Source organism: Musa acuminata, chromosome BXJ3-9 (genome assembly GCF_036884655.1).
Source record: "Musa acuminata AAA Group cultivar baxijiao chromosome BXJ3-9, Cavendish_Baxijiao_AAA, whole genome shotgun sequence".
In the NCBI taxonomy this organism is placed as follows: Eukaryota; Viridiplantae; Streptophyta; class Magnoliopsida; order Zingiberales; family Musaceae; genus Musa; species Musa acuminata.
This window is the reverse complement of record NC_088357.1, coordinates 33,427,011-33,499,099: the sequence shown is the minus strand read 5'-3', so window position 1 is coordinate 33,499,099 and position 72,089 is coordinate 33,427,011. Positions and strand designations below refer to the sequence as shown.

General features: G+C 39.6%; 2 protein-coding genes across 2 annotated transcripts; one reads left to right on the top strand and one right to left on the bottom strand.

Moving 5' to 3' along the window:
• Positions 1–43,874: 43,874 nt before the first annotated feature.
• Positions 43,875–53,929, top strand: LOC135649497 (transcription factor BIM2-like). The gene is made up of 7 exons (XM_065167904.1): positions 43,875–44,121; positions 44,551–44,668; positions 50,220–50,289; positions 50,380–50,472; positions 52,388–52,797; positions 52,924–53,056; positions 53,545–53,929. The coding sequence occupies exons 1-7, from the start codon at positions 44,052–44,054 to the stop codon at positions 53,644–53,646; spliced, it is 996 nt and encodes a 331-aa protein (XP_065023976.1). The 5' UTR covers positions 43,875–44,051; the 3' UTR covers positions 53,647–53,929.
• Positions 53,930–54,389: 460 nt separating this feature from the next.
• Positions 54,390–56,061, bottom strand: LOC103998373 (fasciclin-like arabinogalactan protein 2). The gene is made up of 2 exons (XM_009419832.3): positions 54,623–56,061; positions 54,390–54,533 (listed from the first exon to the last, which is right to left on the bottom strand). The coding sequence occupies exon 1, from the start codon at positions 55,829–55,831 to the stop codon at positions 54,632–54,634; it is 1,200 nt and encodes a 399-aa protein (XP_009418107.2). The 5' UTR covers positions 55,832–56,061; the 3' UTR covers positions 54,390–54,533; positions 54,623–54,631.
• Between the last annotated feature and the right edge of the window lie 16,028 nt (positions 56,062–72,089).

The window sequence follows — 72,089 nt, the reverse complement described above, 5'->3', positions numbered from 1 at the left end:
ATCTCATGTTGGATCCCATGTGACCTACAATAATCATTAAATAATCTTGTGTACTCACCACCATTATATGATCTTATGCATTTCAATTACCTTTCTGTCTCTCTTATAACCTTGACATGAAACTCTTTGAAGATATTAATCACCTGATCTTTAGTCTTCAAAGCATAGGCTCAAACTTTCCTGGAAAAATCATCTATAAAAGTGACAAAATAAAGTGCAACACTTATATCGGGAACATCAAACATCAACAGATACACTAGGAGTTTTTATCCTCAAAGGACCACATACATCTGTATAAACATGGTCTAAGGCATGCATTTTTTTAGACATAACAGGACTAGCAAATAAAACTCTGTGTTTTTAGCAGCCAAACAATCAATACAAGGGTTCAGATGTGTACCTTTGAGGTCTGACAATACTTTTCTCTTGGAAAGAGCTTGTAGCCCCTTCTCGCTCATGTGTCCCAGTTGCCTAGGCTACAACTCCATGCTGAAGTCTTTCACTGTAGCATTTAACTGCTCACCATAAGCTTTGGCCTGCAACCAGTATAAGGTATGACATTTCTTTCCACTAGCTATAACAAAAGAACTCTTACTAAGCTTCCATTGCCCTCTGTGAAATCTACTATCATAGTCTTCATCATCTAATCTTCCAACTGAAATTAAATTCAGTCTCAAGTTAACCACATACCTCACATCTTTAAGCATCAACTTGTAGCCAAGGCTAGTCTTTAAATGGATATCACCCATGCCAATAATGTCTATCGTGCCATATTTGGCCATCTTGATAATACCAAAATTTTCAAACCTATAGGTAGCAAAAAACTCCCTCCATGGTGTAGCATGATAAGAAGCACCTGTATCAATCACCCACTCAAGATCCTGACACACACAAGAAAAAATATCATCAAAAGGAGACAAAATCAAATAATCACCACCCTACACTGTAGCTGTGATATTATATTTTAACTCTGTAGACTCCACTTCTTTTTCCTTTTTCTTGCTCTTTTTAGGTTGCTTACATTGGTTTTTGTAATGTCATTTTTCACCACAGTTATAGCAAACAATATCTTTTCTTGATCTTGACTTGCTCCTGCACATGCGTGAACTGCTTCTAGACTTTGACCTTCCTCTGTTCTCTGAGATAAATGCCTGTGAATCATTCTGAGATGTTGCTGAATTCTTTCTTCTCAACTCCTCATTCAATAAACTGCATGGTGATAACACCATCTAGCACAGAATTACTAAGGGAAACCACTAGTGTCTCCCAACTTTCTGGTAATGAATTGAGAAGTAACTGCTAGTTATAGGTGCCCAGCAAGCCAATCACGTGAGTGATGGCACGTGTGACTTGATACAGAATCTTTTTGCTTATTATATTTTGGCGTATATCACTTTATAACTATTGCATATGTGCATATATATATTGTGACGTCCTTGGATTTGTGCAATGGGAATCAGATTGTGATGAGATCACGATAATGAGATTGATTTACCTTTAAACACATATCCTAAATAATCCCGGTTATAGGTTACTCGAGAGAGACATCGTGATAACCGGATAGACTGGTGTGCTGTATACCCGTCCATATGATAGATACAGCTGGTCTCATAGCTGCTCGTGTAGGGACACTAGGGATATAGTACAGGTGCTCATTGGAGAATGAGTTCACTGATTGATCCGCTTACGGAATGCTGGATGGTTGATGATGCCTTATTGTCAAACAGCGATTCCGTAGTCCTAGTGATATATCTGGTCCTTAGACTTGAGACACCAAGGATGTCCTGTATGAGTGCTCCACTCTTTGATACAAGACTTATAGGTTTGGTTGTCCCAGATCTAGTACAGCTGGTCATTGGGAGTGGTAGTAGACCTTACGAGGGCTATTGAGTGTCGATAGAGGATCATCCACTCTCGACGTCATGAGAGGAATATCCCATATGTTCTTGCTCAGACAAATCCCTGGCCAGGGTCATTCAGGTTGAGAGAGAAAGAGTTCTCCGGGAGAATCCGATTAGAGCGAGTCTCGAGTAGAAACCGTATGGGTCTGACAGCACCATGTTCGATATATGGTCTCTGGGATATTAGATGGATAAGAGACTATAGGTACACGGTAACTAAGGACAGACATGTCCAATGGATTGGATTCCCCTGTATTGTCTGGGGACTACGGCGTAGTGGCCTAGTACGTCCGTAGTCAATGAGTCGAGTGAATTATTACAAAGATAATAATTCACTGAGTTAGAAGGAGTTCTGACAGGTATGACTCACGGCCAACTCAATATTGAGCCTAGAGGGTCACACACATATGGTAGGCATTGCGATGAGTAGAGGTTCGGATATGAGATATCCGATGGAGCCCTTATCTTATTGGATGCAGATCCAATACCCACTAGGGGAGGACCCATTAGGGTTTGACAGGGGACCTCTATAAATAGGAGGGATTCAGAGCCTCATAGGCTAGAGTCTTTGCTTGCCTTTCGTATTCTCCTCTCCCTCTCCACCTCAGAGCAGGCCTGGAGTTTTGAGGAGCGTCGTCGCAACCCTGCTGTGTGGATCACCGCTAGAGAGGAGGACGCTTGACCTCCTTCACCCTCTCCTAAGGATCTGCAAGGAAACAGGGATATACGATCTCCCTAGGTAACATAATCTACTCTATACGCAGTTTTAAGTTTCGCGGACTTTGCGCACCAATCTTCGCACGACGACGAACATCTTTTTGGGAATCGGGGATTTTGTTTTCTTGTTCTTCCGCTGCGCATGTAATGTCGCCCCCAAGATTTCCCAACAGTGGTATCAGAGCCAGGTTGTTCGTGCGAATGATTGGTTTTGAACTGCGTGTGTTGTGTTTAAGAAGAATTTTGACGTCAAAATCATTGACGCAAAAACAAGGAAGGGCAGCAACAGTTGCTGCCCTCGATCTGCGAGCATGCAACGCAGCCGAAGGCGGACAGCACAGGGGCTGCGTCTGCAGCAGCCGGCCGACGGCCTACTTACTGCAGGCTTGCGTTCGGCGGGGCTGGTAGCCCGCGGGTAGATCGGGCGCCTCTGCTCGCGGGGTGAGATGCCGCAGGGCAGCGGCGCCTACCGCCGCTGCTCCCGCGGGCGAAACCCCCCCACCCCGCCCCCCATAGGGGCGGCCGCCCGGCGGGACAGCACCGCCTGCGGGCATTGCCCCGCCGGCAGAACCGCCCGCGGAGGCGGCGGCGCCTGTGGGGGCGCCCACCTGTAGCGGCAGTGTCGCCAGCGGGCGTGCCGCCTAAGCGAGGGCAGCGCCCTCGCCCCGCCGCACAGGTCGCCGCCAGCAAGGTGGCGGCGGCCGCAACAGTAAGAGGGAATTAGGGTTTTGGGCAAAAAGATAGTTTTGCCCCTGTGAATTTGAGAAATTCCAATTTCTGTCTTTTATCCAAATTATGAAAATACCCTTAGGAATTGAGAAATTCCCTACATGTCCCTGATTTCAGAAAATATTAATTAATTAAAAAGTTTAGTTGATTATTATTTTTATTATTATCTAGTAGTCCTACATGATGATGATTATTTATACATGTGATGTTTGATATGTGGACGGATGATCATGGACCGTGTGATGTGTGTACTTGTGATTATTATTATTGAGGTCTGCGAGCCTCCATTATATTTCTCGTTTATTGTCGGGCCTGCGTGCCAATGATTAAGTTGTAATCACATGAGGAGGCATAGCGGGAGCGTGGATGCGATAGCGGGACCCACGAGACGGACGATCGCGATGCATCAAGATGCATCAAAATATCGACGGAACCGACGAGGACGAGATGGACGATCATAGGGCATGGAGATGCACCGTTGCACACATAGATCTTGATGTGAGTGATTAGGCCTACTGGCTCGGGCCTAATCATATTAGGTTGTGGTCCATGGTCATCTGGTGTGATTGCTTATACACATACTAGATATGTATATATATTTGCATGCGATGTAGATATATATTAAATATGTATATGTGTGACATGTCATATTAGGAGACCAAATCATAGAAACATCTCTCGATAATATTAAGTCGGTAAACGTGAGGCAATTAGATTGACCCACGTGGCCTTCCATCGTTATAAGTAGGAACCGATTCCCGGTGTAGGTTGAGTTGGTCGAGTCCCTCGAGACTCACCTATATCGCGATTCGCTATCTTGCTTATGACATAGAGATGTTACCGGTGACCTGTGGGCATGGTATGCTTGGTCGAGTCCCTCGAGGGTATATCATCAAATCAGGCTCATCTTGTAACGAAGGTGTTGACTTAACCGAGCATCATGGTTGGTCGAGTCCCTCGAGGCCATGGTGATTCAGAGGCCGAACAGGACGGGAATCACAAGGAGTTGTGATCGGCAAGAGTTGCCTACCTTTTAGGCTTAGTGTGATTGGTCGAGTCCCTCGAGGTTACACTAAGACGCTGATTGGATCCTGATCCCCACTAGAAGTCTACCGAAGACTTCTATTTCACGTGCTGAGGGTATCGCGTGACTCGTTAGTAAAATAGTGGGAGCATATTAAGATAGAAGTCCATATCTTGATAGTTTATTTCTTGCAAAATCTGCATGTTATTCATTTCTGCTGCATCTTTATTTTCAAAAAATGTTGCTTTCAAATCCCTTACGTGGCATACTTGATGTCAACCGCCTCACTGGTCCAAATTATACGGATTGGCTCCGTAACTTGAGAATTGTTCTCACAACGGAGAAAATCGTGTACGTCCTTGATATAGTGATGCCTACGCCCGAAGAAGGGGCAAACGAGGATGAGATCGCTCGCTACCTGAAGTACATTGATGACTCCACTCTTGCTCAGTGCTATATGTTGGGCTCTATGACTCCTGAGTTACAAAGACAACATGAAAAGATGGATGCTAGATCCATTCTCCTACATGTCCGCAAATTGTTTGAGGAACAGGGAAGGACTTAATGATATGAGATATCCAAGAGCATTTTCCGCGCTAGGATGACTGAGGGGACACCGGTTCAGAACCATGTCCTAAAGATGATTGAGTGGATAGAGAAACTCACAGGTCTAAGAATGGTCCTAGAGGATAACTTGTGTGTGGACTTTGTGCTTTAGTCCCTACCAGATTCCTTTTCACATTTCATAATGAATTTTAATATGAACAAGCTTGAGGTGACTCTCCCAGAGCTCCTTAATATGTTGAGGGAGGCAGAGAGTACTATTAAGAAAGAGAAGCCAGTTCTCTACACTGGTGAGACCAAAAAGAAAAGGAAAGCAGAAAGGTCCCTTAAGAAGGGAAAGGGCAAGGGCAAACCAGGTAAAGCAAAGGTTGCTAAGAAAGACCCAGCAAAGGACAAAGGCCAGTGCTTCCACTGTGGTAAAGATGGGCACTGGAAGAGAAACTGCAAAGAGTATCTTGCAGAGAGGGCGAAACAAAAGCTTGATGAAGCTTCAGATACATTCATGATCAGTCTCCATTTGTCAGACTCTTATGATAACACATGGGTATTGGATACCGGTAGTGCTTATCATATATGCAATTCGTTGTAAGTTCTAGCAAGGCCTAGGAGACTAGAGAGAGGCGAGATGGACCTCAAGATGGGTAATGGAGCAAAAGTTGCTGTAGTAGCTGTTGGCGAGGTCGCCCTACATCTGCCTAGTGGAGCTTTTATTGCATTAGATGCATGTTATTTTGTTCCTTCTATTATCAAAAACATTATCTCCATTTCATGTTTAACAGTTAGTGGATATAAATTTATTTTTGAGAATAATGGTTGTTGGACATTATTAGATGATAAGATCATCACGAAAGGAACATTGCATAATGGTTTATTTATGTTAGACACTACTCCACATATCATTAATGTAAATGTATCCAAAAGGAAACGATATGAGTTGAACAGTGCATACCTGTGGCATTGTAGGCTAGGTCATGTCCATGAAAGAAGGATTCAAAAGTTACTCAATGATGGATACATAGATCCATTCGACTATGTGTCATATGCAACTTGTGAGCCTTGCATTCGTGGAAAACTGACCAACTCTCCATTTAGTGGAACTGGAGAGAGAGCCACTGAGTTGTTGGAACTCATACATAGTGATGTATGTGGACCCATGTCAACTCATGCCATTGGAGGTTACTCCTACTTCATTACATTTACTGATGATTTCTCAAGGTATGGATTTGTGTACTTAATGAAGTACAAGTCCGAGGCCTTTGAGAAATTCAGAGAGTATAAGAATGAGGTGGAGAACCAGATTGGAAAGAGTATCAAAACTCTTCGATCAGATCGAGGAGGTGAGTACTTAAGTATAGAGTTTACTCAGTTTCTCAAGGACCATAGGATATTATCCCAATGGACACCTCCTTATACACCTCAGCTCAATGGTGTCTCTGAAAGGAGAAATCATACGTTATTAGATATGGTACGGTCCATGATGAATTTCGCTGACCTACCCATCTCATTCTAGGGATATGCCCTAGAAACCGCAGCTTACCTTCTGAACAGAGTTCCAACTAAGTCGGTAGTGTCTACACCATATGAGATATGGAAAGGGAAGAGGCCTGATCTTAAGGTTGTTAAGATTTGGGGCTGCCCTGCCCATGTTAAAAGACACAACCCCGATAAGTTAGAATCAAGGACAGAGCGATGCAAATTTGTGGGATACCCCAAGGAAACTTATGGGTATTATTTATATTATCTCTGTTAGTCATAGGTGCCCAGCAAGCCAATCACGTGAGTGATGGCACGTGTGACTTGATACAGAATCTTTTTGCTTATTATATTTTGGCGTATATCACTTTATAACTATTGCATAAATGCATATATATTGTGATGTCCTTGGATTTGTGCAATGGGAATCGGATCGTGATGAGATCACGATAATGAGATCGATTCACCTTTAAACACATATCCTAAATAATCCCGGTCATAGGTTACTCGAGAGGGACATCGTGATAACCGGATAGACTGGTGTGCTGTATACCCGTCCATATGATGGATGCAGCTGGTCTCATAGCTGCTCGTGTAGGGACACTAGGGATACAGTACAGGTGCTCATTGGAGAATGAGTTCACTGATTGATCCGCTTACGGAATGCTGGATGGTTGATGATGCCTTATTGTCAGACAGCGATTCCGTAGTCCTAGTGGTGTATCTGGTCCTTAGACTTGAGACACCAAGGATGTCCTGTATGAGTGCTCCACTCTTTGATACCAGACTTATAGGTTTGGCTGTTCCCAGATCTAGTACAGCTGGTCATTGGGAGTGGTAGTCGACCTTACGAGGGCTATTGAGTGTCGACAGAGGATCATCCACTCTCGGCATAATGAGAGGAATATCCCATGTGTTCTTGCTCAGACAAATCCCTGGCCAGGGTCATTCGGGTTGAGAGAGAAAGAGTTCTCCGGGAGAATCCGATTAGAGCGAGACTCAAGTAGAAACCGTATGGGTCTGACAGCACCATGCTCGATATACGGTCTCTGGGATATTAGATGGATGAGGGACTATAGGTACATGGTAACTGAGGACAGACAGGTCCAATGGATTGGATTCCCCTGTATCGTCTGGGGACTACGGCGTAGTGGCCTAGTACTTCCGTAGTCGATGAGTCGAGTGAATTATTACAGAGATAATAATTCACTTAGTTAGAAGGAGTTCTGACAGGTATGACTCACGGCCAGCTCGATATTGGGCCTAGAGGGTCACACACATATGGTAGGCATTGCGATGAGTAGAGGTTCGGATATGAGATATCCGACGGAGCCCTTGTCTTATTGGATGCAGATCCAATACCCACTAGGGAAAGGACCCATTAGGGTTTTGACACGGGATCTCTATAAATAGGAGGGATTCACAGCCTCATAGGCTAGAGTCTTTGCTTGCCCTTCCTATTCTCCTCTCCCTCTCCACCTCAGAGTAGGCCTGGAGTTTTGAGGAGCGTCGTCGCAACCCTGCTGTGTGGATCACCGCTAGAGAGGAGGACGCTTGACCTCCTTCACCCTCTCCTGAGGATCTGCAAGGAAACAGGGATATACGATCTCCCTAGGTAACACAATCTCTATACGCAGTTTTGTGTTTTTGCGGATTTTGCGCACCAATCTTCGCACGACGATGAACATCTTTTTGGGAATCGGGGATTTTTGTTTTCTTGTTCTTCCGCTGCGCATATGATGTCGCCCCCCCCATGATTTCCCAACAGTGGTATCAGAGCCAGGTTGTTCGTGCGAATGATTGGTTTTTAACTGCGTGTGTTGTGTTTAGGAAGAATATTGACGTCAAAATCGTTGACGCAAAAGCGAGGAAGGGCAGCAACAGTTGCTGCCCTCGATCTGCCACCTGCAGCGGCAGCCGCAGCTGCAGCCGCAGCCAGGCAGCACAGCGCCGGCGCATGCGCAAGCGCTGTGCCTGCAGTAGCCGGCCGGCGGTCTGCTTGCAGCAGGCTTGCTGCTGGCGGGGCTGGCAACCCACGGGCAGAGGCGCCGCAGGGAAGCGGCGCCTGCCGCCGAAAGGAAGCGGCGCCTGCCGCCGCTGCTCCCGCGGGCGAAACCCCCCACAGGGGCGGCCGCCCGGCGGTACAGCACCGTCTGCGGAGGCAGCGGCGCCCGAAGGGGGCGCCCACCCGCAGCGGCATCGCCGCCAGCGGGCGTGCCACCTGCAGGCGAGGGCAGTGCCCTCGCCCCGCCGCACAGGCCGCCGCCGGCAGGGTGGCGGCGGCGGCAGCAGCAAAAAGGGTATTAGGGTTTTCTGGGCAAAAGACAGTTTTACCCCTCGGAATTTGAGAAATTCCAGTTTCTGTCTTTTGTCCAAATTACGAAAATACCCTTAGGAATTGAGAAATTCCCTATATATCCCTGATTTCAGAAAATATTAATTAATTAAAAGGTTTAGTTGATTATTATTTTTATTATTATCTAGTAGTCCTACATGATGATGATTACTTATACATGTGACGTATGATGTGTGGACGGATGATCATGGACCGTGTGATGTGTGTACTTGTGATTATTATTATTGAGGTCTGCGAACCTCCATTATATTTCTCGTTTATTGTCGGACCTGCGTGCCTATGATTAAGTTGTAATCACATGAGGAGGCGCAGAGGGAGCGTGGATGCCATAGCGGGACCCACGAGACGGACGATCGTGATGCATGGAGATGCATCAAGATGTCGACGGAACCGACGAGGACGAGATGGACGATCACAAGGCATGGAGATGCACCGTTGCACACATAGATCTTGATGTGAGTGATTAGGCCTACTGGCTCGGGCCTAATCATATTAGGTTGTGGTCCATGATCATCTGGTGTGATTGCTTATACACATACTAGATATGTATATATATTTGCATGCGATGTAGATATATATTAAATATGCATATGTGTGACATGTCATATTAGGAGACCAAATCATAGAAACATCTCTCGATAATATTAAGTCGGTAAACGTGAGGCAATTAGATTGACCCACGTGGCCTTCCATCGTTATGAGTAGGAACCGAATCCCGGTGTAGGTTGAGTTGGTCGAGTCCCTCGAGACTCACCTATATCGCGATTCGCTATCTTGCTTACGACATAGAGATGTCACCGGTGACCTGAGGGCATGATATGCTTGGTCGAGTCCCTCGAGGGTATATCATCAAATCAGACTCATCTTGTAACGAAGGTGTTGACTTAACCGAGCATCATGGTTGGTCGAGTCCCTCGAGGCCATGGTGATTCGGAGGCCGAACAGGACGGGAATCACAAGGAGTTGTGATCGGCAAGAGTTGTCTACCTTTTAGGCTTAGTGTGATTGGTCGAGTCCCTCGAGGTTACACTAAGACGCTGATTGGATCCTGATCCCCACTAGAAGTCTGCCGGAGACTTCCGTTTCACGTGCTGAGGGTGTCGCGTGACTCGTTAGTAAAATAGTGGGAGCATATTAAGATAGAAGTCCATATCTTGATAGTTTATTTCTTGCAAAATCTGCATGTTATTCATTTTTGCTACATCTTTATTTTCAGAAAATGTCGCTTTCAAATCCCTTACGTGGCATACTTGATGTCAACCGCCTCACTGGTCCAAATTATACGGATTGGCTCCGTAACTTGAGAATTGTTCTCACAGCGGAGAAAATCGTGTACGTCCTTGATACAGTGATGCCTACGCCCGAAGAAGGGGCAAGCGAGGATGAGATCGCTCGCTACGTGAAGTACATTGATGACTCCACTCTTGCTCAGTGCTATATGTTGGGCTCTATGACTCCAGAGTTACAGAGACAACATGAAAAGATGGATGCCAGATCCATTCTCCTACATGTCCGTAAATTGTTTGAGGAACAGGGAAGGACTCAACGATATGAGATATCCAAGAGCCTTTTCCGCGCTAGGATGTCTGAGGGGACACCGGTTCAGAATCATGTCCTAAAGATGATTGAGTGGATAGAGAAACTCACAGGTCTAGGAATGGTCCTAGAGGATAACTTGTGTGTGGACATTGTGCTTCAGTCCCTACCAGATTCCTTTTCACAGTTCATAATGAATTTTAATATGAACAAGCTTGAGGTGACTCTCCCAGAGCTCCTCAATATGTTGAGGGAGGCAGAGAGTACTATTAAGAAAGAGAAGCCAGTTCTCTACACTGGTGAGACCAGAAAGAAAAGGAAAGCAGAAAGGTCCCTTAAGAAGGGAAAGGGCAAGGGCAAACAAGGTAAAGCAAAGGTTGCTAAGAAAGACCCAACAAAGGACAAAGGCCAGTGCTTCCACTGTGGTAAAGATGGGCACTGGAAGAGAAACTGCAAAGAGTACCTTGCAGAAAGGGCGAAACAAAAGCTTGATGAAGCTTCAGGTACATTCATGATCAGTCTCCATTTGTCAGACTCTTATGATAACACATGGGTATTGGATACCGGTAGTGCTTATCATATATGCAATTCGTTGCAAGTTCTGGCAAGGCCTAGGAGACTAGAGAGAGGCGAGATGGACCTCAAGATGGGTAATGGAGCAAAAGTTGCTGTTTTAGCTGTTGGCGAGGTCGCCCTACATCTGCCTAGTGGAGCTTTTATTGCATTAGATGCATGTTATTTTGTTCCTTCTATTATCAAAAACATTATCTCCATTTCATGTTTAACAGTTAGTGGATATAAATTTGTTTTTGAGAACAATGGTTGTTCGATATTATTAGATGATAAGATCATCACGAAAGGAACATTGCATAATGGTTTATTTATGTTAGACACCACTCCACATATCATGAATATAAATATGTCCAAAAGGAAACGAGATGAGTTGAACAGTGCATACCCGTGGCATTGTAGGCTAGGTCACATCCATGAAAGAAGGATTCAAAAGTTGCTAAATGATGGATATCTAGATCCATTCGACTATGTGTCATATGCAACTTGTGAGCCTTGCATTCGTGGAAAACTGACCAACTCTCCATTTAGTGGAACTGGAGAGAGAGCCACTGAGTTGTTGGAACTCATACATAGTGATGTATGTGGACCCATGTCAACTCATGCCATTGGAGGTTACTTCTACTTCATTACATTTACTGATGATTTCTCAAGGTATGGATATGTGTACTTAATGAAGTACAAGTCCGAGGCCTTTGAGAAATTCAGAGAGTATAAGAATGAGGTGGAGAACCAGACTGGAAAGAGTATCAAAACTCTTCGATCAGATCGAGGAGGTGAGTACTTAAGTACAGAGTTTACTCACTTCCTCAAGGACCATGGGATATTATCCCAATGGACACCTCCTTATACACCTCAGCTCAATGGTGTCTCTGAAAGGAGAAATCGTACATTATTAGATATGGTACAGTCCATGATGAGTTTCGCTGACCTACCCATCTCATTCTGGGGATATGCCCTAGAAACCGCAGCTTACCTTCTGAACAGAGTTCCAACTAAGTCGGTGGTGTCTACACCATATGAGATATGAAAAGGGAAGAAGCCTGATCTTAAAGTAGTTAAGATTTGGGGCTGCTCTGCCCATGTTAAAAGACACAACCCCGATAAGTTAGAATCAAGGACAGGGCGATGTAAATTTGTGGGATACCCCAAGGAAACTTGTGGGTATTACTTCTATCATCTCGAGGACCAAAAGGTCTTTGTAGCTAAGAGAGCAGTGTTCCTTGAGAAGGAACACATTCTTGACGGAGACAGTGGGAGAATGATAGAATTGAGCGAGGTTGGAGAACCAAGCTCAAGCACCACTCTACAGCCCGAGCCTGTTCAGGTATCTAATACACAAGTTTCAACTTTACGCAGGTCTGATAGAGTATCCCATCCTCCTGAGAGATATGTGGGACATATTAGAGGAGAGGATGCTGAGGATATTGATCCTCAGACCTACGAGGAGGCTATTATGAGTATAGACTCCGGGAAGTGGAAAGAAGCCATGAATTCTGAGATGGATTCTATGTACTCCAATAAGGTTTGGAACCTAGTTTATGCGCCCGAAGGTATTGTACCCATCGGTTGCAAGTGGATCTTTAAGAAAAAAGATCGGAGTAGATGGAAAGGTAGAGACCTATAAAGCAAGGCTAGTGGCTAAGGGGTATCGTCAAAGGCAAGGTGTTGACTACGACGAAACTTTCTCACCCGTAGCAATGCTAAAATCCATCAGAATTCTATTGGCTATTGCAGCACACTATGATTATGAGATCTGGCAGATGGATGTGAAAACCGCATTCCTCAACGGGAACCTAGAGGAGGAGGTGTATATGATGCAACCTGAGGGATTCGTGTCCAAGAGCTGCCCAGATAAGGTGTGTAGGTTGCTTAGATCCATTTATGGACTAAAGCAAGCTTCCCGAAGTTGGAACATAAGATTTGATGAGGCAATCAGATCTTATGACTTCGTTAAGAACGAAGATGAGCCTTGTGTATACAGAAAGGTAAGTGGGAGCGCTATTAGCTTTTTGGTGTTATATGTGGATGACATCCTCATCATTGGGAATGACATAGGAATGCTATCCACAATAAAGGCTTGGTTATCTAGACACTTCTCCATGAAGGACTTAGGAGAAGCATCTTATATCTTGGGGATTAGAATCTATAGAGATAGATCCAAAAGGATGCTTGGCTTGTCCCAGTCCAGGTACATAGAAACTATTGTCAAAAGGTTTGGCATGGAAAATTCCAAAGGGCAAACATGAATATGATACCTTATGCCTCAGCAATAGGGTCTATCATGTATGTCATGCTATGTACTAGGCCTGATATAGCGCATGCTCTGAGTGTCACGAGCAGGTATCAGGCGAATCCAGGCTTGGAGCATTGGAAAGCAGTAAAGTGTATCCTTAAGTACTTAAAAAGGACTAAGGATCTTTTACTAGTATATGGAGGTAATAGCCTTAAGGTTGAAGGCTACACTGACTCAAGTTTTCAGTCTGATGTCGATGATAGCAAGTCAAATTCAGGGTATGTGTACACCTTGAATGGAGGAGCAGTGTGCTGGAAGAGTTCCAAGCAAGATACCACTGCTGACTCGACCACAGAGGCGGAGTACATTGCTGCATCAGATGCAGTAAAGGAGGGAGTCTGGGTGAAGAAGTTCATCACAGATTTGGGAGTCGATACAGATAGCGACAAGTCGACTTCCTTATATTGCGACAACTATGGGGTGATTACTCAAATAAGGGAACCCGGGTCTTATCAGAAGTGTTCTGAGGAGGTTCCAGCTTATAAGAGAGATCGTAACCCGAGGAGATGTAGCAGTGGAAAGAGTTCCATCCGAAGATAACATTGCAGATCCACTGACAAAGCCGTTGTCTCAGATTGTCTTTGAGCGTCACAGGGGTCTGATGGGGATCAGACACATAGGTGATTGGCTTTAGGTCAAATGGGAGATTGTTAGTCATAGGTGCCCAGCAAGCCAATCACGTGAGTGATGGCACGTGTGACTTGATACAGAATCTTTTTGCTTATTATATTTTGGCGTATATCACTTTATAACTATTGCATAAATGCATATATATTGTGATGTCCTTGGATTTGTGCAATGGGAATCGGATCGTGATGAGATCACGATAATGAGATCGATTCACCTTTAAACACATATCCTAAATAATCCCGGTCATAGGTTACTCGAGAGGGACATCGTGATAACCGGATAGACTGGTGTGCTGTATACCCGTCCATATGATGGATGCAGCTGGTCTCATAGCTGCTCGTGTAGGGACACTAGGGATACAGTACAGGTGCTCATTGGAGAATGAGTTCACTGATTGATCCGCTTACGGAATGCTGGATGGTTGATGATGCCTTATTGTCAGACAGCGATTCCGTAGTCCTAGTGGTGTATCTGGTCCTTAGACTTGAGACACCAAGGATGTCCTGTATGAGTGCTCCACTCTTTGATACCAGACTTATAGGTTTGGCTGTTCCCAGATCTAGTACAGCTGGTCATTGGGAGTGGTAGTCGACCTTACGAGGGCTATTGAGTGTCGACAGAGGATCATCCACTCTCGGCATAATGAGAGGAATATCCCATGTGTTCTTGCTCAGACAAATCCCTGGCCAGGGTCATTCGGGTTGAGAGAGAAAGAGTTCTCCGGGAGAATCCGATTAGAGCGAGACTCAAGTAGAAACCGTATGGGTCTGACAGCACCATGCTCGATATACGGTCTCTGGGATATTAGATGGATGAGGGACTATAGGTACATGGTAACTGAGGACAGACAGGTCCAATGGATTGGATTCCCCTGTATCGTCTGGGGACTACGGCGTAGTGGCCTAGTACTTCCGTAGTCGATGAGTCGAGTGAATTATTACAGAGATAATAATTCACTTAGTTAGAAGGAGTTCTGACAGGTATGACTCACGGCCAGCTCGATATTGGGCCTAGAGGGTCACACACATATGGTAGGCATTGCGATGAGTAGAGGTTCGGATATGAGATATCCGACGGAGCCCTTGTCTTATTGGATGCAGATCCAATACCCACTAGGGAAAGGACCCATTAGGGTTTTGACACGGGATCTCTATAAATAGGAGGGATTCACAGCCTCATAGGCTAGAGTCTTTGCTTGCCCTTCCTATTCTCCTCTCCCTCTCCACCTCAGAGTAGGCCTGGAGTTTTGAGGAGCGTCGTCGCAACCCTGCTGTGTGGATCACCGCTAGAGAGGAGGACGCTTGACCTCCTTCACCCTCTCCTGAGGATCTGCAAGGAAACAGGGATATACGATCTCCCTAGGTAACACAATCTCTATACGCAGTTTTGTGTTTTTGCGGATTTTGCGCACCAATCTTCGCACGACGATGAACATCTTTTTGGGAATCGGGGATTTTTGTTTTCTTGTTCTTCCGCTGCGCATATGATGTCGCCCCCCCCATGATTTCCCAACAATCTCGAGGACCAAAACGTCTTTGTAGCTAAGAGAGCAGTGTTCCTTGAGAAGGAACACATTCTTGGCGGAGACAATGGGAGAATGATAGAGTTGAGCGAGGTTGGAGAACCAAGCTCAAGCACCACTCTACAACCCGAGTCTGTTCAGGTACCTAATACACAAGTTTCAAGTTAACGCAGGTCTGATAGAGTATCCCATCCTCCTGAGAGATATGTGAAACATATTAGAGGAGAGGATGTTGAGGATATTGATCCTCAGACCTACGAGGAGGCTATTATGAGTATAGACTCTGGGAAGTGGCAAGAAGCCATGAATTCTTAGATGGATTCTATGTACTCCAATAAGGTTTGGAACCTAGTTGATGCGCCCGAAGGTATTGTACCCATCGGTTGCAAGTGGATCTTTAAGAAAAAGATCGGAGTAGATGGAAAAGTAGAGACCTATAAAGCAAGACTAGTGGCTAAGGGGTATCGTCAAAGGCAAGGTGTTGACTACGATGAAATCTTCTCACCCATAGCAATACTAAATTCCATCAGAATTCTATTGGTTATTGCAGCACACTATAATTATGAGATCTGGCAGATGGATGTGAAAATCGCATTCCTCAATAGGAACCTCGAGGAGGAGGTGTATATGATGCAATCTGAGGGATTCGTGTCCAAGAACTACCCAGATAAGGTGTGTAGGTTGCTTAGATCCATTTATGGACTAAAGTAAGCTTCCTGAAGTTGGAACATAAGATTTGATGAGGCAATCAGATCTTATGACTTAGTTAAGAATGAAGATGAGCCTTGTGTGTACAAGAAGGTAAGTGGGAGTGCTATTATCTTTTTGGTGTTATATATGGATGACATCCTCATCATTGGGAATGACGTAGGAATGCTATCCACAGTAAAGACTTGGTTATCTAGACACTTCTCCATGAAGGACTTAGGGGAAGCATCCTATAACTTGGGGATTAGAATCTATAGAGATAGATCCAAGAGGATGCTTGGCTTGTCCCAATCCAGGTACATAGAAACCATTGTCAAAAGGTTTGGCATAGAAAATTCCAAGAGAGGTCTCATACCGATGAGACATGGGATATCGCTTTCTACGAGTATGTCCCCAAAGACTCTAGAAGAAAGGGCGAACATGGTTATGATACCTTATGCCTCAGCAATAGGGTCTATCATGTATGACATGCTATGTACTAGGCCTGATATAGTGCATGCTCTAAGTGTCAAGAGCAGGTATCAGACGGATCCAGGCTTGGAGCACTAGAAAGTAGTAAAGTATATCCTTAAGTACTTAAAATGGACTAAGGATCTTTTACTAGTATATGGAGGTAATAGCCTTAAGGTTGAAGGCTACAGTGACTCAAGTTTTCAGTCTGATGTCGATGATAGCAAGTCGAATTCAGGGTATGTGTACACCTTGAATGGAGGAGCAATGTGCTGGAAGAGTTCCAAGCAAGATACCATTGTTGACTCGACCATAGAGGCGGAGTACATTACTGCATCAGATGCAGTAAAGGAGGCAGTCTGGTTGAAGAAGTTCATTATAGATTTGGGAGTCGTTCGGATAGCGAGAAGTCGACTTCCTTATATTGCGACAACTATGGGGCGATTACTCAAATAAGGGAACCCAGGTCTCATCAGAAGTGTTCTAAGGAGGTTCCGGCTTATTAGAGAGATCGTAACCCGAGGAGATGTAGTAGTGGAAAGAGTTCCATCCGAAGATAACATTGCAGATCCACTGACAAAGCCGTTGTCTCAGATTGTCTTTGAGCGTCACAGGGGTCTGATGGGGATCAGACATATAGGTGATTGGCTTTAGGTCAAGTGGGAGATTGCTAGTCATAGGTGCCCAGCAAGCCAATCATGTGAGTGATGGCACGTGTGACTTGATACAGAATCTTTTTGCTTATTATATTTTGGCGTATATCACTTTATAACTATTGCATATGTGCATATATATATTGTAATGTCCTTGGATTTGTGCAATGGGAATCGGATCGTGATGAGATCATGATAATGAGATCGATTCACCTTTAAACACATATCCTAAATAATCCCGGTCATAGGTTACTCGAGAGGGACATCGTGATAACCGGACAGACCGGTGTGCTGTATACCTGTCCATATGATGGATACAGCTAGTCTCATAGCTGCTCGTGTAGGGACACTAGGGATACAGTACAGGTGCTCATTGGAGAATGAGTTCACTGATTGATCCGCTTACGAAATGTTGGATGGTTGATGATGCCTTATTATCAGACAGCGATTCCATAGTCCTAATGGTATATCTGGTCCTTAGACTTGAGACACCAAGGATGTCCTGTATGAGTGCTCCACTCTTTGATACCAGATTTATAGGTTTGGCTGTCTCAGATTTAGTACAACTGGTCATTGGGAGTGGTAGTCGACCTTACGAGGGCTATTGAGTGTCGAAAGAGGATCATCCACTCTCGGTGTCATGAGAGGAATATCTCATGTGTTCTTGCTCAGACAAATCCCTGGCCAGAGTCATTCGGGTTGAGAGAGAAAGTTCTCCGGGAGAATCCGATTAGAGCGAGACTCGAGTAGAAACCGTATGGGTCTAACAGCACCATGCTCGATATACGGTCTCTGAGATATTAGATGGATGAGGGACTATAGGTACACGGTAACTAAGGACAGACAAGTCTAATGGATTGGATTCCCCTGTATCGTTTGGGGACTATGGCGTAGTGGCCTAGTACGTCCGTAGTCGATGAGTCGAGTGAATTATTACAAAGATAATAATTCACTGAGTTAGAAGGAGTTCTGACAGGTATGACTCACGGCCAGCTCGATATTGGGCCTAGAGGGTCACACACATATGGTAGGCATTGCGATGAGTAAAGGTTCGGATATAAGATATCCGATGGAGCCCTTGTCTTATTGGATGCAGATCCAATACCCACTAGGGGAGGACCCATTAGGGTTTGACAGGGGACCTCTATAAATAGGAGGGATTCAGAGCCTCATAGGCTAGAGTCTTTGCTTGCCTTTCCTATTCTCCTCTCCCTCTCCACCTCAGAGCAGGCCTGGAGTTTTGAGGAGCGTTGTCGCAACCCTGTTATGTGGATCACCGCTAGAGAGGAGGACGCTTGACCTCTTTCACCCTCTCCTAAGAATCTGCAAGGAAATAGGGATATACGATCTCCCTAGGTAACACAATCTACTCTATACGCAGTTTTAAGTTTCGCGGACTTTGCGCACCAATCTTCGCACGACGACGAACATCTTTTTGGGAATCGGGGATTTTGTTTTCTTGTTCTTCCACTGCGCATGTGTTAGAACTCTAGCTAGGAGAGTCCTAATTGAGAGGGACATTATGTTATGACTCTGGTTAGGAGAGTCATAATTGAGAGGGACATTCTATTAGGACTCTGTTAGGACTCTAGCTAGGAAAGTCCTAATTGAGAGGGACATTCTGTTAGGACTCTAGCTAGGAGAGTCCTAATTGAGAGGGATATTCATGTAGGAGGTTTTTTCTTAGAAAAGAATTAGGAGTTGTTAGGGAATAGGAGTCTTGAGTAGGAGTCCTATTAGGAGTTAGGGTTTAGAAGCCCTATAAATAGCCATGTATTTCTTCTCTTTTCATAAGCAATAGATGAATCTTTTCTGCAGCCTTTGAGCAGCAACTTGGAGGGAGGAACCCCTATAGAGTTCCAAGGAGGCCGATCCCCTAAAGAGATCAACCCCAAGTTTAGAATCTGCCAAGGTTCTAACACCTGGTATCAAAGTAGCATTCTTGGCGTCTCGCTGCCCTTCCACAGCCATCCATCAACCCTCCATAATCGTCCAAAGCAATTCCTACAATTGCTTAAAAGATCGTCGCCAAATTCCACCGTCATCTCCACCACCGCAGATCATCCTTTGATCTCCCCGTGAATTGCAATAGGTTCTGGTTTCCTACCTTACTACTGCTGCAATTTAGTTATCCCTATTCAAAAATCCAAAAAAAAAAAAATTTCGTTCCTATATTGCTGCAAATTTTCATCGTAAGTTGCTGAAATTTTTCGACGAGAATTCTGCTATCGCAACTTACACCAATTTTCTTGCTGTTACTGCCGAAATTTTCTTGATTAAATTGGACATCCTTGTTGTCATATAAACTGAGATATTGCTGTTAATTCCCTCCTCAAATCTCTCAAATTTTTTGTGAAGATTTCGTCAAGAAACCGCTGTTTCTTCGACGATAATTCTGCTCTTACAAGACAACACAATTCTGCAGCAAACTTTCACTGATTTATATCAAACCTATATATGCCTTTAACCCATCAACAAAAGAAAGAACTTAACATCACAGATTTGGAGTCATATACTATGGCATCTGAGGAGGCAATCAATGCAAAATTTGAAGCCTTTGAGGCACGAATGGAGAATAAGATTCGGACTCTCCTTACCGAATTCAGTTTGAGCTGACCACCAAGCCCTAAGAAATCACATCAAGGAGAGAGCTCTAACCAATCTCATCATGCCCAAAGAGATGACTTCCAAGAGAGGGGAGGCTCTATGACCGACCCCAACTATTCGCGTATGAGAGTGGACTTCCCTAGATGGGAAGAAGGAGACCCAATTGGTTGGATCTTGCGCGCGGAGCGATATTTTCGGTACCATAAAACTGTGGATGCATCCATGGTGGAAATTATAGCTATACATCTTGAAGGGGATGCCATACAATGGTTTGACTGGTTTGAACACACTTATGGAGTCCTTTCATGGCGACAATTCAAAGAAGGACTACTGATCTGCTTCGGACCAACTTATTACGAGAACATTGACGGACAACTAGCAAAGATCCGACAAACCTCCACCATTCAGGAGTACCAGACCAGGTTTGAAAAGTTATCTAATCAAACTCATGATTGGTCTGAAAAATAGTTATTGGGGACCTTTATTGAGGGCTTAAAGCCGGAGATTCGGGGAGAAGTTAAGGCGCGACAACCTTACACGCTTATGGCAGCCATCTCTTTCGCACGACTACAAGAGGAGCGATTGAACCATGAAGCCCGGAGGACTAGGATCACTCCACGACCTACAATACTAAAGCCCTCAGCCCCCCTTACTATCAACCGAGTCCCTGCACCAAAAAGGTTAACAAGAGTAGAACTTCAGGAGCGATCTACGAAGGGGTTATGTTGGCATTGCGACGAGCCGAGCCGCGAGCATCGCTGTAAGATATAGAAGTGGTACACGCACTAGCTGGCTACTCAAATCCGCAAACGATGAAAGTTGGAGGCCTTCTCAAACAACAGCCGATCACTGTTCTCATCGACATGTGTAGCACTAATAACTTCCTAAATAGTAAGGTTGCTGCTCGGATGACACTACATATTGAAGGTTGCAGCAAGTTCGATGTAAAGGTTGCCGACGGCAGAATCCTAAAGTGCGACCAAAGATGCCCACAAGTGAAACTATTACTGCAAGACCAAAAAATTATCACCGATTTCTTCCTCCTGTCAATCGATGACTATGAGGCAGTGCTTGGTATAGAATGACTGACTACACTAGGTGATGTCTCTTGGAACTTTTCTAAATTAATTATGAAATTCTATTGTAAGGGCAAACAGATCATCCTATGCGGGAAGCGCGGAAGCAACGTTACCACTGTTTCGACCCAACGAATGGAGAAAGTTTTGCATAAGGTAAATGGTGGCTTTTTGATGCATCTCCAGCCACAACAAGAAGAGAAGAAAATAGAAATTGAAGATCAAAATCTTGCCCAATTGCTTACTGAATTTGCCGACATATTTGCTGAACCGCGCTGTCTTCCTCCTTCTCGGCAACATGACCATCGAATTCCAATCCTTCCGGGCAAGCCACCAGCGAACACTCAACCGTACCAATATCCTCACCTCCAGAAAGATGAAATTGAAAATATCATAAAGGAGATGCTTGAAACAGGGGTGATTCGGCCAAGTTGCAACCCCTATTCCTCACCGGTGCTACTTGTACGCAAGAAGGACGGAACTTGGCGGATGTGCATCGACTACCTAGCTTTAAATGGCATCACCTTCAAGGACAAGTACCCAATACCAGTGGTGGATGAACTTCTTGATGAATTAAAAGGAGCTCAAGTCTTCACGAAGTTGGACCTTCGATCCGGTTACCACCAAATTCGGGTATGTGACGATGACATTCCAAAAACTGCATTTCGCACACATAATGGCCATTATGATTTCTTGGTAATGCCTTTTGGACTCACTAATGCTCCTTCAACCTTTCAAAGTCTCATGAACGATATTTTTTGAAGCTTTTTTCGTAAATTTGTGCTGGTATTTTTCGATGATATTCTCGTTTATAGCCCTTCTCTTGAGACTCACTTTCAGCATTTACGGATTGTTTTGACGATCCTTCGGGAGAATACTCTTTTTGTAAAGTAACCAAAGTGCAGCTTTCTCTAGCAAAAAGTAGAGTACCTTGGGCATATAATATCAGAAGAAGGAGTGGCGATAGACCCAACAAAAATTGAGGCAATGCAAGGCTGGCCGAAACCTACAAACGTGAAATTACTACGGGGGTTCCTTGGACTAACGGGCTACTACCGAAAATTTGTTAAGGACTATGGGAAGATTAGTGCACCACTCACTTCTTTACTGAAAAAAGATGCTTTCCAATGGTCGGACAAAGCCTCTGCTGCCTTTGACAAACTTAAAGCAGCCATGATAACGACGCCGGTGCTTGCGCTACCAGATTTCAATAGACCCTTCATCATTGAGGTCGACGCATCTGGAGTCGGAATTGGAGTCGTTCTCATGCAAAATGGTCAACCACTCACATACACTAGCAAGGCATTATCTCCCTCCCATCAAAACATGTCAGTATATGATAAGGAGATGCTTGCCATTATACACGCAGTAACAAGGTGGAGACCCTACCTGATCGGCCGGCGATTTCAAATTAAAACTGACCATAAAAGCCTCAAGTACTTTTTGGAGCAAAAGATATCATCCCCTGAGCAGCAAAAATGGGTAACCAAACTTCTTGGATTTGATTATGAAATTATTTACAAAAAGGGGAAAGAAAACGTTGTTGCAGATGCACTCTCACGGCTACCTGAACAAGCTAAGGTTGCAGCCATCTCCCTTCCTACCACCGGTCTCCTCGAGGACATTAGGGAAGAATGTAAGAAGGATCCAGAGATCAGCAACATCATAAAAAAATTGGAGGAGGATCCAAGTGCAATAGCCCACTACACCTGCGATTCGAGGGATCTACGCTACAAATGTCGCATTGTGCTTATACCTGACTCCCCTTGCATCGCAATCATCTTGCATGAAATGCACTCCGTACCTTCAGCAGGGCACTCTGGATTCCTAAGAACCTACAAAAGAGTGAAGCAAAATTTTTATTGGAGAGGGATGAAAAAAATTATTGCTGAATATGTGGCACAATGTGATGTATGTCAACAGCACAAGGGTGAAACTGTGGCAAATCCAGGGAAGCTACAACCACTACCCATACCAGACTCAGTGTGGACTGACATCTCCATGGACTTCATTGAAGGGCTACCATCTTCCAAAGGTAAAAGCACGATTCTCGTGGTGGTTGATCGACTTATGAAATATGCTCATTTTTGTGCTGTGAGAAATCCCTACACTACTGCTAGTATTGCCGAGATTTTCATAGAAAATATTGTTAAACTGCATGGGATGCCAAGGTCCATTGTAAGTGATCGTAACAGGATCTTCACTAGTAAATTTTGGACCGAGTTATTTCAGTTACAAGGCACCAAACTCAAGATGAGCACAACGTATCATCCACAAACTGACGGCCAAACAGAGGTGGTAAATAGGTGCTTAGAGACGTACCTCTGGTGTTTCGCTAGTGACCGACCAAAAGAGTGGGCGAAATGGCTTCCTTGGGCCGAATGGTGGTATAATACTACATATCATTCATCTACAAAATGTGCCCCTTATGAAGCATTGTATGGTCGACCAGCCCCTGTGATTCCAAAGTATGTAATTGGCTCGGCCAAGGTAGATCAGGTTGACCAAGAATTGATTGATAGGGACAAACTCTTACAACTGTTAAAAGATAATCTCTCTACCGCTCAAGCTAGAATGAAGCAGCAAGCCAACATACGACGAAGTGAAAGAGAATTTTCAGTAGGAGATTGGGTTTATCTTCGCCTACAATCATACAAGCAACTCTCTATCAACACTCGAGCCTCCATGAAGCTATCCCCACGTTTTTATGGGCCCTATCAGATCACAGAGCATATTGGAACCATTGCATATAGACTTAAATTACCTGAGGATGCCAAAATTCACCCTGTCTTCCACGTATCATGCCTAAAGCCTAAGTTGGGAGAACACGAGTCACCCCAGATCCAACTGCCCAACACAACTGAGGATGGAGTTATTCAAGCCCAACCACAAGCCATCCTCGATCGCAGGATCGTGATGCGTCGCCGACATCCCTATACTGAAGTACTAGTGCATTGGAATAATCTACCACTTTAAGACGCCACATGGGAACCATATGAGGAGCTGAAGACCCAGTTCCCTGAGTTCATGGAATCTCAGCCTTGAGGACAAGGCTGATTTGAAGAGGGCGGGTCTGTTAGGACTCTAGCTAGGAGAGTCCTAATTAAGAGGGACATTCTGTTATGACTCTAGCTAGGAGAGTCCTAATTGAGAGGGACATTCTGTTAGGACTCTGTTAGGACTCTAGCTAGGAGAGTCCTAATTGAGAGGGATATTCTGTTAGGACTCTAGCTAGGAGAGTCCTAATTGAGAGGGACATTCATGTAGGAGGTTTTTTCTTAGAGAAGAATTAGGAGTTGTAAGGGAATAGGAGTCTTGAGTAGGAATCCTATTAGGAGTTAGGGTTTAGAAGCCCTATAAATAGCCATGTATTCCTTCCCTTTTCATAAGCAATAGATGAATCTTTTCTGCAGCCTTTAAGCAGCAACTTGGAGGGAGGAACCCCTATAGAGTTCCAGGAGGCCGATCCCCTAAAGAGATCAACCCCAAGTTTAGAATCTGCAAGGGTTCTAACAGCATGTGATGTCGCCCCCAAGATTTCCCAATAGTAACAATGCCTGCAACTCATTATCAAGAGATATTTTCATAGAGGCTAATTGTTTAGTGATACTCTGCATTTCATTCAAATGCTCAGCAATAGAAGCATCCTCTCTATATTTTAGGTTCACAAATTTTCTGATTAAAAAAGTTTTTTTACCAGCTGTTTTTCTTTCATAGAGACCTTCCAATTTTTTCCAAAGAGAATATGCAGAACTTTCAGTAGAAACATGGTGAAAGACACTATCATTAAGGCACTATCGAATAAACCCAACTATTTTTCGATCTAACCTCTTCCACTCATCATCTATCAGAGTTATGGGTTTTGCACTTGTTGAATCTCGTATTTTGATGATAAAACTACTTGATATATGTTTATGATTTAATCTACGTTTTGAGTGATGCAGGATGCTTCGATCAGGATGAGACAATTAAAGCAGGAAAATCATGTTGTGCCGGAGGAACATGTCAGAAGATTGGATCGGTCGACGTATCGACAGAAGGCTTCGGGCCGTGGACTAGGGCATCGGGCCAAGAAGAGCGGGTATTGTGATAAGGATATCGGAGTTGCGGAGTCAACTGGCCGATTGGGCAATAGGTTGTAGGAGAGGACGATGCGCCGAAGAATCGAACGAAGCGTCGAGAGACCAATGACATGCCGGACAACTTGGTTAATTGCTTAGGATTAATTATCTCAATCGAAGTTTTGTTTTAAGTGTGCAAGATTAACTACGATGAAAGTAAGATATGCAGCAGGAGTTGCGCCGGAATCAAGACAATGATCATATTGGGAGTTCGAGAGTTCGACGGAAGTTCGGACAGTTGTCGGAGGTTCTGCGGGAACAAATCCGAGAAGTCCATGAGCTTGCCAAAGAAGCTCGTTGGAACTCGCCAAGTGGATCGTCGCAAGTCCAGGAGTTTGCCGGAAGTCAGTAGGAGCATCACCGAGGGTTCATCGGATGATCTACGGAAGTTTGCCGAAAGCTCGCCGGAAGAAGCGATTGACGCACCGGAACAAGTTGCAGTAAATGTCTTAGGAAATATCGTAGTTTGCACAATGATTAAGTTGGAAATGGGAGGTGATCCCATTAACTTAATCTTGGGGCAATTGGGCCCTTGAAAAATATAAATTGGGCCGAATGGATCAACCCATTCGGACCCTGATTTCTGCCAGGCAGTTGAACTGCCCCAGCCAGGCGGTGGCACCGCCTGGGCTCAGTCTCCGAGCGAGACTGGGCGGTGCAACCGCCCTTGACAAGAGGTGGCACCGCCTGAGCTCAGTCTTCGAGCTCTGGCAGGAGGTGCAACCGCCTCAGTCAGGCGGTGGCACCGCTTGAGCTCGGTCTTCGAGCTTTGGCAGGAGGTGCAACCGTCCCTGACAGGAGGTGGCACCGCCCAGAGGCTTAGTCTTCAAGCTCTGCCAGGCGGTGCAACCGCCAGATCCCGAAATTCCAGGAATTGACAGTTTTGAACTCGAAATTCAAACTGGGTTGGGGCCTATAAATACCCCACCCTTTCAGCACTAAAAGGGCACCCAGAAACCACTGAAATTCTGATTTTACTTTGTGATTTTTAGAGCTCAAAAGTGTTGTATGAGTTGAAAGTTCTTCCTCTTTTCTTCCAAGTTCTAATCTGATAAGAGAGGAAAGAAAATTCTGTAAGGGTTGTCTCCTAAGCCCGTCAAAAGGAGTGAAACTGTAAAAGGGTGGTTAACCTTTGCCTATTGAAGGAAGGCCTCTAGTGGACGTCGGTGACCTTGTTGGAGGAGGAAACCAAAAGTGGATGTTAGTCAAGATTGACCGAATCACTCTAAATCTCGGTTTGCATTTACTTTGAGCATCTTATCTTTACTGCAAACCTCCTCAAAAGCTTACTGCCTTCTGCGCATATACGATCGTGTTTCAAGCTCTGTATTTTTCGAATCGGCGCTTAGACATAAATCGTTTTTATCGTACGAATATCATATTTCAGTTTGTGTTTACATTTCTATCATAACTGCAAATTGCCTTTATATCTTTGCTTTAACTGCATCTTGCTTGGTTACAAGTTAAAGTGATTTACGAATCGGATTTTCTACCAAAATCGCTCTTATTGTACGAACGTGATTTTAATCGTCGAAAGTTTTCTACTGCACTAATTCACCCCCACCCCCCCCCCCCCCCCTCTTAGTACTCTTGATCCTAACAATTGGTATCAGAGCCCGGTATTTCTCATTTCGGATTTACACCCGAGATAAATGGCTCTTTATGGCTTTCAAGAGGACTTATCGGTTGTTCGTCCACCGTTGTTTAACGGATTGGATTACACTTATTGGAAAACTCGAATGAGAGTTTTCTTGATTTCTATGAGTTTGGATTTATGGAATATCATTGAAAAAGGTTTTCAACTTCCCTCTAAACTAATGAACGAATGGTCGGATTTGGAGAAGAAGTATTTTTCTTTAAACGCAAAGGCTATGAATGCCTTATTTTGCGCTTTGGACAAAAATGAGTTCAATCGGATTTCTACGTGCGAAACGGCTTTTGACATTTGGCGAACACTTGAAATCACGCACGAGGGAACTAGTAGAGTCAAAGACTCGAAAGTTAACATTTTATTGTATGATTTTGAGCTTTTTCGAATGCAACCAAGCGAGACTATAGGCGACATGTACACCCATTTCACGGATATCGTCAATAGTTTAAGAGCTCTTGAAAAATGTTTTTCGGATTTTGAACTCGTAAACAAGATTTTGCGTTCTCTTTCTAAGAAGTGGGATTCAAAAGTAACTGCAATACAAGAAGCTAAAAACCTAAACAACTTACCACTTAAAGAACTAATTGGTTCGTTGATAACATATGAAATGGTGCACAATGCACATGATGAACATGATGAATAAAATCACCTTCCAAAGAACAGGAAGGATTTGGAACTCCGGACAAATGAATACCACTTGAGCGATGACTCAAGTGATGAGGACAATGATAAACTTGAACTTCGAACACTAAATCTTAATAAGTTTATTAAACAAAAATCTAAAATAAATAATAAACTTGAACGAAGGAAGAGGCCAAAGAAGAAGAACACAAAGTGGGATGAATCGAGCTCCTCCGAAGATGAGGAGAAAATCAAGAAAGGCGAGGTGGCAAACTACGCCTTAACCGCTTTCAATGATGAGGTAATCGAAATCCCCCTAATTTATTTTGAAATTACTTGATGCTCTCATGATGTATTTTTTTTTTAGTTTAGAATTAATTTTCTTAAAAATTACATGTTTTAAAAAAAAAATTATGATCATGCTAAGTAATTTCGAAAATGATAATATTGCACATTTTATGATAAACAAATAAAATGATTTTGATTGAAAATATGAAATCATGATTAAGAAGTAATAATGTGTATTACGTTGATTTCCATTTTGATTAAAAAAAAAAATCATGTTTGATTTGAAGAAATGCATAATGATGTAATATTAAATATTTTGATTAACAATTTTATGCATGAGATTTTAAGCTATACATGATGATAAACATATGTTATTTTCATGAGTGTATTTGAAAAACTATGGCAAAAATGTGCTCGAATGCATGAACTTGTTAAGATTATTTTTCGGACTTTCTTGATTCAATGTTCAAATCACTTAATTGTCATGATGATTTTACACTATTACATGCCTTAATAACATGTTGGAAATTATGTGTTTTGGATACAAAATTTTTTATGATCATAAGCATGTTTTATCTTCATGATTGAACTTGAAAATCTATAGCAAAACCTTGTCTAAATGCATGAAAGTGTTGAATTTTATTTTCGGTTTTTCTTGATCATAATAGTTCATTTTTTAGAATCTATTGATCTGGATGGTTTTATGATGAAATTCATTTTTTGATCCTAAACGTTGATGCATGTTTAACATAAATGAAAAAGCATGCTAACATGAAATCAATCACTTAAAATGAAATACTTAAAAAAGGGGAAAATATATTATCAATGAAATCATGAATCTACTTATGTTACGAATTTTGTGAACCATAAAAATGATTTTTGGTGATTTGAATTTGAATGAGTTTTATCCAAAATCATGATCTTGGTTCCGTTATATTTACAAATTAAGATTTATTATGAATCAAGATTTTTTCATTAATCTTCTCCTAAGATTTTCTTTTGATTAATTATGGAGTAGGTTTTTCAAAAAGAAATCATGTCTTTTGGTATTCACATGTTCTAATCTTTCATGATATGATTTTTATGTAATTCCTTGTATTCATGAAATGTTTATCTCATCACCTAATAATTCTTCTTGATATTCCTTATGTGATGATAAGAATACATGAAATATTCATTAATTTGTTTTGATGTATACAAATAAGAAGTTTCGATCATGTATGGTAGAATGTAATTTGACAAATTTGGTACCATCATGTTGCAAAATAAATGATGATTAGGAATCATGCATTAATGATAATTGTATATTTTATGATTTGGCATGATGCATGCAATGATGAAATATTCATGAATTTGAAATGATGCAAGCAATACTTATGACAATGATGTACATAATGTATTGCATATGATATGTATCATGAATGCTTTAAATGATGAATGTTTGGTATCATGATCAACATGTTGATAAATGCTTAAAAATTTTAATATTTAAGTATCATGTATGATATACCCATTAATGATGATTGATTTATTTTTCATGAAAAATAAGATTTTTGAAATTGTGTATGTTTTAATTTGAATATATAATGATGCACAAATAAAATTGATACTTACCTTTGTCATAATCTGAAAATTAAAAAAAGGGTCTTCCCTTCTTTTTGACAATGACAAAGGGGGAGCAAGAATTTCTAGCGTGGACATCATGAAAAGAGGCAAACTAGATAGCTTACACAATTCAAGATGAAAGCAAAAATTACACTCCTCTAAAGAGAAGATGCAAATGTAACACTTGTCAAATTGTTTGCTTGCCTCATGTAAAACGTTATCTCTTGCTAGTTTGGCATTTTGCTAGCTTGCACTTTGCAAAGAAAGCAAAAATGACACTTCTCAAAAGAGAAGAAAGAGCTTATTATCTTGAACATCACAAGCTTGCCAAACAAAAATTACAAAAGTGCTATCTTGCCTATCTCAAGAAGCAAAACTTGCAACTTGCACATTGCAATAGGAAGCAAGAATCATAAGTTTACACAAGAAAGCTATCTTGCATTTGCTTTCGAAATTTTTGCTAGCTTGTATGTAGTAAAACTTGCATATCATAAAAATTGCTAGCTTGTAGTATAAAGAGAAGCAAATAGTTTCTATCTCAAGAAAATTAAACATGCTAAACTTACACCTTGCAATGGAAGCAAAATTGCGAGCTCAAACATTGCAAAGGAAGCAAAAATTTGCTAGCTTGCAACTTGCATATTTCAAGAAGCAAGAGTTGCTTTCTTGAACATCTCTAAATTGCTAGCTTGCAAGTTTTAAAATGTTGTAACATTACTAGCTTGCATGTTCTAAAAGTGCTATCTTTTATGCTGTAAAACTTGCATATCTAAAACTTGATAGCATAAATGTTCTAAGCATGATGTAACATTTACTAAATTTTCTGTCTTCAAAACTACATGATGATAAAACTTGATATTATGTTTTTCATACAATAAGTTAAACTAATATTCCAAACACAAGAATAGTTGGACTTCTCCTTTTTGTTGATGACAAAGGGGGAGAAGTATGATGTTATGCATAAGTTTATGCATAAGTTCATGATGACGTGTTGCAAGTATTCATGATGAATATTGCAATGACTTGAATTCAGTTTGAATTCAAGATTCTATCAATATGGCATATTGATAGGGGGAGTTTGTTTAAACTCTGGGAGTTAAATTTAACTCCGTCATCATGTGGTTGTCATCATCAAAAAGGGGGAGATTGTTGAATCTCGTATTTTAATGATGAAACTACTTGATATATGTTTATGATTTAATCTACATTTTGAGTGACGCAAGATGCTTCGATCAGGATGAGACAATTAAAGCAGGAAAATCATGTTGTGCCGGAGGAACATGTCAGAAGATTGGACGTCGGGTCGGTGGATCGATCGAAATATGATGTTATGCATAAGTTTATGCATAAGTTCATGATGACGTGTTGCAAGTATTCATGATGAATATTGCAATGACTTAAATTTAGTTTGAATTCAAGATTCTATCAATATGGCATATTGATAGGGGGAGTTTGTTTAAACTCCGGGAGTTAAGTTTAACTCCGTCATCAAGTGGTTGTCATCATCAAAAAGAGGGAGATTGTTGAATCTCGTATTTTGATGATGAAACTACTTGATATATGTTTACGATTTAATCAGCGTTTTGAGTGACGCAGGATGCTTCGATCAGGATGAGACAATTAAAGCAGGAAAATCATGTTGTGCCGGAGGAACATGTCAGAAGATTGGACGTCGGGCCGGTGGATCGGTCGACGTATCGACAGAAGGCTTCGGGCCGTGGACTCAAGCATCGAGCCAAGAAGAGCAGGTATTGTGCCAAGGATAACGGAGTTGTGGAGTCAACTGGCCGATTAGGCAATAGGCTGCAGGAGAGGACGATGCGCCGAAAAATCGGATGAAGCATCGAGGGACCAATGACATGCCTGACAACTTGGTTAATTGCTTAGGATTAATTGTCTCAATCGAAGTTTTGTTTTAAGTGTGCAGGATTAACTACGATGAAAGTAAGATATGCAGCAGGAGTTGCGCCGGAATCAAGACAATGATCACATTGGGAGTTCGAGAGTTCGACGGAAGTTCGGACAGTCGTCGGAGGTTCTGCGGGAACAAATCCGAGAAGTCCATGAGTTTTCCAAAGAAGCTCGTCGGAACTCGCCAAGTGGATCGTCGCAAGTCCAGGAGTTTGTTGGAAGTCCGTAGGAGCATCACCGAGGGTTCATCAGATGATCGACGGAAGTTCGCCGGAAGAAGCGATTGACGCATCAGAGCAAGTTATAGTAAATGTCTTAGGAAATATCGTAGTTAGCACAATGATTAAGTTGGAAATGGGAGGTGATCCCATTAACTTAATCTTGGGGCAATTGGGCCCCTGAAAAACCCAAATTGGGCCGAATGGATCAACCCATTCGGACCCTGATTTCTGCTAGGCGGTTGAACCGCCCCAGCCAGGCGGTGGCACCGCTTGGGCTCAGTCTCCGAGCGAGACTGGGCGGTGCAACCACCCCTAACAGGAGGTGGCACCGCCTGAGCTCAGTCTTCGAGCTCTGGCAGGAGGTGCAACTGCCTCAGTCAGGCGGTGGCACCGCTTGAGCTCGGTCTTCGAACTCTAGCAGGAGGTGGCACCGCCCAAAGGCTCAGTTTTTGAGCTCTGCCAGGCGGTGCAACCACCAGATCCCGGAATTCCAGGAATTGATAGTTTTGAGCTCGAAATTCAAACTGGGTTGGGGCCTATAAATACCCCACCCTTTCAGCACTAAAAAGGCACCCAGAAACCACCGAAATTCTGATTTTACTTTGTGATTTTTAGAGCTCAAAAGTGTTGTATGAGTTGAAAGTTCTTCTTCCTCTTTTCTTCCAAGTTCTAATCTGATAAGAGAGGAAAGAAAATTCTGTAAGGGTTGTCTCCTAAGCACATCAAAAGGAATGAAAATTTAAAAGGGTGGTTGGCCTTCGCCTATTGAAGGAAGGCCTCTAGTGGACGTCGGTGACCTAGTCGGAGGAGAAAGCCAAAAGTGGATGTAGGTCAAGATTGACCGAACCACTCTAAATCTCAATTTGCATTTACTTTGAGCATCTTATCTCTACTGCAAACCTCCTCAAAAGCTTACTGCCTTCTGCATTTTCCGAATCGGCGTTTAGACGTAAATCGTTTTTATCGTACGAACATCATATTTCAGTTTGCGTTTACATTTCTATCATAACTGCAAATTGCCTTTATATCTTTGCTTTAACTACATCTTGCTTGGTTATAAGTTAAAGTGATTTACAAATCAGATTTTCTACCAAAATCTCTCTTATCGTACGAACGCGATTTTAATCGTCGAAAGTTTTCTGCTGCACTAATTCACCCCCACCCCCCCCCCCCCCCCCCTCTTAGTGCTCTTGATCCTAACAGCACTATCCCCCTGCAAAGATCTATACAAATCTTTGCTATACAAGCGATCTTCCATTCTTGGTTTCCATATCATCCAATTGTTTCCATTTAAACTAATCATATGAGAAACATTACTGGCCTCTATATTCAAATACAAAATTAAATCACTACAACCCTACTCTAATACTAGTTGATGGGATATAAAGAAAAATAAATTTTTGTATATGAACAAATACTAGCATGTCATAATACACAACGGAATTAAATGAAACCACAATCAAATAGAACACCAAGATATATGTAGAAAACCCCTCCAATGTGAAGGATAAAAACCATAAGGTAAACTGAGATACAATCACAAGAGAGAATAACTTAGATACAAGGATCACGTCACTATGCACAATATCTAAATCCTTCATAATTCTCCCCAAGTAATCACAGTAAAAATCTATTATAGATATAATCTAACCTTAGATAAAGGCACTACTAGATGATTGAGAATAGTCTCTCTGTGTTGTCCTTATCTTCTTCCCTTTCTTTCTCTTCCTTTTTTGCCTTGTTCTCCTCATTTTCTTTAGAATCCTATGGCTACCAAGAACTACCATCTTGCTACCTTTTTCTACCTCTTTTTATAACCACCACACACTCCCTAATATAAATTAGGGTTAGGTTAAGAGGGGGTGAGCTATGGGCTGATAAAGCCCACCTTGGTCTGAATATGGGCTGTCAACCCAACATCACCTGACCTCATGGAGGTGGCTCCCTAACAGTGCCTTCTCTATCATAGCCCCGTGGTCCCTTCCAGACTAGAGTTCACCACCCTTGGGTCGCAACCGCAGTAGCCTCATAGTCGCACCATTGCACCCGACTCCTCCACCATTCGCCTGATCTCATCGAGGTGGCTCCCTGATAGCGCCTCCTCTATCGTAGCCCCATGGTCGCTTCCAGGCTAGAGTTCACCGCCCTTAGGTCGCAGCTGCAACAGCCTCTCAGTCACACCATTGCACTCGTAGTTGCAGTAGTAGAGAACTGCCTCTAAAATCCCAAGGAAGCTGCATCCTCTTTCGTGGAGAGTAAGAGCAGAACCCGATCAAACCACCACGGAAGTAGCATCATCTTCCGTGGAGAGTAAGAGCAGAACCTGGTCAAAACACTAACATGGACGAGCTACAGACTGCAAGCAGCTACGGCTTCCTCTAACGTCCGCTGCAAACAACTACAGCTTCCTCTTCCCTCCTCTCTTCTTTTCTCAAATCCCATCTTTTCTCTACTACTCTTCTCACAAGCCTCCTCCCTCACCTCTCCTTCCCAAACCCGTGAGACCACTACTCGAAAAAAAAAAAAAAAAATCACTGCCTAGGATATCTTCATTATCTTCTTCTAATGTTCCAGCATTGATCTCTTTATGTCTGACTGCTACAGAAGCGTGGTCTAAACTATAAATAATCTTGGCGAATCGTTTACGTACTTGCAAGCTCAGTCTTCTATCCAAACTAATGGTGACAAAACAAGAGGGAAGTATTATCATTGATTATTTACAAAATATCAAATTTATCATGACTTGGCTTTGATAGGTCATTCCTTATATGACGAAGAGATCATTATCCATATCCTTAATGGTCTCGGAGACGAATACAAGGAATTGACTGTTGTAATTCGGGCACATGACTCACCAATATCATTTGAATAACTCTATGACAAGTTGACTAAGACGTATTTGAAGCGTGAGGGCAAACTGCCCGGACCGACTATCACAGCTCAAGTCATTCACAAGTCTAAAACAAGAGCACTCAGTACCCCCCCTAAGAAGGAAGGCACTTACGCATCTTCCCGATAATCATCATCAATGGAATTGATCAATGGATAACTTTTATCCTCGTAAGAGACTCGAGTGATCGGCTCTTTCCCTAATCGAGACAATCGTTAGATATTCCCTGGGATGGTTTAATCAGGCAACAGAAGAAATATGACCTGAATCTGTTTCTTGTTGCTGAGAGTTAGGGTGGAGATGAAGTCCCTGTCAATGGTGCTCGCACCGACAGTAAAGATCCAAGGGACCACGTTGGTGACAGACCTCGGGCCTTGGTTGCCAGAGTTGCCGGCGGAGCAAACCACGATGATTCCATTTTGCACCACGTGGAACGATCCGATGGCGATGGAGTCAACCGTATAGTCCACCGGCTCCCCGCCGATAGACATGGAGATGACGTCGACCCCGTCGGCGATGGTGGCGTCGAAGGCCGCCAGGATGTCGGCATCTTAGCAACCGGACCAGCAGACCTTGTAGACGGCGACGAAGGCGTTAGGGGAGCCGCCCTTGGACGTTCCATAAGCGTTTCCGAGGACAGCGACACCGGGCACAAAGCGACCAGCGGCCGTCGAGAGGGTGTGGGTGTCGTGGCCATCGAAGTCGCGTGGGGAAGACGCACCAGTATTGGCTACATAGCCTTTATAGAAGGATCGGGCTCCAATGAGCTTCCTGAATCAAATCAATTCTTGTTATGGTTGTCGTCTCGTATGTGATCATGCGTGCCATGCAAAACTGAGATCAAACACGAACTAGAAAATCCAAGACAAAAGATAGAAGACATGCACTACAGATCTATTCAATTACTACGTTAGTTTGTGAATAATGAACCCAAAAATGTGAAGAAATGTTGGAATATGGTCAGAATCTTTAAATTGGAGAAAATTCGACCTGTTGCAATGAACAGGCTTTACTTTTATCTTTCTGGCATTCTCCTTTCCATCTCGATGGTATTGGTCCCATTCCTTCGTCGTCAAAGCTCTTCGACTCGGGCCATACACCTACAAAGAGGTACCCAATCATGAATCTGATGTCGATATTTAAACTGAAAGCGATGCATAAAATATGGATAAGTAATTATATTCAACCGGTGTCCAGAGTTGCAATTATTGTGCCTTCCCCAAATCTTGCTTTCGCCCAAATGGATGATTTTGAGACTTTGTTGTCTCTCTCCAACCCCATGAAACTCCATGATCGAGTGGTGTGTAGTTGCTTAACCTTAGACTCAAATATAGATTTGACTTTCGCATGTTCTTCAGTAAACAAAAAGCAAAAAGAATCAACTTCATATCAATCACAAACAAAACCAACTGTACGAAAAGAAAAAGGGAAAAAAGAGATCTAACTTGAGATTCTTTTTGCATCTTTTTCGTCTAATACTGCAGCGAAGCCATTAATGTATTTGTTTTAGGAATAGATTATTGCATCACGAGCGATTTCCTTGCTGACGAAATTGCATGCACAAAGAAGATTAAACTTAACTGAACAAAGAAAAAGCAAGAATGCCAAGATCAGTACTTCATCTTCATAGTTACCTTCCTAGAAAAGATCCCAAGAACTCGTGATGCGAATCTGTGGCTCGATCATATTCTTCCAATGATGGTTCAGGTCCATGAGCATGCGCACCAAGATATACAATGTAAGACTGTCCATTATCAGGAATAATAGATTAGGTCATGATAACATTAAAAGTGTCTACTTCCTTAGCAAAACGAAAGATCGGTTTGTATTCTTCATGATAATTTTGACAGATATTAAAATATCCAACAAATTAAGCATCGTTTCTTTCAATCATTGACATGTTTGGATCTCAAAGGGTGAACATTATAACCTTTTTACTTGTAGCAGCAGACTTTTGTAGTGAAGATTTGCTCTGAAGGCTGGCAGCAATCGGCTTCTGTAACAAGAAGAAGACTAGAATTGCAGGGAGGAGAAATCGACCATTCTTCAGAAACTCCATGTCTTTTCTCTTGATTGTGATGTGCCATCCGTGCTCCTATATTCTTAGACTTATATAGCATTTGCCAAATAAAACTTCAATTATAAAATCCGAGATGCTTATCCCAATACTACTCAAATGATGATAAGCTATTATTATTGGAGATAACAAAGGATATAACTGATAAGCCTTTAGGAAGTACAAAAGTTAACCAACTAATAGTAGTTTTTCTTTTATTTCTTGATGCGAAGATCTACAAAAGAGATCTATCAAAGGGTGAACCAAAAGAGTCTCAAGACTTCGTGGGTTTTAAGTTCTATGAACATCTCATCCATGCACGTTTCCAGATGCAAAGTGCAAGTACGGAAGTATCCATCCAGAATACTTGCAAGTTTGTGATATGAAATCTTATGAATTGCCTCTTTGGCTCTGGTGTCATTTATTTTATACATTTATTAATATAGAACAACACCATTTCATCGATTAATACCGAGAAAGTGTGTGATCAAGTAGTCCAAAAAAAAAAAAAACTATGCATCATCTTTTAGTGTTGAATCATCAAATTCATGTCTGTTGACTACTCATTATTAGAAATGTGATGGAGTTGTGAAAGAAGAATGATTGCAAAAGAAGATAAAAATTCTAATTTTATTGGATTTGTTCAAGCTTATATTCATAATGAGATCCTCTTGTGGTGGAATTGTGGAAGAAGAATGATCGAAGTAAATAAAAGTCTAATTTTGTTGAGTTCAAATGTTGAAGTTTATATTTATCCTCTCATCCATTTATGGGAGATGAGAATACAAGATTACATTAGACAAAAACTAAGGATTCCTCAACTTTCTAGATAATATTTTTTCCCTTCATAAGATATCTTGACAACACATATCAATTTTTTAGGGAATACAATATCTTCCAAGAGGATTTTGTTTTCTTTCAAAAATATCTAAAACATTCTTCATCTTGACAAAAGATTCATATCCTTTTTATAAGATATTAAAATATTTCTTCATCCAGTTAAGTAATTATCATCTTTAGCTAAATTGGGCTTAAGTTCAACAGTCCCCCTTAGCTTAATTTTTCTTTCATCTATCATGCCAAGAAGTGTCTTAAACTTAGTAAATAGCTGAACTCCAAGTGGTTTAGTGAATATATCAACTACTTGATCTTGAGTCTTGACATAAATAAGTTCAACTTCATTTATCTTCATATGCTCCCAGATAAAGTAAATTTTCAAATCAATGTGCTTGCTACTTTCATGATGCACTTCTTTGCTAGTGCAATAGTGGATTTATTATTATTGTAAGTTTGTGTTGCTTCTTGTTTGATATGCATCTTGTCTTGCAAACTTTTTAATCATATAGTATGGCACACACATAAAGATGCTATAACGTATTTAGCTTTACAAGTTGAGAGTGTCACCATTGTTACATTTTGAATATCCAAGTGATTATGATACCTCATATACAAAATACAAATCTGGATATACTTTTTCTATCATTAATATCTCCTCCTCAATCCCTATCAGAATATACAAAAAGTTCAAAATTATTAGAACTTTAATAGAATAAACCATGGGGAAGAGTACCTTTGATTTAGTGCAAAATCCCTTTAGTAGTCTTCCAATGAGTTGATTTAGGTTTTTCTATGAAGCGACTCACCAATCCAACACCATATAAAATATCTAGTCTTGTATGTGTCAAATATCTTAAGTTTTCAATCAAATTTTTATAAAAAGTTACATCTATTGCTTTGCCCTCATCATTCTTTGATAGTTTGACACTACAATCCATTGATATGCTAATTGGGTTGCAATATTCTATCTTGAATATCTTGAGTACTTGTCTTGCATTTGCCTCTTGTAATATGAAGATGCTTTCTTTTGTTTTATTTTACTTTTATGCTAAGGAAATAGGATATTAAACTCATGTCGATCATCTCAAACTATTTTGTCATAACTTATTTGAAATTCTAAAATATACAAGGATTGTTCCCTATGCAGATTAGATTATATATATACAAACAAATATATAACATATTTTCATCCTCTTCTCTAAAGTACAAGGAGTATTTATAAGAGCATTGCATGAAACTATTAGCTTTAAAGTAAATATCAATTCTAGCATTCCAAGCTTTTAGAGCTTGTTTAAAGCTATATAAAGTCTTCCTCAATTTTAGAATTTTATCTTCACATTCTTTCTCAATATATCCCATGGGTTATTCAATATAATTTTTTCTTCAAGAAAATTATTTAGAAATATAGACTTCACATTTAATTGATAAACTTATCATTTGTTTTGAACAGCTAAAGAGATAAGTGTTCTAATGATTTCTATTCGAGTAATAGGGTAGACACCTCATGGTAGTCAATGCCAACCTTTTTCTTATAGTCATTTGTCCCTAGTCTTGCTTTATATTTTTCAATTTCTCCTTGAGTATTTTTCTTCACTTTAAAAACTCATATACTCCTATGAGTTTATGGCCCTTGGGTAAAGTTGTGATCTCCAATGTTTTATTCTTATTTATGTGGTTGATCTCCTCATTTATTGCTTTCTTCCATTTCTTATCATTACATCTTCAAAAAAATAACTTCTTCATTAGCATAATGACAAATAAGATTGAATTGGTTTGTCACCTCATATAATTCTTATATACTCCTTATTCTTCTTGGTTTTGGACTTTCTTTCAAAGATGAGCTTGATATAGGAGATGATAAAGATGTAGGCTCATCATTTATGACTTTGTCTTTATCTTCATTTTGCACCTTCTCTATATTTGTGCTCCAATATCATACTCTATTTTTATGAAACTCCATAGCTCTACTCACATGCGCTTTATGTTTTTTAGATTAAATAACTTATAAGCTTTAGATTGGGTATTATAGCTAATAAAAATATATTTGAAGTTTTTATCATTCATTTTTGTTCTTTTATAATTTGAAATATCAACATATGTAATACATCCAAAAATCTTTAATATTAGAGTTTCTACTACTCCAAGCTTCCTACTACTATATGGCACATGCAATAGTTTTATCCTAAAACTCCGTTAGCGTCTTAGCATACTTCTAATCATTTAGAGGATGGATCAATTATTTTTCTCCATCATATTATTTTGTTAAGGGGAATAGAGCACCATCAATGGTCTTTGAATATCACATGTTTCACAAAATCATTCAAACTCCTTCCATGTGAATTCTCCTCCATAATTCGATCATAAGACTTTGATGGTGTAGCTACTTTAGTTCTCCACTTATGCTTTGAACTTCTTGAATATTTAAAAACATCTAATTTCTCCTTTAAGAAATAGACCAAGTTTTCACACTAAAATCATCAATGAATGTTAGAAAATAACAATACTCACCATAAAAAGTTGGAGATATTAGTCCACATATATTGGTGTGGATTAGCTCAAGAGGTCTCTTTGCATGATAAGTTAACTCCTTTGGATAGTTCTTCTTTTGTTGCTTACTTTACAAAATTGATTTGGAGAGTTAATATATGGTGGTTCTTCCATTATTATTTTGTTTAACAATAAATTAAGCATACTAAAGTTTGAGATGTCCAAAGTGTCATATCCAAAAGCTATCTTTCAAGGTAGCATTTAACTATTTATTATCAATATACTTTGTTCAATATGAATAACTTGTTCTTGATCATTTGCACTTGTGCAATTATTTTCATGCCTTAATTTTTTAGTGTGAGAGTTCTATTCTTCATATGCACATTATATCATTTCTTCAAAAGTTATCTCAAACTTAAAATGTTAGTCTTCATGTTTGACACATAATAAATATTAGAAATAAAATGATGATATCTATTTTTAGCTTAAATAAGGATTTTAGCTTGAATAATAACCATTGACTTATTCTATCTCCTTTTTTGCGCTAGCCATAAGATAGAGTCATCCTCTTTTTTATCCTTTTTCACATAGTTAGCCTTCTCATTAACTTATTTAGAATCATTATACCAATATTTTGATAACCAATGACCAATATTTTGATAATGAACTTTGGATTTGTTATATCTTTTTCCTCTTGAAGAACCACCTCTCTTTTTTATTGGAGCATTATTCATCGCTTGTCCTCCTTTTCCATAGCCTCTACCATGGTCATGGCTATGACCATAACCGTTTAGATTCTTTCTCCTTTAGCTTTTTCATTCTTATCTTTGAGGGAAAGTATGCTTTAAAGAACTTACTCTATTTGTTCTTACTTCTTTTGTATTTTATATTCATGAGCTTATAGGTCATCACAACATAATCAAAATTTGTATCTAAGGATCTTAAGAGATTCTCGATCACTTTGCATCTTGTAATATCTCATCATTTCTTTTTAGTTGGTTCACAATGATTAAGACTCTTGTGAAGTAGTCTAAAATGAACTTCATTTCCTTTATCTTTAATGTTTCAAACTCACCCCTTAGAGTTTGGAGTTACACCTTCTTTACCTTCTCTATTTCTTTATAAAAATTTTTAGAAATCTCCTATGGTTGCTTGGAGTTAGTGGCAATGGCAACCTTTTCGAATGCTTTTTTATCAAGCCCTTAATAAACTAAGAAGAGAGATTTCTTATCTCTTTTTCTCATATCCCTTAAGGAATCCTCTTAAGTCGGCATTAGTGTAGCTTTATATTGGGGCTCATTGTAACCTTCTCTAATATTTCCAATACATCTTGTGATCCAATTAAGACCTTCATTTGGATACTCTAATTTTTATAGTTATTAGTGAGATGGAAGATAGTGAATGATATATCGGTGGTCATCATAAGTAACTTAGCTATGATACTACTTTGTTAGAAATATTATGGAGTTGTGGAAGAAGAATGATTAAGAAAGAAGATAAAAGTCTAATTTTGATGGGTTCAAATATTTAAGCTTACATTCACAATACCATCCTCTTATCTATTTATAGGAGACGAGAGTATAAGAATACATTCATAAAAGATAAAAACTCATTATTTTCGTAATCTTCTAGATGATATCTCTTATTTTCATTAGATATCTTGATAACTTTATAAAAATATCAACTTTTAAGGGATTATAACATTTTTGAAGAGGATTCTACTTTCTTTCAAAATATTTAAGATATTCTTCGTCTTTTTAAAAGATCGATATTCTTTTTTAAGATGCCAAAATCTTTCTTCATTCAAGATGATTAAGTAAGATCATCTTTGACTAAATTAGGCTTAAACACTCATTGAATGAATCTTCATGCAAGTTATTGGGATGATTATTCCAATGCAATCATATTATGCACATAATTCTTTTGAAACCGAAACTAAAATAGTTCTTTTGAATGAAAAAGTTGAGACTTAGTTTATAATTATAAATATTACAACATTTGCAATCTATTGAGTATGTCCTTTCGTTTTAGGTAGCTCTAAATTTAATATCATAATATAACGTATGGATAGAGACTCTTATCAAATTAAATTAAATATGCCCTTGGTTACAACCAACTCCTAAAAAAATAACAAGGGTTTAAAAGTGCATGGAAAATTTATCCCAATATTGAATCCACAATTTCTAATTATATCGAGCAATATTAGATCAACATATTAAGTCAAAAGTTAATCATATTTTAAGTATCAAATTAACCAAAATCTAATAATGAAAAGATAACTGATATACTAATCAACCAATAGTAAGTGCATGTTGGTGTGACAACACCTCTAACATTTATTTCAATTCTAGATTTTATTTTATTTTAATTATTATTTTTCTATATCAGTGATTTCATAACGAAACAAGTCCCTAGTAATAAACTTTTATTAGTTGACGCCCTCATATTTAGTGTTTACTATGTGTATATATATTTTTTTTAAATTTTGATAATACCTTTGAATCTAGCTATTTCAAGTCTAATTGATCTGTAGGCTAGTTGGATCAAGTCGAGATGTCTCAATCTGAATCAAGTTGATATAGGTTGAATCTCTTCAAATAGGTCAAATCCCTTCCACCAGTCATGAACCTATCTTTTCCTTCCTTTCACTCTACCTCCATCACCTCCTTTCTCTCCTCGTTGACTTACTTCTCCTATAGCCTCTTCTCTTTTCCATTGGCTTTATCCTCCTCCTCCCACTCTTGTTGCATCCTCCCCTCTCCCTCTTCCTCCTCTCTCTTATTTTCCTTCTCTTTTGTTTTCTATTTCTCCTCTACTGCTCTCTCCTTTTCGTCCTCAAAGTTTATTTTAAAAAAGTTATATTGCATTTAGTATTCATTCGGGTTACAATCGAGTTATACTTATTCACATAATATCTTAAAAATATATTAATTTTTATATAAATTTATTTTTAATTTATTATAAAAATAAAAGTAGCAGTATATTTTTTTATTAAGATCATATTCTAATAGAGTTCTAAAAAATTTGATAATTAATTATCTTAAATCATCTAAAAATAAAAAAAAAATTATTTTTAAAATAGTTAAGATGATCAAGTTTAACTTAGATTAATTTTGAGTATAACTAAGTCAACTTAATAAATAAAAAATATAGGATTTTATGATTAGTTTTGTGATAATTTTTGATAATTTTACATAAAAATGAATATATATTTTAATATATTATATGAATGAGTGCAATTTGAGTGTAACTTAAGTGTAATATTTTTTCTGAATAATTTAAGATAAATTTATATAAAAATTAATATATATTTTTATTAATTAATTATTTTTTAGTTTTATGATAATTTTATATGAAAACTAATATATTTTATAAATGAGTATAATTTGAGTATAATCCGAGTGTAACTTAGTATAATTTAAGAGTAATAACGATGAGATGAAGGACTAGGAGAGAAGAAAAAGGAAGTGGAGGAGGAGTAGAAGACAAGAAAAGAAAAGGGAGAAAAGAGAGGTGAATGCAGAGAAGAAAGAAGCGAATGAAGCGGGGAGGAGGTGAGAAAGTGAACGGAGGAGATGACGGAGGTGAGGTTAATTTGAAGAAATCATTAAATAATCAGAGACTCAATTAAATCAAATTAGATAGTTAAAATTTAATTGAATGATCAGATTAAATTATTGGTGGAGGTGTGGGTTCATTTCAAAGAAATCGATTAAGATCTCAAAAACCTAATCAGATATAATTATTATGTTTTATAATTTCATCGAGGATATTTTGATCAAGATCTAAAAATAAAATGTTATATTTAAAATTAAATATAAGCATATCAATCATCTGATAAAATCTTGAGTTTTTCTTTTAATAAATTACCCCCAACAATTTTATATAAAAGGTTAAACTTTATCTTGGTACAAAATGGAGCGGCAAAATCAGGATTTTACTCCATTGGTTGGTGAAAGAAAAAGGACATTATTATTCTCTCCATCACGAAGCCTAGGAAAAGATGACATCGTAACTCAAAATCGCAGATGCACAAAAGATTAAATGATTGATGACTGACACGATCATTCTTCTTTGGAAATCAATCAATTGAGGATAAAGACAAGAGAATAACATCACACAAATATTAATTAATCAATCAACAAAGTAGAGAAAGAAATTATAATCTTAATATTTGGAACTGCGGTATGCTTCTTCCCATCAAACATTGAATTTTAATGACTCGGATTGTGTTTGTTTACGGACCTGTCCAATTGGCCGCAGACACTCCATGACAGTTCGTGTAATTTCCTGCAAGTTAGTAAGGGCAAGGACGTCAATTGGAAAGCCTGGATTCGGGATATTGGGACTTCACCGGGGGCAAGAATGCCAGTTTGCTCTTGTCCTCCTTTCTGGTTTTTCTTCTTTCCATTTTTGTTTTCCTGTAGCGGAGAGAAATTAGAGACTTGGGTGAGAGTAAAGTTCAGATTAGGGTTTCCGTCGATCTCCTCCTCTCTTCTCAACCTAAGGGTTGCTTCGGGAGCTGGTGAGCCTGGGCGTGGGAAGCGGCTGATGGAGTCGGTCTCGAGATCGAGCGGCGACGAGGACGAGATGGGGAGAGCGCAGGAATCGTCTCGAAGAGGTTCCTTGAAGAGAAATTCTCTCTATCTCTCTCTCTCTCTCTCTCTCTACATTTTGTTATGTTTCTTTTATGAAAGGCCTTGTTTTGCGAAGTTCAAATTTCATAGGCAAAATCATAGCATGATCTGTTCTCTTTCCGAAAATTCATATGCTGAGAACGAGTTTTACCGTGATTATCCTCTGTTTTAATATCTATTTTTCCAATTACCTAATCAAAACCTATAAAATATAGACTTTTTGGCGTTTTCTTTTGGTTTTCCCTCTTTATACACCATTTTTCTGAAAAGGGTGCCCATCTCTCTTTTGAAACCTATGTTGCTTTTAAAAAGCTAAATATTTTGCTGAGCCCAAGAAACAAGAGGTACTTTTGAGGTACGAATGGCCTTTCTTTGCCAAAAATATCAATTTTCGTTTCTGTGGGTTTCTCCAGTGGAACTCACGGTGAAAGTTGATGGGAAGAGTAGTGAACAGAAGCCAGGCACGCCAACTACGCCAAGATCAAAGCATTCTGCGACCGAGCAGCGTCGGAGGTGCAAAATCAATGACAGGTCAGTCACCAGTCAATTTGATCACATATTCCTATCGTCTATCGTGATTTTTTGATCGGCTCCTTAACACATTGTAGTTCTTATCGCATCAACTTTCTAGTCTCTTCTAGTTCAATTCTCTTTTCTATGAATAGATAGCCTTGATCGCAATTCTATAGTGATTGCAGTACTAGATCTGCCAAGTACCTTCACCAATCTCTTAACATGAATAGTTACTAAATTTCTGGGTCTACTGGGTAGAATTTCGCATGCAATGATCTTCAAAAGATGATTTTGACAATATTAATAACAAAGGAATATATTGCAAGGCAGTTAAGTTGGATATTTAAAGTACGTTTAAGTAGTTAAGTCGAAATAGGTATGTTATTGAAACTTGAGCAAACCTGAACTACGGGTGTGTTTGGAAATATATTTAAAATGTGCATTCAGGGACCAATGCACATTTCAAATGTGAATCGGTGTTTACTAAATTTTTTTTAAATCACATCAAGTTTAGATGTTGTATTGGAAATGTTCAAACACCCCTCATAGTAGCATTAGCATTTGGAGGATGCTAATATATTTTTAAAATTTTGAAAGTACCCTATGACCTTATCTAAAATTACAAGATTACTAAAATGATTTAGTGAGAAATCAATATAATTTATATTTTTCATAAAGGTAGAATTTTATTTATTTATTTATTTTTAAAGATTATTTTATATTTATTTATATGATTATATTTTTTATTTATTGTATATTTGGGCTGTATGAAATTTTTTATAAGATTACATACATTTATTTATTTATTTTAAAATTTATTATTAATTTAAATAAAAATTATGTATTTACTTTTGAATAAATATTAAAAATATTAAAAGGGTAAGTTTGTCATAAAATATTCAATGGACTTTTGAGATACAATTTTACCATGCAACACTTACGCCAAGGCACATTTAAATTGCAGTTTTCATCTATTATTTACCAGCACTCAAAGCATTTTATGATTACACATTTATTCAAAACCCTTTCTCTAACTGCATATTAAAAATGCAAATGTGTTCCCAAACGCAGCCTAAATCCTTCCACTATACTTTATCCTGCTATTTTATCATCAGTTGCTGTTGCTCTCATTCCAATAAAACAAAAGTAGATAAATTATTTTTTAGTTTGTTTAGATGGCAATTTATTGTACTAGGTTCTAGCTTTATAGGATAGCTTCATAAAGTTTTTTCATCCATTCAGTGTAATCTGGTGCCTTCTTTTATTCCTTCAAATGGAGTTCACTTTTGTTATCTTTTATCAAAGGCCTTTCCTTGTGGTAGCTTGCCTTTTATATGAGGATGGGCCTTTGTACTATGGTTAAGTTACTCCTTTGCGATGCATGTGACTAGGGTTTGAGTCACGAAGACAACCTCACTGTATCTAGAGGTGAGGTTGGATACATTGGTCCCCACGATTCCATTATTGGCGGGAGCGTTATCCGCTAGATTCACCCTCTTTTAACTTGCCTTTTATATTATATATATGACATTTAATTGGATGCACTAAAATCTCTTGTGGATTTATACAGCCAGTTTAGTTAATATACTTTGTTTACTTGATCTCCATAGACGAGTTGATTATGACCCCACATGTGAGAAGTCAAAATATTGGACCATTTTTCAAGTGAATAAGAGGTGTGAGAGCATGTTATCGCTATGTCATGATTTCAGACTTACTTTGTGGTGAATTATATGGTGTAGGTCTAGACACTAGGCATAAAATATTCTAGCCTAAATTTTTGGTAAACCATCTAAGTCACATATTTAAGTCTGCAGTCCTGCCTGCATTGGATGGAACCTTGTGCACTGAGTTTGTCCATTTTTGCTTGCCTTTTATGTTACCTATATGACGTTTCATGGATGCACTATAATCTCTCGTGGGTTTATATGACCAATTTAGTTGTGTTTTATTTAATTTATGTCACTTTGTTTGCCTGATGTCCATAGATGAGTTGATTATGATCCACTTCCAAGAAGTTTAAAGCTTGCACCATTATTTAACGAAGTGGGTAAGAGGTGTGAGAGCATGTTGTCACTGTGTCATTATTCTAGACCTATTATTTAGTAACTTGTATGGAGTAGGTCCAGGCACATGGCCTAAAATGTTCTAGGTACCCTCGTTATTTCTTGGTATAACAATTTGAGTTATCTTAATTTTCACTTAAATCTCTAACAGCCTCCTAATATATGTTTTTGAAGCCTCCTATAGGGTAACACTGGGGAATGGCTGCCAATTGCTGTTGGCCACATCCTTAATGATCTTGTCTTCTCGGTATAGCAATTTGAGTTATCTTAATTTTCACTTAAATCTCTAATAGCCTCCTAATATATTTTTTTGAAGCCTCCTATAGGGTAACACGGGAAATGGCCACCAATTGTTGTTGGCCTTGTCCTTAATGATCTTGCTCTCTTCATTGGGTTCGGTTCACTTGGATCATCAATGTGACTGACAATGAGTTAGCCCATGTGAAGGGATCATGGAAATTAATAGACACTATTTGTCATGATCCAAGTGATGAACTAGCCTTATAGCTTTTGTTGAGTGGAGCAGCCACTTGCTTAAGTTGTTAAATTTTTTTAAATATTTAGTAAAAGACCACCTAACTCATGTATATTTTCATTCTTTTCTAAGTGGACTATTGTGATATCCAAGAATAAAAATCTTGGTTCGATATCGATATCCATTGGTGGCCAGACTGGTACAATATCTGTACCATACATCTGTGATTTCAATAGGTGCTCGGGCACCCGGGCGAGGCGAGGCCCGAGCGCCTCGCTTCATGTCCAGGCGCCTCGCTTCAAAGAGGCGTCGCCTGGGCGCTCGCCCGAGCCCAAGCGCCTGGCGCTTCGGGCGAGCGCCTGGGTTAAACCAAGCGACCGAACTAGATTTTTAGGTTTGGTTGGTCTCCGGTGCTTTAGTTGGTTCAATCGAATCAACTAAATCATTGATATCAGGCTCACTCTCGCGATTTTCCCAACTTCCCCAACCCTAACACTCGCGATTTTGCAGTCGAGATTTTTTCTCTGCTGTCGCTGCTCTCTGCTGCCGCTGCCACTGTTGCTGCTTGCCGCTACTGTCGCTACTCGCCGCTGCCACAATCGTTGCTCGCCGACTACTTGCCGCTGCCACAATTGCTACTCGTTGCTGTTGTTGTCGCTCGCCGCTCCCGTTGTCGCTCACCGCTCCTACTGCCGCTCGCAGCTCCCGCTCCCACTCCCTCTGTCGTTCGCTGCTCCCGCTATCACCGTCGCTCCTCGTCGCTCCCGCTTTAGCTACAACTGTCGCCTGCTATCGCTGCCGTTGTCTTAGTAGCCTCGGTCTTCTCACTATACTATTAACAGTATATTAACAGTATACTGCTAACTATATACTAATAATAGTATTTTTATTTATTAGATTAATAATATATTATTTTGATTTTAATACTATTAATTTTTTTATTTATTTAATAGTATATTTTTTATTTAAAAAATAAAAATATACTATTATGATTTATTTATTTATTTATTATGATTTTGTACCAGATTTTTTTTAATTTAATAGCATATTTTTTTTATTTAAATAATTATATTTATTAATTATATTATATATTTTTATATTTTAGCACCTCGCTTCGCTCGGGCGAGCGCCTAGCGCCTGGGGCGTTTTTGGACTTTGGCATCTTTTGGTGCCTAACGCTTTTTAAATCACTGCCATACATCTAAGTATAGGTATAGGGTGCTACAGATCGATACAAGCCAGACCAGCAGAGAGTGAGAGGAAGAGGAGGCGATGGCTGAATAAGAGGAGGAAGGAGAAAAGGAAGAGATGGAGAAGAGGAGGCAGAGGAAAAGTGGGAGGACACGACAAAGGAGACGGAGAAGGGGAGAGATAAGGAAAAGAAGGTAAACAAAAAGATAAGACGGCTGTTGGCAGTTTACACAAACAGAAAAAAATTGTGACAAAGAAGACCTGGTATTAATATCAATGATGGGCTTACTGTCCAATATAGCTTGGTATTGGTCAGCTTACCACTCAATAATTCTGGTACAATGACTTTACCAGGTGGTAAGCTAGGTTTCAGATTGGATTGAATGAAATTGCTTGAGCTGCATATTGGTCGGCCATTGGACCGACAATTACTGGTTCACAGCAATTGGTACAAATTCAAATTTTAAACCATGGTGGGACCACACCTTATAATGCTGAGGGTGCAAATGAGTTTACAGATTGGGTGAATTTGCTTGGGTTGCATACTGGTCTGCCATTGGATTGACAATTACACGTCTGCAGCAATTGGTGGAAACCAAAATTTTAAACCATGGTGGTGCCACACCTTATAATGCTGAGGGTGCAAATGATTTTGCAAAATTGTGTTTGTAAAAATTGTTTAAAGAATGGATCCGGATTGGAATTTACTAAAGTCATATTAAATTTGACTGAGAAAATGGGAAATGGCCAACCTAGTGTGTGGAATTAGCTGTCATTGACCCAAACCAATTAATGTAAAATGGGTTTCTTTGTCCTTTGTTGCAATACTAGAAGAGATAATAGCATGAGAGCTTATGTTCATAAAAAGGAACTATATGATTTGAGTCAATTGGGATGTTAGGAAAGTTAGATGAAATCATTCAAGGAGCAATTGTGAGTGAAAGCCTTTTAATGTGTTGTTTTGCATGAGAAATTGTTCGATTGGGCAATTTGCTGCATGATTTTGTCCTTAGAAAAGACACCTGATCAAGAATGGACTTTTACATGTAGCTCACATGGTTATTTGACCCCAACAATGTGGGAACTTTGGTCCTCTAATTATACAAAAGCAGAGCCTTTCTAGCTGAAATAGCTTGTATTGTGGATAAACTATGGGTTCCCACAGTTGGCACCAATGATGTGGGCCAAGCATTTGCTTGGTCTTCCATGTCAGGCACTTGTTTATAGGCCATGAGCTTCCTCAACTTCCCATCAATATCCCATTGATGTGGAACATCTGGGCTTCTTTCTTATTTATACCACAACAACATGCCATGCTAGGCATATAATTAATTTAATTTGCTTATACAGACTGACTTGGGATAATTTGTTAAACTACTATGTATTCTTATGTGTATGTTTGTAAAAAGCTTGTCAAGAAGGACCATTCATCTGTGCCCACCTACATGCTAGTATGAGACGACAAATATGCACTGATGAGCACTCATTTAGTATCAGCATGGCCGTCCATGAAAGCATGATTAGGTGGGCATATTCAAACAGCAGCAGTTTAGCATATTATTTGATTTGTGTATAAGACTTTATTGATATATTATTATTAGGATTACAATAGAAGGTGCGATGATTATTCTGTTATTTGGTTTGTTTTTATCACATTCCTCAGGACTTTCATGGTTATTTTTAAAGTTTCTTATTTCTTGCTGGAAATTGGATGTCTTTACTTTGTCTTTGGAAAACCGGAAAAGCCAAAATGAACAGCTGACAAACTTTAAAATTGAAGTACTAAGCTTTGTGCTATTACATTTTATCTATTACCAGCTCGTCTTATGACATGCAGATTTCAGATACTTAGAGACCTGATACCACATAGTGATCAAAAGAGGGATAAAGCTTCATTTCTTTTGGAGGTAGCTGCAGTTTTTTTATGCTTTTTAATGCTTTCTCTTTGCAGTTAAGTTATTAGAATAGTACTTCATAGGAGCTGTGTTCTCATGCAGGTTATTGAATACATTAAGTTTTTACAAGAGAAGGTACAAAAGTATGAATCATTTCCAGGTTGGAATCAGGAAAATGAAAAATTGATGCCATGGGTAATCTTCTGTCATTTTTTCCTTACATTTGCCATGAGAATGAATACATACCTAGGATTTATGCATCAAGAGGCAAATCATTTAATTGTTCGATGAATGAGTTAAAAACAAATCATTGGCTTGCTTATTTGACCATGTTGACAAAATTTTGAAGACAAAAAAATTTTGGTTTATCCGCTTGCAAGGAGGAAGCATGCATTTTTGTGCTGCATTTCATGCTTGGATTACTTAAACAATCCACATGTTACAATATATTCATACATTAAGAAAACAGAACAATATTGCACTTAACCGTTTTGTTGGTATACTGGGTTTATCTATTAATTTATAAAATTATTAGTTACACATACTGGTTAGGGGTGTAACGAAGCAAGGGGTTCTGAGAACCAGTGTGTCTTATTCCGTTTATTGACATACCTGTCCCAGCTAAAGATTATCAGTTTCTGTGGGTCTTATGATGACTTGATTGTCCATCCTGTTATTCAATATTTGTAATGTTAATGGTCCAGCTTTGGTCTGCACCTTCATCATCCCTAGCCATGCCTGACTCTGTATTGGTGGGGGCCCAAATTCTTGTCCAAAGCTTCCCATTCTTCCTGTAAGAGGTCCAGCTAAACCCTGTGCCAAGTGATGCTAGTAATCAAATCATTTTTAATTTATTTATCAGGCAATGATTTTGTTACTTCCATTTTTCTTTGCAACAATTTCTTTTTCTTGTTATACATATATTTTACTTACTGTTGACATGATTAATCATTCTAAGTCTGGATACTAACTTACTATCACAATGTTCATGCCCAAATATGTCTCTGGAGAGACGCTATGTTAAATGAACTTCCTTATTTCAGTCAATCAAATGCAATTTAGGAGCAATCTTCATAGTTCCTTAGATGTTTAATGCTGATTGATAATTTAAATACTTCCCCTGTTTCCAAATTAATCTCATTAGTTGACAAGAAATAAGCGAAGTTGTTGGCATTTGGGAAGAGTTGGATCTGTGGTGAAATGACAATTATTTTCTTCAGGAGTGCAAGTAGAACACAATCTCCATAGAAGGAACTAGGACAGATTTAAGAATCGATCATAAATGACTGAAACCTTGCAGTTCTATTAACCGATTAACTCAACTTACTGCTGGTCATGTCACATAAGGGAACAGTTAAATATTTCTGTATCAGATGTTTATATCAGTCAGAATTATGAGGTTGTGTCAGACATCATGTCATAAAACTGAACACAACCAAATATCACATAGTTAAATACATTTATATTAAATATTAATTCTTGTAATTGTAGTAGATATTATTAAACTATCAAAATGTATATACATAAACTAATGTAACATACTTTACCATCATGAATATAATATTTCAGGTGTATATTTTGGTTGTATATTACTTAGCATCTTTGAGATATCTTACCTATTAAAAACTGCATTAAAAACCAATCGGAAACCAACAAATTCAATTTCTATCTGTTATTTGATTTGGTTCATAATAGTTTAAAATCTTGGAAAATGCGACATGTTCGGTTTGAATTGGAAATTAAATGAAAACTGAATCAAAATTCATCCTTCACTAGTGATAGCCTTAATAATTGTTGTTTTCTTTGTATTTTAATGTCTATTCATATGCAATTTAAGGCCCTGCCATATGTGCTTTTGTTTTTCTTCAGGATTAAAATGATGTATCTGGTTACTCTAGGATGTATGAAAGAAAAAACCAATCTCCTCAAATTAAAGTAATCTCATGATGTTCCCACAACTTAGTATGTGCTTGTGCATGCGCATGTATGTGGATGGATGTGAGCACTTGCTAGTGTACATTAGAAGAAGAGGAACAAAATTTTTAAGACACTAAATAGTAGTTCAATACGGGATCTAGATTTATCTGATAAATTTCTTGCCTTGTACCAGAGTAGCAATCAAGGCCCGGGAGATGGTATGGTTGATCCTCCTAACCTTACAAAAAATGGTTCTCAATCTGGCCATTTGTTTCCTGGAAAGTTTGTTGATAGTAGCATCCCTGGGGCACCAATGTCCCTCTCAAACGCACACAATGTGGCAGAAGCTGATATGAGTCCAGGTGCAGTGCTTGTTCCCATGCAGTCAAACTATTATGCTTCTGTTGGAAGGGGATCTGGTTTTATGCAACCTCAGGAGAGGGTGATTTCAGACTCAGATAATCCAGTGTCTCAGTCTCAATCTGAGTGGCAAAGTTCATCATGCATGGCCGATTGCAATTTGAGCAGTGATATGCTGAATGAACATGAAGAGCTAATAATTGATGAGGGCACAATTAGCATTTCTAGTGTCTACTCCCAAGGGTGAGTCATCATTCAACTGAAACATTTTTGTTCAGATTGTCATGACAACTTTTTATGCGCTTTCATGGGAAAATTTGTCTTCTTGTCAAATGTAGAATGAACTCCTTATGGATTACCTGCGTGCAGGTTATTGACCGCATTGTCACAAGCCATGGCTAGTTCAGGAGTAGATCTGTCTCAAGCCAGCATTTCTGTGCAGATAAATCTTGGCAAGGGTGCAAGCAAAAGGCCTACCACTGCTAATATGTCCAATGCAAAGGTGTGAACTATCTTGTTTGTTCCTTGTCCTATATTTAGCAACTAGAATGATAAATGTGATTATGGAACATGTTGAATCCAATTTCAGTAGATAACTCTCTTGGAAGTTCTCATGGTACCCAATGCTGGTGGGCAGATGCACTATAGATTTACCTGTTTCTAATGGAATTATCTCCTTGTTCTTCCAACAGATGATGACAACATAAGATGAATAACATCATACATAAGATATTTTGTTAATCAACATCATGTGTTTTTTCTTCTTGTGGATATGCTCACCAGTTAATTGATCTCATTAATAATATTTTACACAATATTTAAGCAGTGCTTTATTAAATTGGTATTCTAACGTGGTGGTTGGACCTACCGTTATGGATTTATGGCTAGTTTTGCTGAGGGAACTATATGTGGACGCGCAAGAATCCACACTTAATGGCCTTACCCTGTTTAGAAACTACTAAATAACGTGTTCCATATTATCGTTTATAGGATCACTCGGACAATTCACATATTCATCAAATAATGGGAAACTCGGTGCCAGGGAGCAACATTGAGGAGTCTGAACAAGTGCCAAAGCGGCAAAAAGGCTGATACCAGCAAGTGACTATGTTTCAACAGTTTGAATTTTTTGTGATCATCCAACCGATGAACCTGCAAGGCGTTGCCTCTTGTCCTTGTTGTAATAGCATTGTGTATTCTTTTGTAATCACGTGAAGCTTTTTCTTGCAGAACCGAGAAGCTAATTGGCGTGTATGCTTCTGGTCCTCTCTATGGAGTCTTGTAACGTCCAAGTCCTTGTATGAATCTGTCCTTTTCGACCATTGGTCGCTGTGAATTGTACTGATCGATTACACGGCAGTGGTTTTCTTCTAAACCTGGATGAGTTTGATCGACCATGTGTTGTTGGAGCACCGAATCATCATAAATTATTGGAGATTGCTAAACATATCTCTGCTGGGGAGGATTGTTGCATGCATGCTTGTAAAGCGGTTGATTGAGTACATATGGCGTTCTCATCAGTTCTCTGAAGGTAGGCTGTGGCTGCAACTGCCTGTTCCCGTTCCTTGGCAAGGAAAACTGGGTGGATAATTTAATTGTTTTGTATATGCATGTACGAAAGGCATTTCATTGAAAAATGAACATCTGCCTTTGAAAATTTTACAGGATTTAAACAAACATATTGCTCGGATTGGGATGATACCATCCAAATTCAATTGTTTTCTTGTATTGTTCTCTGGTAATATTATAAATTTGAACACCAGAAGAGTATAACTATAGTATGACAGAGTGTAAACACTCACTAAATCCATGATGCAGTCTCCAAACAGTGACCATGTATAAAGTAACTCATCATCACCATTTAAAACCACACAATCTACAGAACAAATTCACCGGAGGAAGAGAGTATATGTGTATATATAGAAGATTATATGTATATCTCTCTGGTCCTCAATTATTCCCCGTCCCAAATCGTGAGACTGCAACACCAGAAGAAGTAAAACAGGAAAATTTTTTATGGCACAGATAAATAACAGAAGGACAAGAAGAAGAATGCGTGAACCTTTACATTATTATATCAGACGACGACTATGACTGCTGCCGCCAAAGTGGCAGCCATGGCGGCGGTGAGCCACCTTCCGGCGGCGCTGAGACTGAGAGCAGAGTTGTCCGACGCCTCTTCGTCCGCAGGTGACTCCTCGGGGCCTGCCGCGGCGTGCTTGGACTTCTTGGAAGCCGGGGCGGGAGCGTCGGCCTCGACGACCTCGGGGATCTTGAACAGCTCCCGGGGCTGGAGCACCTTGTTGATAGCGTAGACTGCGTCAGGATCCTGGTCGAGGATTGTGGAGGTGATGGTGGCGGTGACAACTCGGGTCTTGACCGTGATGGCGTCGCCGTCGGTCCGCACGGTGTAGTGGAAGTTCTTGTTGCGGCTGGTGGTGGCGAGGGTAGTGAAGAAGCCGTTGTTGGTTTTGAGGAGCTGGGGAGAGTAGTACGCCGGCACGCCGTGGTAGAGGAGGAGGGAGGCCTTACCGTCGGCAGTGAGGTTTTTGTACTTGGGGCCGAAGGCCCTGACGGCGCCATCACTGGGGCAGAAGACCGTGAGCCCGACGTCGAGGTTGTCCTCGAAGATCTGAAGGACGTCCGGGCTGGCTAGTAGCAGATCGGCGAAGGCCTTGCAGCCCTTCTTGGCCAGGAGCACGGTGAGGTTGACGGGGGCGGGCGCCGCCACGGGGGCCTCCGCCTCGGGGGAGCTGAGGATGGTGCTTATCTGCAGGATGGAGATGTTGTAGGGGATCTCCTTCAAGGACTTAACCAAGACAGCAGGCGGGGCGCCGCCGGCGTCCTCGGTGATGAAGGTGACCTTTCCCCGGCGGTGGTCGGTGATGTTGATGTAGCCGGTAGTGCCGGGGGCGTGGCCAGAGGACTGGAAGACGGAGGAGGAGATGGTGGAGCCCCTGCTGAGCTGGTGGAGCTTCCTGGAGCTGTAGTAGTCGCTGAGGATGTGGAGGGAGAGGACGTTGCGGAGGGTGAGGAGGGAGAGGTGCTTGGCGAGGAGGTCGGACATGCCGGCGTTGTCGACGGCGAGCACCGTGATGGTGAGGCGGCGGTTGATCTCGTTGGCTAGGTGGGTGGCGGACAGGTAGTGGTTGAAGGTGGAGAATTCCGGGTGCTGCGCCAGGATCTTGGTTATGTTGTGGCCGCGTGCCACCGGAAAGGTAGCAGCAGCGGCCAACAGCAGGAGAGAAGCGGCAAGGAGAGGAACAGCTCGCTGCATTGCCTCTGCTGGCTGTAGAATGGTGAATGCTACACTAACCGTAGGAATTGAGGAGGAGGAGGAGGAAGAGAGAAGCAGGGAGCGCTTGTGTGGTGTGCGGGGAAGAAGGGGAACGGAGATTATAAGGTCGAAGAAGCAGCGGAGACGAAGTAGCTCATGCACTGAGACGCGAGTCAAGTCCTTAGTTACGAAACGAAAGACAGGCGTCAGCCATGTCTTACTATACAATGGATGTGTTGGAGAATCACCATCGTCTTTCAATGAAATAGCTGCTGCTTGTAGCCAGAACAAGATTCAATTAGATTAGCAACTCAAATTCCCGTTGCATTATTGACGATTAGGTACCGCCAAAGATCAATCACGCTTCCCACCACAACAAAGAAAAAGAAAGGAAGCAACATCAAGTTGGTGCAAATGGGGCACCTTGGTATGGACGTATCACCTAAATCCGGAAGGATACCATGAGTTGGTGTTTGGTGTTCTACAAATACAACGGGCGAAAAGGGAGAGGAATGCTGGCGTTCGTAAGTCGCTACCACCACGACATCGGCAACACGCCCACCTCGGCATGTGCTGAAGGAGAAATCAAACCATCTCTGACCGCCGAACTAAAACTGTCGGCAGCGCAACAAAGTATAAACTCTATACATCCGGCAGCGGCGGCGGAAGAGTAGGGCGGAGGAGGAGACGCCGCTTCTTCGCTTCCACAGACGGCAACTCCGGCCAGCTCCGCCGCAGGGCCCACCGCAGCAGGGGTGTTGAGTTGGCGGAAGGCAATCATTGTGGGTACACGGCAGCACCCATCTCCGCCCTACGTTTCAATGATGACGATGATGGAGTTGGCGTTTGGTCGGGGTTCTCCATCGGTCCCTCTTGTATTCACTTAATTCTTCGTCCTCTTCTGCTCCTATTTCTTTTCTTTGATTCCAAAACTTAAAATGAGAAGCGATAGTTTGATCGGCAGCATTGTTTTTGCACAATCTCATCCAAACCATGAGTTCTAGTACTAATACTTTGCTTCCTTTTTCTGTTCGTCGGTATTTAATTCATGCCCTGTTTTACTAATACTCGTCAATATTTTTAATGTGCCTTCAATATAAATGATAATTTATCAAGTAATAATATAAATGATAAGTGCCTTTTCGATGTAATAAAATCGGAATGCTCACTCGAAACAAATAATTTCACATTGACCCTTGTTTTCCTCAAAATAAATAATTATTCATTATTCTTTATTCTCATAAGTGCCTTTTCAAAATAATAAAATTGAGAAGCTCACTAAAAGCAAATAATTTCACGTAGGCCCTCGTAGTCCTGTTAGCATAATTATTAGAAATGGAACAAACCAAATAATCATATCAGACTAATTGAGGATTAGATCATTAATTGGTCTAATTTGTTAGGATCAATTATATTAAAATATTAAAATGAATCGATTGACTTGATTGACTCTTGAATAACCCTGATGAATTTAGATGAATCGAATAAAATCGATTTTAATTTTATAAAAATAGTTAGGTTTATTTAAATATCCATACCTTAATTTGTTTATTATTTATTTAAGATAATATTTTTTTTAATTTTAAAATTAAGATTAACGTGAGAAAAAAAAAAGATCTCTCACGTAATTATTTTTCTCTTTTGACCATCCTCTCTTCGTTTACCTCCTTTTCCTCTCACTATCGTTCTCTCTCCACCTATCCTCACGTCTCACCTTTTCTTTCCCTAGTCATCAAAATTATTACGAGAAAATAAATCAAATGTTGCAATAAATAAAAAATACTTTTAAAAATTTATAATATGATTACAAAATAAACTCTTGGTTGAATTATCATACTACATTTTATATGAGAAATTCGTATGCATATATTATTCATTTCATTTTGATATCCTAGAAAATATCCATTGCCTTTGTATCATTGATTAATTTATTTTGTGTTAGATTAATATAATTACCTCTTAGATTGATATCATTGCATGGTATTTAATCTAGATAAAAGTTTATGTTTATAATATTTGATTGATATTATATATTTTTAATTATTTATATATTTAAAAATATTTTTAATCAAACATATGGTCCAATCGATAGACTCATCGATCCAACCAATGATCAAGTGATGTAGTGATGATATAATGATCAGTTCAATTACATTTTTGTATTTAAAATCCAAGATAGGACGGTCTAGATGAGGCTCCCATTTATTTTCCAACCAATGATGTGCTGGAAACTAGTGCATGCATTGTTGATTTAGGATGTGATCATCATCTCACTAGTGATGGTACCAAATTCATAAATTTTCATTAATATGAAGGTAATGATGTAATTATCACGGCAAATAATATTGTTCACCAAGTAGACAAAGAAGACACTATTATAATTTCAAATAAAGACAGTGATCCTATTATATTGAAGTGTGTGTACCATATTCTAGGTACGAAGAAAAATCTCTTTTATGTTGCAAATATAGTTGATGTTGAAAATTATATTCTTTTTGGTCCTAATGAAATCAAGTTTCTTCATAATATAAAAGAATTAAATGCAGATATAGTACACACTAGTAAAAGAATCAAAGATTTATATATTTTATTAGCATCAATCTCTTATATTGATAAGAAGAGTACAAATGACATACATTAATCTGACATGCTAGACTTGGTTATATAAATTTTCTTAAATTAAAGATTATAATGCAAAAAAAATTAGTGAATGGTCTTTCCAATCTTACTACTTTTAGTGATAATGAAGTTTGTAAAAGATATTAATATAGCAAAATACACATGTAACCTTTTGATTTGATTACTTTCAAGATGTAAATTTTCCTTGGAGCTTATTCATACATATCGATCTAATGAGCCCTATTCAAACACCATGTTCTTGCTTCTCTTTATTGATAATTTTATAAGGTTGTCTATTTTGTGAAGGAAAAATCAAAAGCTTTTTCAAAATTTTAAGGGTTCAAGGAAAAATCAAAAGCTTTTTCAAATTAAAGGTGCTCTGAAAGAAAAATTAAAGGATTGCACATTGATAATAGCGGAGAGTTCACTTCTGATAGATTCTGCTCTTTTTGCAAAGAGTATGACATGAAAAGGGAAATTACATACGCAAATATATTGCAACAAAATTTATGGCTGAATGAAAGATTTGACATCTCATGGAGACTTATAAATGTTGGCTTCATACAAAGAATTTACCTAAAGCCTTATGGGCAAAAGGTATGATATATGCAAACTTATATTATTAATTAAAATTTTCTTAGTTCAATTAATCTGAAATCTCCATATAAGCTCGTAAGAAACTAGATGTTAAATATTTCAGAGTATTTGGTTCTCTATGCTATGTTCACATACCAACTCAAAGAGAAGCAAGCTTGATGCTAAGACTAAGAAATGCATCTTTATTAGCCATGATAAAAGGAAAAAAGTTTGAAAATACATGGATCCATAAACACATAGGTATGTGGTATCTCGAGATATTATGTGTGATGAAGTTTCTTGTTATTATCCTTCACAAGTAATTTCTTTTAAAAATATCAATCATAATAATAAAAATGATATATGTTCAAAACCCATGATTGAGATTCCTTTGCCATCTAATGCTCTTACAGATTTTGACTCGTCTTCTTCCTCATCTGTATCTACTCCTATTATTTTTTTATCACCAATGATAGAGCAAAGTGATAGGGGGAGTAATGATATTCATGAAGAGAAAATTCAAATACTAAGAAAATAAAAAAGAACAATTGTCAAACCATCACATTAGGAGACAATATAAGCATATGTCATTATTTCTTTTCTGAACTAATTAATAATTTTAAGCCTCTTTGTTTCGATAAAGCTAAAAGTGTTAAAGTGTGGAAGGATGCCATAAATAAAAAAATGAATGTTGTTCGTAAAAATGAAACTCAGGATCTTTCCTCAAGGCCTATTGATTTTCGGGAGAAATTTGGTGAAATTTTTTATTTGCACAAGTCTATTCTTAAATTCGACATTCGTATGGATGTTGTACCTTTTGCACGAAGTCCAGTTAAAGATTTTAATGGTCTTCCATCTAGTAAGTTTGTCGAATTTTCAAATGAAACAACTTGATTCATGTATATTTCTAGGCAGTGTAAGAAAGGATTTGGATGGTAACATTCACATGCACCTGAAGAATACTTTGATTGATGTCATATTTTTATTGGTAATCCCATACTTAGTGGCAGTTACGAGTGTGACCTTGCAGATCAAGCCGAGACTTATCTCCAAAAATATACTTTAAGGGGAGTGTTAAAAGTTGAAGTATATTTTGGAAGATCATAAATTAATATTTTATATTTTAAATGAGATTAGATAAATTTTTAGGGATAAAATTTTTTTCGTTTAATATATATTTTAGAATATTTCAACTAAGATTAAGTAGAGTTGTAGAGATTAGGGACTTGTATTTTACATTTATAAATAGGTAGCATCTACATATAGATTAATTCAAGCATCAAGTATTTAAGTCAAGTCTAAGAGTCATTCAAGATCTGTAAGTATTTTTCTTAAGAAGTTTAATAAAGTTTTTCCTTTCCGTCTTGGTTTCTTATTTCTATTTAGTTTGATCTTGGGCTAGTACTATCTTATTATTATTATTATTTGAGAAAGGATTAGACTAATCCTCCTTTTCTTCACACTGGCCACGTATAGGCTTTATTCTTAGAACTGATGAGGATGTGCTGTTTTTGCAGGAAGTACCATGGATAGATCTATTATCTGACATAATTAAGCTGTCGTAAGTAAAGAAGAGCTTTTGAGAACGAGGAATAAGGGCATACAAAGAACCCACATTGAATGCCATGCGGAAAGCCTAGTCAGTATGTTGAATACCAAGACAACTCCTCCTCGGACGATCACTAACATACTTCAAGATATTGTTGGATTGCTTCAATACTTGGAGAATATAAGATAACACACATCGGTTAGCAAATTTTGGAAGGATGAACTATTGTAATGAATTCTGGTATGATGTGTTTTCTCGGACTTGAAGGTTTCGATCTCCTCTGATAAGAGAGGAGATGGGTGTACTCGCTCTCTTGATGAATAAAAGTTACACATGCAAAGTTTGAGCTAGTTGGGACCCTAATTGTGACTTGCTAACAGGGCAGAGTTGAGTCCATGGTAGATTTCTTAAGAGTTCGTAAGCGGAAAACTTCCAAAGTGCCTAATGAGCTTTGCGAGTGATGATGGCTATAAGTCTATCCTGAATTCGTGTTTTGCATTTGTTGGTTTGAATCATTGCCATGTTCTTAAATAGTTTGGCAAATACGATTAGGTATTGTTGGCCCTCTATTAGGTGACCTTCACAACTTGTTTTTATGTTTAATCAACCCTAACACATGGGGTTGGTGGTGGAATTCTTAATTCTCAGATATAAATCTATCATATTAAACAGCTATTTGTACAAATTGACTACTATTTGCGTGCATTATGATTCGAACTGGACTTTTAGTCTATTAGCATTATCTTTAATGATAATTCTTTATCGAGATATGGGAAAACAAAACACAGATTCAGAAGAAAAAGAAAGAAATTGAGGTTGAATTTTAGGCTCATATTAATCATTCTATAAGCAATGCAGTGTGATGGAAAATGATCGGTAATCAATGTAAAAAAGTTGGACTAGCTCAGTTAAGTTCTAGCTTGCCTTGTGTTAGGAGTCTCTCCGTCATGTGGTATGATGCAAGCTTGACCTGCACTCAAGATCAATATGGAGAGGAGGTTCTCCACGATATGATTTAAGTTAGTACCGAGATAGATTAAAAGGAGTATTAAGGTAAGAAAGGTCAATAAATGTGCCTTAGGTTATCTTTTATATTTGGTTTAGATTTGATTACTAATGGCTTGAGAAAATATTCTATATAATAAAAATATTTTTTGAATATTTTATATATGACGACTGATATGATGATTGATGGATTTTTATTTTTGCTGACTAGGATGCAACGTGTCGAATTGTGACCAAAGATAAATGACCATTGGTGGCTGATGTTTTTGTCTTCTTTTGTTGATTAGAGGAAACATATCGAACTGTGTGACGAGAGATAAATATTCCCCATATTATCGCAGTCATTAACATGGTGTTTTGTTTGTTACCTTATTTGCGGATACATGCTTTTCGAGTGTCCGTATGCACCATAATGCAATCCTAATCATAATGGTGATGTTGAAAGTGATTTCCCACCACAATGAATCGATCGTGTCAATGCCTCTGCTAAAATGCATATGCTAATTGTGAACCAATCAAATTTTCGCTTAGTGTTATACTCTATACAAGCAATTGTTAATGCATTTCAATCATTTCATGGTTTAGCAAATGAGTTAGTTTGCTGGTCTATTTGCAAGTCACGGTGATGCTTCTCAAATCAAAGAGATGAGTGACAGAGAAAGCCGGTTGTTCACCCATCACATAAGACAGCAATTCTTTTCCTTTATTTCTTTTTTTATTTTCTTCTTGAGAGAGAGAGAGAGAGAGAGAGATAGGGGGAGTCGATTCTGGAAGTGATTATCCTTTTCAGTAACATTAAATATGTTTAACATCTCCAATATAATTAAAAGAATTGCTTAATAAGTTCACTTATGATTTTGTTCCTTTCACCCATAGCAAGAGATGCACAACGAAACCATGCAAAGCAGGGCTTTGATTGTGTTCTAAACCAGCACAATAAGCACTGCAACTGCATCCTTGCTTCCATAATGGAAGAATGGAGACATGGCAGTTCGTGTTGCCTTTATTCTTCTCTCATATCCTTCTACATCATTCGTGTACTGCAATGGCAGAGTAGTTAGTCTGTCTCATTCCGGCAGATTGTTCTCGTGCAGCATATTGTAACCCCGGATAGAGATGGCCTACCAAAGCGCGAGAGAAATGTGTAAGGTTGCTGTTCTACACTAGTAGATCACTAATGTCTAATTGATATTTCTGCATTTCCTTTTTGTTTTTTTCTAATTTTCTGTGGTTACAATTTTCTCCTCTGAAAAAAGTGCAGCCTAAAATACTTCGGAAGAAAATTTCCTACGAGGGGAAAGAACTACAATATAACACTTATGTTGGTAATAATCGCACAACATATTGAAGATACAATCTTAATCTTTCTAGATTCGGTTAAAGACATGAGCATCTCTATGAAACCTATAAATATTAGGTTGGCACATTTTAGCTTCTTCTTTGTTTCCTTGCTGCATAGTATGCAATCGAAAGCAACTGCAAAAAGAGTCAGAAGAAATTACTAAATAAATATACATAACCTTTGGATGCTAAAAGAAGCTTATTTTGTCAATGCTATCAGAAGAAGGAAAGATGAGCTTCGCAGGACAAAGTAACACAGAACAACTTCAAACAGCTTCAAAGTTCCTGCAAAAGAGGGTCAACTGGAGCTGAGGATAGTCCAGGCTCTTATCTGACCTTCTGCCAGACAAAGTAACACACAAAGCATAGCATTGTGTGTTACTTTGTCTGGCAGAAACAGCTGGAAGATGCCTTATCCCTAGTAAAGGATTGGGAACTTAAGGCTACTTAATCTCGGAGAAAATATCACATCCCAGATTTATAAAAAAAATAATAAATTAATATTTTATTATCTATAATTTAAATAATAAACTTCCTCATTTTCTTTTCATTCGTCTTTGAATTCAAATCCTTATCTTCGATGTAGTAAATATTCTATTAATTAAAAAAATGATAACATCTTGTTGGTAGGGTTATAAGTCTCTTTCACCCAAGCTTCAGATCTATTACACAATAGGAGATTATTCTGAAAATAAATATAAAATAAAAACATATCATCAACCACACATGCTGGTAGGAACCTTAGAAAAATTATAAAAATAATCTTCAATATTTATGAAATATAAATAAATATCAATAATTCAATAAGAAATATATATCTATTCATCGTAAAACTTATGCATCAGAAAAATGATGATAATTTCTTACATAATAAATAAAATTATGCATCAGCCACATGCAACACATATATAATAATAAAGACATACATCACCCGATGGTACACTCTCTCAACAGAGAGGCATATTCCACGAGATGGATTCCTCCCTGATGGGGATATAAACAGGAATAACCTTTGTATAGGAACAAATACTAGAAGACCAAAATACGCAGCGGAATAAAATGGAAACACAATCAAATAGAACACCAAGATATACGTGGAAAACCCCTTCAATGTGAAAGGTAAAAACCACGGGGCAAACTAGAGATAATCCACTATGAGAATAATGAATGTACAAATCTCAATCTCTTGCCCAAAACCCTAGCAACAACCACAAGAGAATAACTGGGATACAAGGATCACGTCACTGCCCACAATATCTAAAACCTCCCAAGTAATCACAGCAAGAGCCTACTGTAGATTTGATCTAACCTGAGATGAGAACACTACTAGATGATTGAGAACAGTCTCTCTGCATTGTCCTTGTCTTCTTCCCTTTCTTTCTCTTCCTTTTCTGCCTTGTTCTCCTTCTTCTCTTTGGAATCTCATCGCTCTAAAGATCTGCCTCGTTGCTGCCTTTTTATAGCTTTAATTTGCCTCTAAAACGTAGCCACCACACCCCCCTAATCTTAATTAGGGTTAGGTTAAGAGGGGGTGTGGGCTGTGGGCTGATAAAGCCCACATGGGCTGAATATGGGCCATCAGCCCAACAACCTCCCCCTTCAGCCCATAAGGGAGGCTGTCCCATGACTCCTCAATGTGAAGCCATACCGACCAACTGTCGGCATATCTCTTGTCTTTCTTTTGGTAAGGTCTTCGTCAACATGTCTACTCCGTTATCATCTGTATGAATTTTCTGAAGCTGCAACTGCTTCTCTTCAAATACATTTCGAATCCAGTGGTATCTGACATCTATATGCTTTGACTTGGAATGAAACATTAGGTTCTTACACAAATGGATGGCACTCTGGCTGTCACAATGCACCACATAATTTTTCTGTTTCAGCCCAATTCTTGTAAGAATTCTTTCATCCATAACATTTCTTTGCATACCTCTGTAGCAGCAATATATTCTGCTTCTGTGGTAGAGAGAGCAATACACCTTTGCAACCTGGATTGCCATGACACAGCTCCCCCTGCAAAAGTAAGTACATAACCTGAAGTAGACTTTCTCGTATCTATATCTCTTGCCATATCTGCATCTGTGTAACCTGTCAACATAGGTGATCCACCTCCAAAGCTTAAACAAACCTTAGAGCTCCCTCTGAGATATCTAAAAATCCACTTCACTGTTGCCTAGTGCTCTTTGCCTGGATTTGCAAGAAATCTGCTAGTAACACCCACTGCATATGCGATGTCCGGCCTCGTACATACCATTGCATACATTAAACTTCCAACTGCTGAAGCATAAGGAACTTTTTGCATTTTCTCCTTCTCTTCATCACTTGACGGACTCTGTTCTGAGCACAACTTGAAGTGACCTGCAAGAGGAGAACCAACTGGCTTAGCATTGCTCATACTAAATCTTTCCAATACCTTCTCGATGTATTTCTCCTGTGACAACCAAATCTTCTTGTTTTTCCTGTCACGAGAAATCTACATGCCTAGTATTTGCTTTGCTGGCCCCATGTCCTTCATTGCAAAAGACTCACTCAGTTCCTTCTTCAACCTGTTAATTTTAGACATATCTTTCCCAAGAATAAGCATGTCATCAACATAAAGTAAGAGAATAATAAAATCCTCACCAAACCATTTGATGTACACACAATGATCTGAAGCCGTTCTTTTGTATCCATTTTCTGTCATAAATGAATCAAACTTTCTGTACCACTGTCTTGGAGCTTGCTTTAGCCCATACAAGCTCTTCTTCAACTTGTAGACAAAATTATCTTTACCTTTGACTTTGAAGCCTTCTGGTTGCTCTATATAAATTTCCTCCTCCAAATCACCATGAAGGAAAGTTGTCTTCACATCTAACTGCTCAACCTCCAAGTCCTGGCTAGCAGCAATACCAAGAGCAACATGAATAGAAGACATTTTAACAATAGGAGAAAATATCTCTTCAAAGTCAATACATTTCTTTTGACCAAAGCCTTTCACAACCAATCTAGCTTTGTACTTTGGTTGAGAACAATATTCTTGAGTCTTCAATCTAAAAACCCACTTGTTCTTCAAGGCCTTTATTCCATTTGGTAGCAGCACCAAATCATAAGTGTGGTTCTTTTGAAGAGCATCCATCTCTTCCTGCATAGCAACTAACCACTTCTCTTTCTGCTCACTCTCAATTGCTTCCTGGTAACTCTCTGGTTCACCTGCATCAGTAAGCATCACATACTCATCTGTAGAGTATCTTCTAGAAGGTTGACGTTGTCTAGAAGATCTTCTCAACTGAGGTTCTGCGGGAACTTGCTCTCCTACTTCTTCTTGCTCAACATGTCCTGCAGGTAGATCAACATCAGGCTCTACACTATCTTCCTGCACATCTCCCCCATCACCTTGATATACTGGAGGAATAACTGGGTCACAATCTGCTAATCCTTCTGCAGAAGTCTTGGCTGGTGCCTTCTTCTTCAAATCTTCAAAGGTTTGATCCTCAAAGAAGACCACATCTCTGCTCCTGAACACCTTTTGCTTTTCTGGATCCCAAAGCCTATAACCAAACTGATTATGTGAGTAACCAAGAAAAAATACATTCTTTAGACTTACCATCCAGCTTGGACCTCTCATTATCTGGAACATGTGCAAATGCACGACAACCAAATACTCTCAAATGCTTGTAGGAAACATCTTTCTCTAACCATACATGCTCTGCAACATCACCATCTAGGGCTGTACATGGTGATAAGTTGATCACATCAACTGCAGTCCTCAAAGCCTCATCCCAAAACCTTTTGGGTAGCTTGGCCTGTGAAAGCATACATCTGATCTTTTCCATTATGGTGCGGTTCATCCTCTCTGCAATTGCATTATGCTGAGGTGTACCAGGAACTGTCATCTCATGTTGGATCCCATGTGACCTGCAATAGTCATTAAACAATCCCGTATACTCACCACCATTATCTGATCTTATGCATTTCAATTTCCTTTCTGTCTCCCTTTCAACCCTAGCATGAAACTCTTTGAAGACATTAATAACCTGATCTTTGGTCTTCAAAGCATAAGCCCAAACTTTCCTGGAAAAATCATCTATAAAAGTGACAAAATAAAGTGCACCACTTATACCAAGAACATCAACAGATCCACCAGGAGTTTTTGTCCTCAAAGGACCACATACATCTGTATAAACACGGTCTAAGGCATGCATTTTTCTAGACAAAGCAGCACTAGCAAATGAAACTCTATGTTGTTTACCAGCCAAACAATCAATACAAGGGTTCAGATGTATACCTTTGAGATCTGGTAATACCTCTCTCTTGGAAAGAGCTTGCAGCCCCTTCTCGCTCATGTGTCCCAATCGCTTATGCCACAACTCCATACTGAAGTCTTTCTCTGTAGCATTTAACTGCTCACCATAAGCTTTAGCCTGCAACCTGTACAAAGTATGACATTTCTTTCCACTAGCTATAACAAGAGAACCCTTACTGAGCTTCCATTGCCCTCTGTGAAATCTGCTTTCATACTCTTCATCATCTAGTCTTCCAACTGAAATTAAATTCAGCCTCCAGTCAACCACATGCCTCACATCCTTAAGTACCAACTTGCAGCCAAGGTTGGTCTTTAAATGGATATCACCCATGCCAATGATGTCTGTTGTGCCATAGTTGCCCATCTTGACAACACCAAAGTTTCCAGACCTGTATGTAGCAAAAAACTCTCTCTGAGGTGTAGCATGATAAGAAGCACCTGTGTCAATCACCCACTCAAGATCCTGACACACACAAGAAAAAATATCATCAGAAGGAGACAAAATCAAATAATCACCACCTTGCACTATAGCTGTAGTATTATCCTTTGACTCTGTAGACTCCACTTCTTTTCCCTTTTTCTTGTTCTTCTTAGGTTGCTTACATTGGTTCTTGTAATGTCCTTTCTCACCACAGTTATAGCAAACAATATCTTTTCTTGATCTTGACTTGCTCCTACCCATACGTGAATTGCTTCTGGACTTTGACCTTCCTTTGTTCTCTGAGATAAGTGCTTGTGAATCATTCTGAGATGTTGCCGAACTTTTTCTTCTCAACTCCTCATTCAACAAACTGCTTGTTACTTGACTCATAGTGACAATACCATCTGGCGCAGAATTACTAAGGGAAACCACCAGTGTCTCCCAACTTTCTGGTAATGAACTAAGAAGTAACAATGCTTGTAACTCATCATCAAGAGACATTTTCATAGAGGATAACTGGTTAGTAATACTCTATATTTCATTCAAATGCTCAGCAATAGAAGCACCCTCTCTATATTTTAGGTTCACAAGTTTTCTGATCAAAAAAGCTTTGTTGCCAGCTGTTTTTCTTTCATAGAGACTTTCCAATTTTTTCCAAAGAGAATATGCAGAAATTTCAGTAGAAACATGGTGAAAGACACTATCATCAAGCCATTGTCTAATAAACCTAATTGTTTTTCGATCTAACCTCTTCCACTCATCATCTGTCATAGTTGTAGGTTTTGCACTATCCCCCTGCAAAGGTCCATACAAATCTTTGCAATACAAGAGATCTTCCATTCTTGGTTTCCATATAATCCAATTATTTCCATTCAAACTAATCATGCGAGAAATATTACTGGCCTCCATGTTCAAATACAAAAATTAAATCACCAAAACCCCGCTCTGATACCAGTTGATGGGGATATAAATAAGAATAACCTTTGTATAGGAACAAATACTAGAAGACCAAAATACGCAATGGAATAAAATAGAAACACAATCAAACAGAACACCAAGATATACGTGGAAAACCCCTTCAATGTGAAGGGTAAAAACCACGGGGCAAACTAGAGATAATCCACTATGAGAATAATGAATGTACAAATCTCAATCTCTTGCCCAAAACCCTAGCAACAACCACAAGAGAATAACTGGGATACAAGGATCACGTCACTGCCCACAATATCTAAAACCTCCCAAGTAATCACAGCAAGAGCCTACTGTAGATTTGATCTAACCCGAGATGAGAACACTGCTAGATGATTGAGAACAGTCTCTCTGCGTTGTCCTTGTCTTCTTCCCTTTCTTTCTCTTCCTTTTCTGCCTTGTTCTCCTTCTTCTCTTTGGAATCTCGTCGCTCCAAAGATCTGCCTCGTTGCTGCTTTTTTATAGCTTTAATCTGCCTCTAAAACGCAGCCACCACACCCCCCTAATCTTAATTAGGGTTAGGTTAAGAGGGGGTGTGGGCTGTGGGCTGATAAAGCCCACATGGGCTGAATATGGGCCATCAGCTCAACACTCCCAACAGCGGATGGAGATAATCTATATCACACTCCCAATAGCGGATGAAGTGGTATCCCGTACTCGCCCAAGTAGGGACACGTTCCTCCCAACAATGGATGGAGGAACCGTCTAACCATCACGTCTGATGGCCCATTAATCCCCGAAGGGAATCGCCATACCTGCCCTCGGCAGGGATACATAAACATCCATGATCATTCAGTTACACTCATCCAATTACTCACGTATACATCAAGAAATCAATATAATTAAATATTATGAGAGACCATACTTGATGTAAATCTACTAGACTATGTTCATTGGTGGCTCCGCACTGTGATGGGCCCATAGCTCCTTTCACATGTTGTACTCCCAATGCGAACTACTAGTCTAGTCACATTTATTATATGATACTTATCTTATCAATATCATAAACATAAGAAAATAGAAAACCAATAATCATTTTCAAATGATATCATCATATAGAACCTTTAAATTCATCAAACATGAAACATCAATATCTTAATAGTCCTCAGTCAACCAAAACCCTAATTGGAATAGCTCAATTGACTTAAACCAAACTCAATTCGATTATGATCTAACGGAATCAACATTAAATCCTTATAGAACCGGTCTGGAATCACCTTAGATTGGTCTAATTTAGATTTAATTGATCTTAATTAGGTCAAATAGGTTTGAACTACTCAAGTTAGTTTGGAATCACACTAAACCTGTTTTAACTGATCAAACCTATTTGATTTAGTCAATTAATAAGCTCAAACCAATAGAGAGGGAGGAAATTGGACTATGTCGTATAGTGCTAACCCAAACCGAACCAACCCACCTGAGTCTTGGACGGGTCACATTCACTGCATATACCAATTCCACATACACTGCATATACCTGTTCCAAGTACTAGGTTGAGTTGAGATACGACGGGCTATATAAAAGGAGCAATGATATGTCTAATGCCAATCGCGTAATTGAGCAGGCTTAACTTCATGAACTAGGATAAGCCTCACTTATAAGTTGGGATGAGCCTTGCCATTGAATAGGCCTTGCTTCGCTCATGAGTTGGTCCTAGAAACATGAGTTGAGGTCGTATCTAACCACATGGATTGGGTTGTACCTAACCGTATGAACTGTCCAATGCTTAGCCACATGGTTAGGTCGTACCTTACTATATGAGTTGGGTCATACATGACTACATGGATTGGATCGTTCCTAGCCATAGGAGCTGGCCCATACCTAGCCATATGGTTAGGTCATACCTTACCACATGGGCTGGGTCATACATGGCCACATGGACTAGATCGTGTTAGGAAAAGAGTCGGCACTAGGGGGGGTGAATTAGTGCAGTGGTAAAAATTACATCGGTTCAAAACTTTGTTACAATTAAATCAATTTCCGATGAAAAATCGTTTCATAAAGGTATTAACTTTGAAAACATACGGAAGAGCATAGTGGATGTAAAGCAAATAAAGTGGTTTGCAGTAAAGTAAATTGCATAAGAGAAACACAAACTAGATTTTTATAGTGGTTCGGTCGTCGTGACCTACATCCACTTCGCTGATTCATCTTCCGTTGAGGCCACCGATATCCATTATCGATCTTCTTTCAATGGGCGAAGACCAACTACCCTTTTATACCCCTCTTCTCCTTTTCACAGGTTTAGGAGACAACCTTTTGCAACCCTCTTTTACAAGGTATCCCTCTCAGACCTTCCTTAGAACTCTCTCTAAGCTTTGGGAGGAGGGAACTCAACTTTCTAAGGTTTACAACTTTAGAATCATAGAGTTTTTCTCAATATTTCTTACTTATCTATGCAGGAATAGCTGGGGTATTTATAGGCCCCAAATGGATTCAAATTTGGAGCCTAAAATTCAAATCCCCAAAATTTTAGGGTATGAGCGGTACCACCGCCTACAGCCTGACACTGGGCGGTACCACTGCCCAGACTATCTCGGAGACTAAGTCTGGGTGGTACCATCGCCTGACACAATCTTGGAGACTGTGCAACGACGGTTTCATTATTTGGTCACTGTTTGGACCTTTCTCTTAGCCTAACATAGCCCAAACTTGGCCCAACTATCCCGTAATTGGGTTGGCCCAATTCTAATTCCTATTATGTGCTAACTATAAATTTTAAGACATTTACTAAACTAAATAAAGTCTGTAAGTCTAGGTTTCTTCCGGCGAGCTTTCGGTAATCTTCCGGTGAACTTTCGACGATCTCTCGGCAATGTTCTAACGGACTCCTAGCAAGCTCCTGGACTTTATGATGATCTTCTTGGTGAGTTCCGATGAGTTTCTTTGGCAAGCTCCGAGACTTCTTGGTCAATTCTGATAGAACTTCCGATGAACTGTCACGGACAAACTTCGAAACAGGATGTTTGATGTAATGCTTATGTATGTCCGTGTCTTTTAGTATGTTCATGCCTTGTACAGCATATAGAGGGGCGACCGAAGGCTTAATAGTCCCATTTTAGTTGGGTTGGTGGCCTCTTTAGGCTTGTAAATAAATGTTGTGTCATGTGGACACGTGCGAGAGATTTTCGATCTGTAATGGACCATTTTACCCTTTGTTGTGCCACTGTTCAGAGCTTGTAAAGTCTGTTTGTAATTTGCATTATCTATGAAGTGTTTTCAGAGATGTTTTCTTATGGATCCCGATTGAGGCGTTCTCTCTAGCCCATTCTATCTTTTGTTGGTCCTAAGGGACAATGGGAGGCTTCGGGGAGGCTGACCTTTGCGGACGGACACGCAAGGGTGCCGCACGACTTAGGCAAAACCAGCTAATTCCGTAGACAGATGGTATCAGAGCGGGACAAGCACTCATAGAAACACTTAGCATGCAAATGTGGGGGACCTAGCGGGGCTGCGTTGAGGGCAGTCAGCACACGCGCGACCGTTTGGGGGAAAA

Bases quoted from the DNA above. Each gene is read 5' to 3' on its own strand.
- LOC135649497 (XM_065167904.1), top strand. From the start codon at position 44,052: ATGGAGTCGGTCTCGAGATCGAGCGGCGACGAGGACGAGATGGGGAGA. The intron at 50,290-50,379 runs GTAGCTGCAGTT...GTTCTCATGCAG, and splicing joins AAGCTTCATTTCTTTTGGAG to GTTATTGAATACATTAAGTT. The intron at 53,057-53,544 runs GTGTGAACTATC...TATCGTTTATAG, and splicing joins CTAATATGTCCAATGCAAAG to GATCACTCGGACAATTCACA.
- LOC103998373 (XM_009419832.3), bottom strand. From the start codon at position 55,831: ATGCAGCGAGCTGTTCCTCTCCTTGCCGCTTCTCTCCTGCTGTTGGCC.